The 67380-nt window shown below is 38.2% G+C and overlaps 3 protein-coding genes, 4 long non-coding RNA genes and 2 pseudogenes across 23 annotated transcripts; 5 read left to right on the top strand and 4 right to left on the bottom strand.

Annotated features, from left to right (window-relative positions):
- Nucleotides 1–2180: 2180 nt before the first annotated feature.
- LOC147937564 (uncharacterized) lies at nucleotides 2181–5957 on the bottom strand (annotated as a pseudogene).
- A 1827-nt stretch (nucleotides 5958–7784) lies between these two features.
- On the top strand, nucleotides 7785–8207 carry LOC147937563 (defensin-like protein 8 pseudogene; annotated as a pseudogene).
- Nucleotides 8208–26360: 18153 nt separating this feature from the next.
- On the top strand, nucleotides 26361–26867 carry LOC147937562 (uncharacterized). The gene has a single exon (XM_087464278.1). It carries the CDS (start codon nucleotides 26361–26363, stop codon nucleotides 26865–26867), a length of 507 nt encoding a protein of 168 aa, XP_087320404.1.
- Nucleotides 26868–32679: 5812 nt separating this feature from the next.
- LOC109131535 (defensin-like protein 8) lies at nucleotides 32680–33394 on the top strand. Its single transcript, XM_019242581.2, has 2 exons — nucleotides 32680–32867; nucleotides 33015–33394. Exons 1-2 carry the CDS (start codon nucleotides 32798–32800, stop codon nucleotides 33182–33184), a joined length of 240 nt encoding a protein of 79 aa, XP_019098126.1. The 5' UTR covers nucleotides 32680–32797; the 3' UTR covers nucleotides 33185–33394.
- A 2530-nt stretch (nucleotides 33395–35924) lies between these two features.
- LOC147937561 (uncharacterized) lies at nucleotides 35925–36649 on the top strand. The gene is made up of 2 exons (XR_015567078.1): nucleotides 35925–36126; nucleotides 36279–36649. It is a non-coding gene; the product is annotated as an uncharacterized LOC147937561 (long non-coding RNA).
- Nucleotides 36650–41083: 4434 nt separating this feature from the next.
- Nucleotides 41084–41767, bottom strand: LOC147937560 (uncharacterized). The gene is made up of 3 exons (XR_015565679.1): nucleotides 41681–41767; nucleotides 41362–41598; nucleotides 41084–41279 (listed from the first exon to the last, which is right to left on the bottom strand). It is a non-coding gene; the product is annotated as an uncharacterized LOC147937560 (long non-coding RNA).
- Nucleotides 41768–42300: 533 nt separating this feature from the next.
- Nucleotides 42301–44080, bottom strand: LOC147937559 (uncharacterized). Its single transcript, XR_015565678.1, has 4 exons — nucleotides 43603–44080; nucleotides 43351–43500; nucleotides 43161–43281; nucleotides 42301–43088 (listed from the first exon to the last, which is right to left on the bottom strand). It is a non-coding gene; the product is annotated as an uncharacterized LOC147937559 (long non-coding RNA).
- A 418-nt stretch (nucleotides 44081–44498) lies between these two features.
- LOC147937558 (uncharacterized) lies at nucleotides 44499–51460 on the top strand. Of its 16 annotated transcripts, none has more exons than XR_015565669.1 (21): nucleotides 44601–44735; nucleotides 44815–44856; nucleotides 44935–45043; nucleotides 45197–45243; nucleotides 45446–45520; nucleotides 45613–45685; nucleotides 45926–45976; nucleotides 46183–46257; nucleotides 46347–46438; nucleotides 46572–46771; nucleotides 46861–46956; nucleotides 47144–47191; nucleotides 47289–47382; nucleotides 47708–47758; nucleotides 47841–47906; nucleotides 48158–48248; nucleotides 48329–48359; nucleotides 48621–48693; nucleotides 48942–49043; nucleotides 49203–49392; nucleotides 49514–49772. It is a non-coding gene; the product is annotated as an uncharacterized LOC147937558 (long non-coding RNA). The 16 variants fall into 16 exon arrangements; XR_015565660.1 differs by having other exon boundaries at nucleotides 48826–49043; XR_015565667.1 differs by lacking the exon at nucleotides 49514–49772 and adding an exon at nucleotides 51151–51460 and having other exon boundaries at nucleotides 48826–49392.
- Nucleotides 51461–61131: 9671 nt separating this feature from the next.
- LOC147937557 (zinc finger protein SHOOT GRAVITROPISM 5-like) lies at nucleotides 61132–64154 on the bottom strand. 2 transcript variants are annotated; one of them, XM_087463712.1, is made up of 3 exons: nucleotides 63415–64154; nucleotides 62679–63081; nucleotides 61132–62054 (listed from the first exon to the last, which is right to left on the bottom strand). In XM_087463712.1, exons 1-3 carry the CDS (start codon nucleotides 63572–63574, stop codon nucleotides 61274–61276), a joined length of 1344 nt encoding a protein of 447 aa, XP_087319838.1. In that variant the 5' UTR covers nucleotides 63575–64154; the 3' UTR covers nucleotides 61132–61273. The 2 variants fall into 2 exon arrangements, with proteins under 2 accessions (XP_087319838.1, XP_087319839.1); XM_087463713.1 differs by lacking the exon at nucleotides 63415–64154 and adding an exon at nucleotides 63202–63409.
- Between the last annotated feature and the right edge of the window lie 3226 nt (nucleotides 64155–67380).

Genomic DNA, 67380 nt, shown 5'->3' with positions numbered 1-67380 from the left:
CGTAGAAACCTGTAGCAACCAATCCCAGGAAGAAAAACACACAAACAAGCAAGAACAAGGAATCAAAGGCTTAGATAAGCCATGGTCATGCACTCACCTCTTTGCAGGAAGTTTCTTACCAACAATGGACGAATCCACACTCTCAGCAAGCTTCCCACACGATCCTAGCCTTGAATCCTTACTCCCACAGCAAGATCTCTCCCACAAAGCTTTGAAATCTCACAAACTCTCTCTAGAACCTCAAGAACTAACTCTCTCTTTTGTTTTTCTCTAAAAGCGGCGAAACAACACAAAAACACGACCCTAGGTCGTTTTCCCCCTTTTACAAATCGGTACAATGGTTTCCTTAAACCAAACCGGCCAAAATCGACGATTGAATCAATTTGATAGAACCAGAAAAACAATGGTGTCGACCGACACCCCCTTGGTGTCGATCGACACCCTCACCCAAAACGCACAATTTGGTTTGCGGGTGTTACAATTCTCCCCCACCAATCTAGATTCATCCTCGAATCTCGAACGACCATCAGCCAAGGACTCCCGTGCAACCGTCTCCACGGCCCGCACTCTTTGACCGATCTACAGAAGGTCACCTTTAGGCGGTAGACTCACGCTCCAGGCGTCATTTGCTCTCGACTTTTGGACTTTCCTTTACTCATAGGCCTAAACCTTGAGTTTTTATTGGCTCCTCATCAGACCTAAGTCTGCATGCCAAATGTTGGCTCCTCATCGGGCCTAAGCCCGCATGCCATAATATATATAAGGAAATATCCAAACTTGTCTCTTGGGTTGCCACCCTACAGCGCACCCCAGGATTGTCATCCGAAGTTGATATACCAACCATATTCCCAAGCCACAAAGTTTCAGAATATGGCAGTAATAGGAGAACCTAAGTCCTCCAAGAGTCGCGAGCAAACAATTCTGAACACGTCTGAGTCCTGTCCCTATCCAGGTTTCCTTCCTGTGGCTCGCGTAAAACATCTCAATGTCCTACTAACCACATATCCCCTTACTGGAATACCTCATGACCACACAAGAGTCATATACATGCCACAAGGGCCGCCACAAAGGCCAAACAAATGTCCTAAACAGGACCACCACCAAGGTTAAACAAATGTCCTAAACAGAACCGCCACCAAGGCCAAACAAATGTCCTAACCAGGACCGCCACCAAAGCCACTCGTCCTGAAGAACCGTCACAAAGACCATCTGCCCCGAAGGACCGCCTAAACAGGCACTCTGGCTAAACAGCCCGCCACAAAGGCCACACAATTGGCTAAACAGCCCGCCACAAAGGCCACACAATGGCGAAACAGCCGCCACAAAGGCCACACACGGCTAAACAGCCCGCCACAAAGGCCACACAATGTCTAAAAAGACCGTCACACACGGGCACACTGACTCGAAAGTCCGCCACTAAGGCCCCAAAAGCCCCTCCTAGGCTCTCCACCGCTAAAATGGACAAATTCCATATTTAGCACTTTCCATTTTTTGAAACTTCTATTTTAGGAAACTTTCCTCCAAAACCCTGCCCCACGGAAACTTTGTACCCCGAGCACCACCTCATCTTGTTACTGAGTCGCACAACCAACCACCCCAAGCGACCGAGTAAACAAGAGAGATAGGCTGGAATACTCCATTCCTGCTCCAGCCACGAATTACATATGGGACCAGGCTAGACAAGCTCAAGTCGCGGCTTGCTTCTCATACCACTTCTTGAACCTTGCCTTCATCTTCGCCTCAGGCTCCCAAGTATGCTCCTTAACACCATCACAGTCCCAAAGGAGTCTCATCAAGGAAATCTTCTTCTTCCGAACCTTGCCTTCATCTTTGCCTCACTGGTCTCGCCTCCACAGTCATGTTAGGCTGAAGATCCTCAGGAATCTTAGCCAACACCTGCTCACCCTCACGGAGACACTTCCGCAACATAGACACATGGAAAACCTTATGGAACGCATGCATAACCTCAGGTAACTCCAGCCTATATGCTACCGGTCCCACCCGCTCAATAACTCTGAACGGACCCATGTACCTCAGACTCAACTTAGTCTCTGACAATGACCTGTTCGGACCCTGCAACATGGCCATATTAAGATACACTCTGTCTCCTACCTGAAACTCAAGATCTCTCCTCTTCCTATCAGCATAACTCCTCTGCCTATCCTGAGCCTCCTGCATGTTCAGCTTGAGAACCCGAATCTTCTCTGAGGTCTCCTGAACACACACATCCTCAGCAAATCCTCTAGCGTCTGGATCGTCCTCTCTGACTGTCCATCTGTCTGGGGATGATAAGCTGTACTCATATGCACCTTAGTGCCCATCTCTGCCTAAAATGCCCTCCAGAACACCGAAGTGAACTTAGAATCCCTATCAGACACAATGCTCGCTGGCACCCCATGGCCAGAAAATGTGCTGACTTAGAAACAATACACCGCTGCTCCATCAGTCTTCTTCATGGCCAGAAAATGTGGTGACTTAGTCAACCGGTCCACAATGACCCAAATAGCATCAAAGGTCCGTGAACTGGCAATCCTACCACAAAATCCATAGTGATCATATCCCACTTCCACTCAGGAATGGGTAGACTCTTCAGTAAACCGCCAGGAACCTGATGCTCAGCCTTCACTAGCTGACACACATCACACCTCGAGACCCAACTAGCTACATCCTTCTTCATCCCGACCTAGTGATAGTACCTCTTGAGATCACGGTACATCTTAGTCGCTCCTGGATGAATAGAAAACCTGTTCACATGAGCCTCTCTCAGGATCTCCAGTCTCAACTCCTCATCCTGGGGCACACAAACCCGACTGTGCACCAAGATAGTACCATTATCTGAGACCTGATACTCTGAATACACATCCTTTGAGGCATTCACCAGCCCCAAATCCTTCTCCTGAGCAAACTGCACCCTACTCAGAAGATCTGCTCTATCAACTGCTTCCAAACCCAACGGTTTCTGTGAAACAGCACACAAGCTCAAAGCATTGATCTCTCCTACCAGAGACTCCATCTCCTGCTACTGAGCCGAAGCTACCCTCTTCCGACTCAGAGCATCTGCAACCGTGTTAGCCTTACCAGAGTGATAGGCTATCTCCAAAACATAATCCGCCACAAGCTCCATCCATCGCCTCTGTCTCAAATTCAGCTCAGGCTGAGTGAATATATACTTCAAGCTCTTATGATCTGTAAACACCTGTACCTTTGCACCATAAAGATAAGATCTCCAAATCTTCAGGGCAAAAACTACAGCAGCCATCTCCAAATCATGAGTAGGATAGTTGCCCTCATGCTTCCGCAACTGCCGCGAAGCATAAGCAATCACCTTCCCATGCTGCATCAATACACACCCCAAACCAACTCTAGATGCATCAGTATAAACCACATAGGGTTCTCCCTGCTCAGGCAAAGCCAACACTGGCGTAGTAGTCAACATCTCCTTAAGGCTTCCAAAGCCCTCCTCACACTCCTGTGACCAAGCAAATGGAACATCCTTCCTTGTCAACTTAGTCATAGGGCATGCTCTACTTGCAAAACCCTGCACAAACCTCCTGTAGTAACCTGCCAACCCAAGGAAACTCCTGATCTCTGTGGCATTCTGCGGTCTAGGCCAATCCCTGATAGCCTGGATCTTCTCCGGATCCACAGAAACCCCCTCTGCAGAAACAATATGACCCAGAAAACCCATCTCACGCTGCCAAAAACTACACTTGCTCAACTTGGCAAACAACTTCTGCTCCCGCAGCTTCTCCAGAACTGCCCTCAAATGAATTGTATGCTCCTTAGGACTCTTAGAATAAACCAGGATATCGTCGATGAAAATGATGATAGACACGTCCAGAAACTCCTGAAACACGCTGTTCATCAATCTCATAAACGCTGCTGGCGCGTTAGTCAACCCGCAAGGCATCACCACAAACTCATAATGCCCATACCTCGTCTTGAAAGCAGTCTTCCTCACATCTGCCTCATCTATCGGTATCTGATGATAACCCGACGCTAGATCTACCTTAGAGAACCAAGTAGCACCTCTCAACTGATCCAACAACTCATCAATCATGGGAAGAAGGTACTTGTTCTTCATAGTGACCCAGTTCAAACCCCGATAATCAATGCACAACCTAAAACTCCCATCCTTCTTCTTCACAAACAACACCGGCCCTCCCCACGGTGATACACTAGGATGGATGAATCCCTTACTCAACAAATCCTCTAGCTGCTTCTTCAGCTCTACCATATCTGCTGGAGCCATTCTGTAAGGAGCCTTGGATAACGGCGTCGTCCCTGGTTCCAGTTCAATAGTAAAAGGATCCGACCGAGATGGTGGTAATCCCTGCAATGACTGAAACACATCCTCAAACTCCTCCACTACCGGTATACCGCTAACCGTAGACTTCCCCACTGACTCTGGCATAGATATAGTAACCAAATAAGCCTCACGGCCCTTCTCGATCATCTTCCCAGCCTGAATGGCTGAGATCACGAGACTCCCCGAAGTCGGTCTAATACCCTAAAAAACACACTTCCCTACTGGACGCTCAAACTCCACTCTACCTCGATGGCAATCCAAATGCACCATATACCGATGCAACCAATCCATCCCAAGAATAACATCATACAACTCCACTGGACTGATAAGCAAATCCGCTGGCCACGACTCTCCTGCGATCTGAATATCAACTCCTCTAGCTCTTCCAATAACTCTCAAGAACTTGCCTCCCGCAACTCTGACAACTCATGTACGCTCTCCGGGATCCCCTCTTATCCCCGCGCTCTCTGCTCACTCCGGAGTAATGAAGCTGTGAGAAGCTCCAGAATCAAACATAACATGGGACTTAAACCCGCCCACCAACAAGGTCCCTACACAGGAAAAATATAAAATCTGAACCTACTAAAATTCACAAAGTTTAAGTACCAGAAATTATAACTGTGATCGCCCCGGCACTGGTTCCACCAGTCTCTACAGTCGTGTAAACCCGTGGCGCCTACTCAATCCGTGCCACCTACTGACCTCAAGGCTGCACCTGCTGCAACGCTGCCACTGCCACCGGCTGCAACTTGGGACACATGGGCCTGATATGCCCTGGCTCCCTGCAATGATAGCATACACGAGCCGCTACCGTCAGGGCATTCCTCTTGGGACAACTAGCAACCTTGTGATCCTTGCTCCCATAACTGAAGCAACTCGCACAACTCGGCCTCTGCGTAGCCTCCCACCTCCTCTTGGTTCCCTGTGCAGGCCTACCGCCCCTGCTATAACCACCCTGCTGCTGAGCCCTACTAGGCTGAACTGCTGGACTAGCCGCCACTGACTGTGCCCGGATATCCTCCTAAATCTCTGCTGCAGTCTCAACCAGCTCTGCACGCGTAGCATAACTCCGCCCTCTACAGTGAACTCTCAAATCATCACGTAGAGCCCTCAAAAACCTCTTGATCTGAGCCTCCTCAGACTCCATAGCCCGACCCCCATAACAAAGAAGTCGACTGAACTCTAAGTCCAGCTCCCGCATTGACCGTGTCCCCTGAGACAATTGAAGGAACTGCACCTCCAACCGATCCAATGCCTCTCTAGGAAAATACTTGCGGTTGAACTCCAAGATGAAGTCAGCCCAAGTCATCTCCCTCTGCACTCTCCTAGCAGCCACTGATCTCCACCACACCTGAGCCTCACCACTCAAATGGTTGACCCCTATGTCCACCCAAAACTCCTCAGGACATCTCAGAGTATGGAAGTTACGTTCCACACTTGTCCTCCACGCATCCGCAACAGTAGGGTCTGTACCACCCAAAAACAGCTCAGTACCAAGACGCGTCATCTCCTTGAGCATAGACAAATAACGTCCATGTGCTCCCACATCCGCAACCACTGGCTGCCGCTCCTCCGCCACCACTGGTGGCACTACCTGAGCCTAAGGAGGTACCACTGGTGGTAACCGCTCTAACACCTGTGCTAGCATAGCCGCAAAGTCAACACCATGGACTCCACCCGCTGGGACTCCCACACCCGGGACCCTAGCATCACCGGCCACTGGAGCATCAACACCGCCCCCTCCGGCCACACTCACAGAATCCCCTGGAACACCCTGCGACTCGCCAACACCCTCATTTGTCACACTCTGGTCCTCGGTCTCACTAACCTCTGGGACTCTGCCCCTACCGCAACCACGTCCGCGTCCACGACCACGTCTCTGTCCACGACCACGACCAGCAACAGTACCATCTCTAGCCATCTGCACTACCATGAACAGAAGACTAAGCAAACAATTACTATTAAAACAGAGAAACATAAACTCACCGTGGAATCACACAGTCGGCTCGAAGAGGATTTTCTAGGACTCCATGCCACACACAATTGACTAACTCACATAACGAATTAAGATATGCAATCCCAAACATCACAACAGAAACCTAGTGAACCCAAACCTAGAACTGTAAGGGCTCTGATACCAAAATGAAAGGACTGACCTTTTTAAAAAAAAATAATAAATAATAAATATAATATAGTAAATAAACTACAACCAGTGGTCCCATATCCACTAGCCACCTAACCATAATCACAATCATCAGCGGAATAACCAATCTCAATATCCAATAATATAACCATAAATATAACATCAACAATATCAAATAATCAAATAACAGGAAACATAGAACCAGCAACCTAGCAATGTTCTAATTATCCAACTCTAGCAACCTAGGAATGCCAGACAACATCAAACCGAGTCCCTAGAACAACCTCCTCTTCATTGCCTTGATTCCACGATCACACTTTGCCTTTACCTGCACCACAAACACATAATGAGATGCATGAGTATTTGATAAACACTCAGTGAGGCAATCCTCCCATCTACTGGGCTATACACATAAGCAACAGTGATTCCAAGTTCCAAACAATCAACAAAACAAAGCACACAAACCAGGAAAACGAACATCAACTCGCTGGAAGGGAGGTGTCGACCGACATCAGCCAAGTGTCGATCGACACTGGCTCTTCGTGTCGACCGACACTACCCCACAGTGTCGATTGATGCCTTCTTCACTGGTGTTGACCGACACCAAGTGGTGTCGATCGACACTCCCTCTGCAACCGCGATCCGCTCGAAGCCGAGAGTCGAATCTCGCTCCCAAACTCCACCAAATCGTCTAATACTCAAAACCCAAGCCTTATACATCCGTAGGAACATGTAGCAACCAATCCCAGCAAGAAAAACACACAAACAAGCAACAAACAAGCAAGAACAAGGGATCAAAGGCTTAGATAAGCCATGGTCATGCACTCACCTCTTTGCAGGAAGTTTCTTACCAACAATGGACGAATCCACACTCTCAGCAAGCTTCCCACACGATCCTAGCCTTGAATCCTTACTCCCACAGCAAGATCTCTCCCACAAAGCTTTGAAATCTCACAAACTCTCTCTAGAACCTCAAGAACCAACTCTCTCTTTTGTTTTTTTTTCTAAAAGCGGCGAAACAACACAAAAACACGACCCTAGGTCGTTTTCCCCCTTTTACAACTCGGTTCAATGGTTTCCTTAAACCAAACCTGCCAAAATTGACGATTGAATCAATTCGATCGAACCAGAAAAATAATGGTGTCGACCGACACCCCTTTGGTGTCGATCAACACCCTCATCCAAAACGCACAATTTGGTTTGCGGATGTTACATCAACAAATTTAAAATACTATGGAAGATAATGAGTCCTTATTTCCTATATATATATATAGTGCCACCAACAACGCTTATTCTGCCTACACAACACTAAATTATTTCTAACAATCTCACTAGAATATTCATTCTCTCTCACTCCAAAAATGAAGCTCTCTAACCGTGTTCTTTCAGCTTTTCTCTTGATCTCTTTTATCTTTATTGCTGCCACTATAGGTTCAATACTCATGTCATGTTATAGTTTCTAAATTATCATACATACATATATGTGAATTTAGGTGTTATATCATAATGAGTATACATTTTTATTATAGACATTAATTACTAAGTACTAACACACATATGCTCAAATGTGTTTTTATATTTATAGAGATGGGTTTGGCGGACAAAATATGCAAGACACGCAGCGATCGTTTCTCAGGTGTGTGCTTTAGCAGTAACAATTGTGCCATCATCTGCCAACTATTCGAGCAATTTGAAGGCGGTCAATGCGAATTCGACGGAGCTTTCCGTCGTTGTTTATGCACCAAAGCCTATTAAAGACCGTCATAATATTATCAAGAACGAGTTGTCTTTCAGACTTCTCTCTTTAATAATTGCTATGTGGTTATTGGAGAATATATCTTGAATTACAGACACTTTTTTTAAATTTGTGTTTTTTATTTTCTACCTTCGGATTTATTTTTTCTTGAAACAAATTAAAAATAATAAAATTACTATAAAATTACTATAAATTAATTAAAATATTCATTTAAACATTAAAATAAACTTTTGTTTTTATTTTTGTCAATGTTATATTCAAAATAAAAGCTTATATAGATGCTTTCTTAGACTAACTCGTCTTGTTTAAATTATTACAATGTTAAAACTGAGGATCGATTTACCTTACATGATAAACATATAGAAAATTTGGTGATACAACATTAACAACCTCTTATGCAATTCGTCAAATCTAATTCAATGACACATCATATTCCAATAGTTATGTAATGGTTCCGCATAATATATATTTCATTTTTTGGTCATCCACATATTACATAGCTAAAAGCAATAGATAAGTTTAACACATCTGCATTAATCAAAATTAGAAACATAATTAGGCTAACCACTTCCATGCCAAGTGAACTGGCTAAGGCTTCACCAAGCTGACATAAATTTGTGCCTCAAAAGAGATTCCAAACCGAGAAATCAAGGAAAAATATGTCTATTCCACTATATCCAAGTCTCTTGGAACCATATTTTGATTAGAATTTGGATGTCTCTCTTAAATACTGAGCTCCACATTGGTCGATATTTTTTGTCGGACTAGTTGGCTGTAAAATGACAGATAAGTAAATGAGGATCTTAATGGAGATCGAAATGATATAGTTGGGATGTACATTATGGAAGATTTATACCATTATGTGGCCTCCAGTCAGGGATTGAAAGCAAGCCCTAACTGTAACATCCGCGAACCAATTTTTAAGGTTTTTGGTGTGGGTGTCGATCGATACACCAAGGGTGTCGATCGACACCATGTTTTCCGGTTTGGTCCGGTTTGTTTTAATTGTTGTTTGGTTCGGTTTGGTTCAATTAAAATTCCTAAATCGTGATATAATTGTCTAGGACGAATTAAGGGTTTTGGGAAGTCTCATTTTTGTCGCCGTTAAGTGAGAAAAAGAGAGAAAGGAGAGAAAACGTTCTGTGATTTTTTTTCTGGGCTTGTTCTTGGTGATTTGGGAGAGATCTGAGGCTGTAGAAGTGATAGTTGTTGCTGGGAACGAAGGAGAAGCTTCTGGAGGTGTTGATTCCAACATTTCTCAATCCAATCTTCTGTTCTTGAGGTGAGTGCTTGACAATGGTTGATCTAAGCATGATATCTCTCTTGTTTGGGTGTTTTCTTTGTTGTTTGTGTTTTTTGTTGCTTGGGTTCGTTGCTTTTGTGATTCCCAGTGATTTACGAGGTAATTGGGTGAGTTTGGGACGGATTCGAGATGATTTGGAAGGACAGTTCGTCGTTGGTGTTCGTGCAGTTCGCGTCTGCAGGTATGGCATCGATCGACACCATTAGAGCATCGGTCGACACCGTTTGTGTCAGCATCGATCGACACCTTTCAAGCATCGGTCGACACCATGGCTCACAACATCGATCGACATCGGTTTAAGCGTCGGTCGACACCAGTCTCAACCGAGACTTGTTTTCCTAGTTTATTGTATTGCTTGTGTTTTGTTTGCTTGCTTAAGTTGAGGGTCTCATATGCTTGTGTGTATAACCTAGTAGATGGGAGGACGGCCTCACTAAGTATTTATGATAATACTTACGCATCTCAATTGTTGTTTGTGGTGTGCAGGTAAAGGAAAAGTGTGATCGTGGAATCAAAGGCGATGAAGAGGAGGATGTTCTAGAGGCTTGATTGACTGTGGTCTAGCTATTGTTAGGTTGCTAGAATTAGGTTGATAGAGCATTGTAGGATGTTGGAACTCTGCTATTCACTGTTGGTTTGGTTTATTGCATTATTGGTTATTGGTTTATTTATGTTGGAATTTTATTGGATTAATGGAATGTTTTCTTTGGTTAGTTGCGGTTGTTGATTGTTGCTAGAATGTTAGTGGGTATGGGACCACTAGCGAATTATATGTAAGAAAAAAAAAAGGGGAAGGGTTGTTTCATTTTGGTATCAGAGCCCTTACGGTTCTAGGTCTAGGGTTCATTGTGCTTTCGCTGTTGATGTTTAGGATTCCATGCTATGGTTGATTGTGTGAGTTGTTCAATTGTGTGTGGCATGAAGTCGTAGAACATCCTCTTTGAGCTTGTTTTGTGATTCCACGGTAAGTTGTGTTCTTGTGTTATTAGAACTATTTGTTGCTTAGTCTTCTGTTCTTGTTGATACTGATGGTTAGAGGTTAGGATGCTGTTGGTCGCGGTCGTGGTCGTGGTCGTGGGCGTGGTCGTGGTCGTGGTCGGGGACGAGTTCAGGTTCCTGAGGCCAGTGTGAGTGTGACCCAGAGCATGGCCAGTGAGGAGGTGGCAGAGTCACAGGTTCATCCTAGTGTGTCTGGAGACCAGGCTGGTTTGGGTGACGGCAGGGCGGATGGGCCCGGTGTCGGTCACGGTGTTGCCCCGGGTGTGAGGGTTGTAGCTGAGGGTGCTCCGGGCAGGGAGGATGTCTTGATGGACTTGCTAGCTCAGGTTTTGCAGTGACTTCCAGCAGTAGTGTCGCCAGTGGTTGGTGGGCAGGATCCACGAGTGCCGCCAGTGGTTGGTGGGCAGGATCTAGTAGTGCCGCCAGTGGGTGGTGGGCAGGTTCCAGCGGTGCAGACTGTGGCGGGTTTGCAGGCAGGTGTGCAGCCGGGGGCCGAGGTAGTGGATGCTCAGTATGTACAGATGATGGTGCAGCTGCAGCGAGTGGGAGCGGGGTATTTCTCAGGAGGTACCGATCCGAGTGTAGCGGATGAGTGGAGAGAGCGGATGGAGGATCTTTTCCTTTCGCTTAGGTGTCCCGACCAGTTCAGGGTGGATCTGGCAGTGTATTACTTGTCAGGAGATGCCCGTGTGTGGTGGAGGTCGGTGACAGCACGGAGGGTGCAGCGGGGTATGTCTTGGGGAGATTTTGTGAGGGAGTTTAACTCCAAGTATTTTCCTCAGGAGGCTCTTGATCGTATGGAGGCACGGTTCTTGGGGTTGACTCAGGGGGACCGTACAGTGCGGGAGCTGGATGCAGAGTTCAGTCGGCTTGTGGGGTATGCAGGCCGGGCATGGGAGCCAGAGTCGGCTCAGGTGCGGAGGTTCTTGTTGGCTCTGCGGGATGATCTGAGGACTCGGTGCAGAGTGAGGAGCTATGCTACGAGAGCGGAGCTGGTTGAGGTTGCAGCTGGGATAGAGGATGACTTGAGGTCACAGGTGGTTGTGGTCAGTTCTTCGGTGCAGCCACAGCGGTCTCAGCCGCATTCTATTCCTAGCAAGGGCGGCAAGCCTGCGCATGGGCAAAAGCGGAAGTTTGATGATATGCATAGATCGAGGCACGGGGGTGCGAGATGCTTTGGGTGTGGTAGCAGGGACCACAAGGTGACCAACTGTCCTCAGAGAGGTGAGAAGCGGGCAGTGACTGAGCAGCGGGCGGTGATGGAGCCGCGGACAGATACTCGGGTGTGTTACTACTGTAGAGAGACGGGGCATATCAAGCCTCGTTGTCCCAAGTTGCAGCAGATGGCAGTAGCAGCGGTGCAGGCTGGTGGTCAGCCAGGAGTGCAGTAGGGTGTGCAGCACGGTGTGCAGCCGGTGGGTTGGATCGAGCCGACGTCACAGGTGTACTCGACTAGGGAGCCCGGTGGCACTAGTGCAGGAGCGATCACAGGTATAACTTCTGAGATTCGAACTTGGTCAATTCAATAGTTCAGATTATATTTGTTTTTGCTTGTGGTCAAGTGTTAGGTTCTCAACACATGAGGTTTGTGTAGGGACCTTGTTGGTGGGCGGGTTTAAGTCCCATGTCATGTTTGATTCTGGAGCTTCTCATAGCTTCATTACTCCGGAGTGTGCCGAGAGTGCGGGGATCAGAGGGGATCCTGGAGAGCGTACAGGAGTTGTCAGAGTTGCGGGAGGCAAGTTCCTGAGAGTCATTGGACGAGCTGGAGGGATTGATATCCAGATCGCAGGAGAGTCGTGGCAAGCGGATTTGCTTATTAGTCCAGTGGAGTTGTATGATGTTATTCTCGGGATGGATTGGTTGCATCGGCATAGGATGCATTTGGATTGCTATCGGGGTAGAGTGGAGGTTTGAGTGTCCAGGAGGGAAGTTGGTTTTTCAGGGTATTAGACCGACTTCGGGGAGTCTCGTGATCTCAGCCGTTCAGGCTGGGAAGATGATCGAGAAGGGCCGTGAGGCTTATCTGGTTACTATATCTATGCCAGAGTTAGTGGGGAAGTCTACGGTTAGCGGTATTCCGGTTGTGGAGGACTTTGAGGATGTGTTCCTATCGTTGCAGGGATTACCACCATCTCGGTCGGATCCTTTTACTATTGAGCTGGAACCGGGACGATGCCGTTAAGGCTCCTTACAGGATGGCTCCAGCAGAGATGGCAGAGCTGAAGAAGCAGCTGGAGGATTTGTTGAGTAAGGGTTTTATCCGTCCTAGTTGTTCACCGTGGGGAGCTCCGGTGTTGTTTGTTAAGAAGAAGGATGGGAGTTTTCGGTTGTGTATTGACTATCGGGGTTTGAACCGAGTTACTGTGAAGAACAAGTACCCTCTCCCGAGGATTGATGAGTTGTTGGATCAGTTGAGGGGTGCTACTTAGTTCTCCAAGATCGACTTAGCATCAGGTTATCATCAGATTCCGATACATGAGGCAGATGTGAGGAAGATGGCTTTCAGGACGAGATATGGGCATTTTGAGTTTGTAGTGATGCCTTTCGGGTTGACTAACGCACCAGCTGTGTTTATGAGATTGATGAACAGCGTGTTTCAGGAGTTTCTGGACGACTCAGTCATCATTTTCATCGACGACATTCTGGTATTTTCTAAGAGTTCTGAGGAGCATGCAGTACATCTGAGAGCAGTTCTGGAGAAGCTGCGGGAGCAGAAGTTGTTTGCTAAGCTGAGTAAGTGCAGTTTCTGGCAGCGTGAGATGGGGTTCTTGGGTCATATTTTTTCAGCTGAGGGAGTTTCAGTGGATCCAGAGAAGATTCAGTCCATCAGGGAGTGACCGAGGCCACAGAGCGCCACTGAGATTCAGAGTTTCATGGGGTTAGCAGGTTACTACAGGAGGTTTGTTCGGGGTTTTGCAAGTATGGCACAGCCGATGACTAAGCTTACAGGGAAGGATGTTCCATTTGTATGGTCACCGGAGTGTGAGGCGAGTTTTGCTAGCCTCAAGCAGATGTTGACTACCACGCCGGTGTTAGCACTGCCTGAGCAGGACGAGCCTTATTGATCAACAGGTCAATTAAAACCTAATGTGTACTCCACCACGATCTAGTGGTATCGTTGTAACACTTAAGGATCGAATCCACAGAGACCAAACAATTGCACTAAGAAATTATCAAGATCAAATATAGCTAAGACAATGGAAAAGTTTTTGAATCAAGTAACTATCTAGAAACGAAAAAGTAAATAAGTTGTTTCTAAATCAAAATGGAAATATTGGGTGCAGGGAATCAGTTAGGGGACATGACCACGAAATTAGATGATAAATTGGGATAGCATTAAACACCGTTCTTGAACTCAAATCTCGAATGTAAAACTAACCTACTGTCGCAGCATTAGCTATCTATGCAAGGAATTGATAAAACTCTAAACCGTCGTTTGAATCTAAACAATCCTAGCAAGCAATAAGTTCAAGTTTGATTATGTTCACAAGGTGCCTCAACTTCAACTGTCGTTGGCTAAGGATCACCTTGCTCACCTATGTTCTTTTCAAGCAACTCAACAACACTTTTGGTGCCCCGATGAATTAAACCTAAGATCTTAATCTAGGTGATCAATCTAGCTTAAGCATTAAGAACAACTATAGATGAAGAACAATAAGATCAATCCCTAATCTAACAAATCTAGCATCAATTAATCATAAAAACCCTTCTGAAACCCTAAACCCAACAGTGAAACTACTCAGGCATAGAGAAACAGAAACAGCAAATCAAAGATGAAGAAAACATAATTGAATTGCAAAAGAATAGAAAATAGGGTTTAGAAATCTTCTCCAAAGTGTCAAGAAGGATTAGAGATCTTCTCCCTTTTGCTCTCAATACAAAATAGTCTCCGAAAAATAAAGCTTATGTCTCTGGAGGCCGTGCCTCTAACTTAAATATCAAAATAAAACCCTAAAAATCGGTTTAAAACAAATAAGGAAAAGTTGCGTCGGGAACGGGAATAGTCGATCTCGAAAGGATCAGTCGATCTGGAACGTTTTTCTGCTCTCACTCCATATGCCTACTAGCTTGATCAGTCTTCAACCAATTTAGCTCCAGATGCATATTTTCACCCCCATAACGCTCAGATTCCTTCCAAAGTCACCTAGGACCTGTAAAGACTCACAAAAGACAAAAAGGACTCTAAAAGCACACTTGGACCTAGAAAAAGACTCAAAACAAACCTAAAAACTATAGTTAAAACCCTATAAAATGCAGACACATCAATTCCCCCGGACTTGAATCTTTGCTTGTCCTCAAGCAAGAACAGACAGAAACTCAAGAACAGAGCAAAGGTTTGAAAGTGGAAACTCACATTATTCTTGGGAACTTCTTCTTTTCACTCTTCATCACATCAAACTGAGAACTACTTTTTGTACTCTGCCCATGATTAGGATCAACACTCCCTACTCTGAACTCCACAGTCTTAGAGAACCTTCAGTCTCCCCATCGTTGTCTCTCTACATCAGATTAGTAAAAAGGTGCGGTCTTACCATGGGAGTATCGATCATTGAACTGTTGACTCCTTTAACCTCTTATCGCCCAAGACCTCCTCTTATGCTCCCTTTCCTCTCTCTTTTCTCACTTCCAAAGGATTGATTTCTCCCTAATTTTCTAGGGTATCATTTTATTTTTTTTATCAATCCTTTGCTCTTTTCTTGTGGACAGGTTTCCATGAGTTCTGAAAGATGCACGGGTTTACGCACAACCCTCGGTTCACTTCTTTTATTACCTATATCCTTTTCTTTTTTCTTTTTCTCTTTTTTTTTTTTTTTTTTTACTGAGTACTGAAGGGAAGAGAGAGGGGAAACATACTTTGCGAGGAGATGCATGTCTTGTAAGGCTTAAGGGAGGAGTCTTGTCCGATGTATACCAAGTCCCAAGGCAAGAAGTTAAATCCGGTTAAGTCCTTTCAAAGCTAGAGACAACTTCTGGTTCAACCTATTGTTCTCCTTGGCGAGTGTCTTTTGGGGCGTGTTGAGACTGCTCATGTTCATTCCAAGCTTCATTCCAAATCAGAGGTACAAAAGCAATCATAAGAGTGTTAGTTCAAAGCAAAAGATTCCTGGAAATGATCATAGTTTCCCAATTTTTGACTCAATAAAATAAAAAAATGACTCAAATAAAAGAAAAATTCAAAGTAAACAACCAAAGAAAACGACATCAGTAACTTGGAGACATCCCTCCCCCGGACTTACTTCACACCGTCCCGGTGTGAAAGCAAAGCCAAGAAAAAGGAACCTCCGACAAGGAAAATAAGAAAATTGAAAAAGAAAAAGAAAGGAAAAGAAACAAAAACCGGTGATCTCGCATCTGGTGTTGGAGTGGTGTTGGCAAGGGTGGTGACGGAATCGACCAATCTCAGGGTGGTATCGACCGATCTGCAACATTATTGAACTTGGAGATACCCACAGCAAACCAACGGGATCGGTCGATCTTTAAGGAGGATCGATCGATCCAAAGCTCCTGGAACAAAAAAAATTCGCATCTTTTGCGTTTGGAACCTATTCTTGAAAACACTTAACACCATACGTGATTTCACCGTAATAAATACTAAAAACAAAACCAAAATCCTAAGACAAATAAAAAGAAAAGGGTAAGCCAGCACAAACCCCATGGGTTGCCTCCCATAAGCGCTTGTTTAAGGTCTATAGCTTGACCGCTCAACACAAAATGTTAATCATGAGTATCAAAAGGCTGAGCCAATGGACCTTTAGTCCTTCTCTTGTTAATGCAATAAACAATATGTGTCAAGTGACACATAATTATCCATGGCAAAACAATAAAATTCACATCAAGAAAGTTTACTACAAATGTAGCATATACTTTGAAATATTCCTTGATGGTTGGATGCTCATGAGGATCAAATGCATCTAATGGGAAAATAAAGTCAATTTCAGGTTCAAATGAGGTTTTCACAAAATAATTAACTTCATCACCATTAATTTCATAAAACACAATATCCTCATTCATATAATCAACCCCAGGGTCTTTTGTTTCATGCAAAATTGTATCAATATCAAGAACACACCCTAGGTAAGATTCTTCAAGAAGAGAGCTAGATACATCAGGCATTGAAAACTTAAACTCGAGATCATGAGCATTCAAAGCACAATGATATTCAATATCAAAACATATTTCATGATAATCCCTAGCAAGTTTTTCTGCTCTTAACATGTCTAGACGTTGAGACTCACATATCAAATCATAGCATTCATCAATGAGCAAAGGAGTATCCAAACTAGAAGTCACATCTTCAATGCATGGCATGTGAATATCCTCAAAATCATGAATTTCAAGGGTGGAAAAGCAAGTACCTTCTATTTGGCTTGGTGGAACCCAATTTATTACCTTTTCGCAAGCATGAGCTTCCCTAATCTCTGTGAAAGTGGGCTCCCTCTCTTCAAGTACTGCTCGATGTGAGATGAGATTCAACCGGATCATTGCTGCTAAGTTCCTCCTTGTCGTTGTTGGATGCTCCATGTAAAGCTCATCCAACTTAACTTTTTGATCCGGTGTAAGAACACTCTCATCAAACAGTGGCTCCACATAAGGCTCATCTAGAATGTCTTCATCAAATGTGGTCTCCTCTTCCTATGGCCAGTCATCGTAATCCATGGCCCCAAAAACATTTTTCATTATTTTTATCTATAAAAAGAGAAAAGAAAAATAATTAGTAAAAACAAAAATAAAATCTTAGACTATACTCAATTCTAAAATCTCAAAGGCAATCGTTTTGGTCCCCGGCAACGGCGCCAAATTGATCAACAGGTCAATTAAAACCTAATGTGTACTCCACCACGATCTAGTGGTATCGTTGTAACACTTCAGGATCGAATCCACAGGGACCAAACAATTGCACTAAGAAATTATCAAGATCAAATATAGCTAAGACAATGGAAAAGTTTGTGAATCAAGTAACTATCTAGAAATGAAAAAGTAAATAAGTTGTTTCTAAATCAAAAAGGAAATATTGGGCGCAGGGAATCAGTTAGGGGACATGACCACGAAATTAGATGATAAATTGGGATAGCATTAAACACCGTTCTTGAACTCAAATCTCGAATGTAAAACTAACCTACTGTCGCAGCATTAGCTATCTATGCAAGGAATTGATAAAACTCTAAACCGTCGTTTGAATCTAAACAATCCTAGCAAGCAATAAGTTCAAGTTTGATTATGTTCACAAGGTGCCTCAACTTCAACTGTCGTTGGCTAAGGATCACCTTGCTCACCTATGTTCTTTTCAAGCAACTCAACAACACTTTTGGTGCCCCGATGAATTAAACCTAAGATCTTAATCTAGGTGATCAATCTAGCTTAAGCATTAAGAACAACTATAGATGAAGAACAATAAGATCAATCCCTAATCTAACAAATCTAGCATCAATTAATCATAAAAACCCTTCTGAAACCCTAAACCCAACAGTGAAACTACTCAGGCATAGAGAAACAGAAACAGCAAATCAAAGATGAAGAAAACATAATTGAATTGCAAAAGAATAGAAAATAGGGTTTAGAAATCTTCTCCAAAGTGTCAAGAAGGATTAGAGATCTTCTCCCTTTTGCTCTCAATACAAAATAGTCTCCGAAAAATAAAGCTTATGTCTCTGGAGGCCGTGCCTCTAACTTAAATATCAAAATAAAACCCTAAAAGTTGGTTTAAAACAAATAAGGAAAAGTTACGTCGGGAACGGGAATAGTCGATCTCGAAAGGATCAGTCGATCCGGAACGTTTTTCTGCTCTCACTCCATCTGCCTACTAGCTTGATCAGTCTTCAACCAATTTAGCTCTAGATGCATATTTTCACCCCCATAACGCTCAGATTCCTTCCAAAGTCACCTAGGACCTGCAAAGACTCACAAAAGACAAAAAGGACTCTAAAAGCACACTTGGACCTAGAAAAAGACTCAAAACAAACCTAAAAACTATAGTTAAAACCCTATAAAATGCAGACACATCACTTATGTTGTGTATACAGATGCTTCTGGAGTGGGGTTGGGTTGTGTGCTTATGCAGCAGGGGAAGGTTATAGCCTATGCTTCGCGGCAGTTGCGGAAGCACGAAGTTAATTATCCTACTCATGATTTGGAGATGGCAGCAGTGATTTTTGCTCTGAAGATTTGGAGATCTTATCTGTATGGTGGGAAGGTAAAGGTATTTACAGATCACAAGAGTCTGAAGTACATTTTTACTCAGCCTGAGCTGAATTTGAGGCTAAGGCGTTGGATGGAGCTAGTAGCGGATTATGATCTTGACATAGCTTACCATCCTGGTAAAGCTAACCTAGTTGCAGATGCCTTGAGTCGGAAGTGGGCAGCTTCGGCTCAGGAGTAGGATATGGAGGCGTTGGTAGGTGAGATTAGTGCATTGAGTTTGTGTGCTATCTCACAGGAGCCTTTGGGTTTGGAGGCAGCTGATCAAGCGGATCTGTTGAGTAGAGTGCGGTTAGCTCAGGAGAGCGATGAGGGGCTGGTGAATGCCTCTAAGGCTGCGGGTTCAGAGTATCAGGTATCTGCTAATGGAACTATCCTTGTGCATGGTCGGATTTGTGTGCCCAAGGGTGAGGAGTTGAGGCAGGAGATACTGAGAGAGGCTCATTTGAGCAAGTTCTCTATTCATCCAGGGGCGACCAAGATGTACCGTGACCTCAAGCGGTATTATCACTGGGTCGGGATGAAGAAGGACGTAGCTGACTGGGTGGCAAAGTGTGATATTACAGAATTTATTACAGGCGGAGCATCAGGTTCCTGGTGGTTTATTACAGAGTTTTCCCATTCCAGAGTGGAAGTGGGATTTGATCACGATGGACTTCGTGGTGGGTTTGCCTGTGTCGAGGACGTTTGATGCGATATGGGTCATTGTGGACTGTTTGACTAAGTCTGCGCATTTTCTGGCCATCAAGAAAACTGATGGAGCTGCGGTTTTGGCCAGGAAGTATGTGAGGGAGATAGTCAGATTGCATGGGGTGCCTGCTAGTATTGTGTCTGATAGAGATTCCAAGTTTACTTCGGTGTTCTGGAGGGCGTTTCAGGCAGAGATGGGCACGAAGGTGCATATGAGTACAGCCTATCATCCTCAGACGGACGGTCAGTCAGAGAGGACGATCCAGATTTTGGAGGATTTGCTGAGGATTTGCTGAGGATGTGCGTGTTAGACTGGGGTTGTAGTGACCCTCACCTAGGGGTAAATTTTTGACGTGATTTCGAGTCCAAAAGACCGAGAAAAGTAGACAGCAAGAAGAGCTGAAAGTTTGATGAAGGAAAGTCCGAGAAAAGTGTAACGGACCAAGAGTTGTCCAAGTCGTCCGAGATGTACCGCCCGTACCATCCGAGACGCATCATCCGGTAGTCGCCGAGAAATACCGAGAGTACCGAGTACCGGAGAAATGGCCGAGTACTCGAGGAAGTTATCGAGTACTCGAGGAAGTTGCCGAGTATCCGAGAAAGTGTCGAGTACTCGAAGAAAGTTGCCGATGGATGCCAATAGTTGCCAAGAGAGCTGCCGAGGATCGACGATGGTCGACCGAGAGTATTAAAAGTCTTCCCCACCAAAAATCATTTAAGTCAAGGAAGTTAAGTGGATTAATATTTTAATCAAGAAGACTTAGTGGAGTTAGTGGGATGAATATTTTATTCAAGAAGACTTAGTGGGGATTAGTGGAGGATTAAAGAATTCAAGGAAGCTAAGTGGAAATCAAGGTGGCTAATCAAGATTCTTCCAAGTGTTGAGTATTGCTCTAATACACACTAATGAGGAGAGTGCATGTGACTCTCATTGGTTGCCTCCACAGCCAATTCACTCTATAAATAAGCTCTCATTCCTCTCATTTTCTCACAAAGAAAGAAGGGGTAAGTTGAGAGAGTTTGAGAGAGAAAGATGAAAAGAGTGAGTGTTGCGAGAGAAAGAAGAAGGTGTTGAGAGGGAAAGAAGAAGGTGCAAGAGAAGACTATCGACCAACGACCATCAACGTTAGATCGATAAGGAAATCGACTCTAACCGAAGGAGAGATCCGAGTTGCTGCAGAAGAGCTTCAACAAAGGAGATCATTCGTTGACGGTTTACTATGAGTTCAGGCACATATTTGCATCGGCTTAGATGGAGAGTTAAAAATATCCATCTAGTGCGCGGTTATGCATATTGCATGTAGATGCATTTACTTGAAGTTCTTTTATGTTTTCTTGTTTAAATGCATGCGCGGTGAGGTTGTGCTAGTTACTAGATCAAAATGATCTAGTAACAAAGGCGAGTTTTGGTTGAGATACTTGTAAGATTATGGGTTTAAAAACCGTATAAACTCAAGTATAAACTTTGGTGAGATCTTAAAGCGTTCTAGTCCGCGAGAAATTCTAGCTACGCGTTGTAAGATTTGGTATTGCTATCCTTCCCATTCCGTGCCACATGCAGCCGCGACATGAAACCCATGTTTGTGTGTGTGCAGGGTTGGTCATGAAGAGCTCGGAGGTTACTGGGCTCGCAACCCTGGCCGAGGCTATCTACACGACGGTGTAATTTTGGTTGATATCCAAACGCTTGCCTTTGTGGTGGCGACTTGGAGAATTCATGAGGGGTTTGGGGAAGAGGGATGCATACCGGGCCCAAATAAAACTGATGTTTTATTTCAAGTTATACTATTGCATGTTGTTGCATGTTGTTGCATGTTGTTGCTTATGGTTGCATGTAGTTGCGTTTATTGGTAGAGTGATTTCTGTTAGCTTGATAGCTTCCGCATGTAATCTCTGATGGTTGTTGAGTAGTTTTGCTTGCTTGCTTGTTAATCGCTTATGCCTGCATGTTGTTTATCTATGCTTGCATGTTGCTTGTTTATGTTCGCATGTTGTTGTATTTGCGTGCATGTTGATTGTTAATGGGGAATTGGGGTTTGGGATTTATTTCTCTGCAGGAATCTTGAGCTCACTAAGTAATCTTAGATTACTTATGATAATATTGTTGTTCTGCAGGTAACCCTAGAGGGGACTAGAGGGCGTGGTGAACGATAGGACTCCGGAGTAGTTTTCTTTTTGGTGTCTATTGTAAAATAAAAGTATGTTTATTTGCGAACCAAACTTTGCTCTATGCCTTGTGAACTTTTATGTGTACTCGGTTGTAGTTACTGTTTTAAGTTTAATGCATTCGGATTTTTCTTTAAATCGAGCGATGTCGTACTGATATAGACTTAGTCCGAGTTGGCTCAACACACGGCGTGTCTGTAGGGTTGCAAAGCCTTAAGGATGGGCCGTGTGGTCTGGAACCTCGCCGAGGGACTGATCGAAGGGCCTGATTTGTTCTAGCACTTGACCGGACCTTTGACAAACGTTCCCATAGTAGCGCCGCGGTGCCGTCCGATGGCCTGGGTGGTCATAGTGCGGTTCGGGGGCGTTACAACTGTGGTATCAGAGCATGGTTATGATGCTGTATTGGACTCGCATTTTCAAATGATTTATCGAGTCAAATGGTCGTAATAGACACTTAGGATAATCCGGATCGTTCATCACTTAGGGTTAGATGGGATTAAGTAAACCCTTTTGTTGATCGTGGATGTAGATGTCTCATCAAGGATCCGAAAGATCTAGGTCGACGTATCGTTCGCCGGACACAGAGAGGGGTTCAAGTCAGCAGTTTGGTCCAGAGGAATGGGGTTCGCAGTTTGATGATGCGCAAAGGGAAGAGTCGTTCCCAGACATGTATGGGCCGGACATGGTTATGCCGGAGTGGTATGTACCTGGCGCGACGCCAAGATACACACCAGCGGGTTCAAATCGTTTTAGTACACCGGAGAGTATGTACCCGCCAGGGTTTTCACCGTTTGGACCGTACGCCACCTATCCAACTCAGAACATGCCGAGGGGAGACCAAGCGCATGGAGAAGGACCGAGTGAGCAGAATGTGCCGGAGACCCAGCAGACACTTAAGATGGTCCAAGACCTCTTGAACCATATGATCCAGCAACAGCAGCAGGACCAAGCAAACCGTGCAGCAGAAGATCCGTCCGACCAGTTTCTAAAACGAGTGATGTTGTTGCGAAACTTAGGATTTCGTAAATTCAAAGGAGACCCGAATGTGGTATTAGCAGACGCGTGGATAAAAGACCTGGAGAATAATTTCGAGATGACAAGGTGTCCAGAGGAGCTTAGGAGACTAGTAGCAGTTAATTTCTTGGAAGAAGATGCTCGTGCATGGTGGGATACCGTAGTTTCTCGTTACCGGTTCCAGACGATAACGTGGGGAATTTTTAAGAAAGAGTTCGAGGTGAAGTACTTTCCACCAGAGTCACGCGACCGGTTGGAGAATCAGTTTTTGCAACTAGAACAAGGTGAAATGACCGTTCGAGCATATGGGAGGATTTTTACAAGACTTCGGAGGTATCTGTACCAAGGAAATGATGACGAGTTAGCAATGGCCCGGAGATTCTTTAACGGACTCAGGCCAGTTATTAATGGAAGGTTACACGCTGTGACCTACCGCAGTGTTGCGGAAGTGGAAGAGAGAGCTGTGAGTGTTGAGGAAGCTATCGAGATAGAGAAGGAGATTGCAGCTCGGGAGAAAAAGAAGGAATCAGTCCAGCAGACTAAGATTGTGAACACCCGAAAGGTGAATCAAGTGGCAGGACGGAATTGGGGCGCAGGCCGCGGAAAGAATAAGATGAATGTTAGCCAAGGAGGTCGTAATGTGAGCAACATGGATCCGAGAGGATGCTATGTGTGCGGGCAAGTTGGGCATTTCGCTCGCGCTTGTCCGACTGTTGAGGAAACGAAGGGTAACAATCTGTCGACCGTCACGTGTTTCTACTATGTCGAGTTAGGACACTATGCGAACTCATGTCCGTCGAAGCCGGCCAAACCGAACGCCCAAACTGTGAACTGTGCCCAGACAGCGAACCAAGTGAAGGAACCCCCAGCAAAGAAGCAAGCAATCCCAGCAAATGTTTTTGCTTTAGGAGTAGAGCCACCCAAACCTCCACAGGCTGCGAAGGGCCCTATAACAGGTTTGATTGGATTCTAACTCTCTTGTGATTGTTAGTGATTGTTTGTGTGTTTTGCGTGGTTAGTTTTAGCATTGCATTTTATTATATTTGCTTTGCGTTTAGGAACATTACTTGTTAGTGGTAACCCCACACATGTACTGTTCGATTCGGGAGCGTCCAATAGTTTTGTGACTCCCGAAGTGGTTGACAAGTTTGGAGACTTGTGTGAGGAGGAAGAGGTGAACATCAACGTCTACACTGCTGGTAATCAACCACCGCTGAAGACAAGAAGATGGGTCAAGGAAGTGTCGATAGTCTTGCAAGATACGAACCTCCCGGTAAATCCGTTGGTGATGCCATTGGATAGGTTCGATGCTATTCTGGGAATGGATTGGTTATCGGAACACCAAGCCCATATAGACTGCAGCATGAGCAAAGTTATATTTGAAAATGGAGGGAGGACCCCTCTAGTTTTCAATGGGATCAGCCCAAGTGAAACGGCATACTTCGCATCGGCAGCAAGAATTGGAAGATCTATTGAAGAGGATGAAGTGTATTTAGTCACTCTGACCGCCATGGGAGGAGATGACAAGGAAGGCATGGAAGTTGAGGACATTGCCATAGTTAAGGACTTTGAGGACGTGTTTAGGCCATTGGAAGGATTGCCTCCACCAAGGAGCCATCCTTTTACCATAAATTTGTAGCCCGGAGCTACCCCAATTGCTAAGGCACCGTATCGCATGGCACCAGCCGAGTTGGCTGAACTCAAGTCTCAGTTAGAGGACTTGTTGGAGAAGGGTTTTATATGACCAAGTTCGTCGCCATGGGGAGCCCCAGTGTTGTTCGTCAAGAAAAAGGACGGAAGCATGCGGTTATGTATTGATTACCGAGGTATCAATAACATAACTATAAAGGACAAGTATCCTTTGCCAAGGATCGATGAGCTGTTAGACCAGCTAAGAGGAGCATGTTGGTTTTCAAAGATTGATTTAGCCTCCGGCTATCATCAAATCTCAATTGCTGAACAAGATGTGATGAAGACGGCGTTCCAAACGAGATATGGCCAGTATGAGTTCGTGGTAATGCCGTTTGGACTTACCAATGCACCGGCGGCATTCATGCGATTGATGAATGAAGTTTTTCAGGATTACCTGGATCGGTTCGTGATAATATTCATCGATGACATCCTGATATATTCGCGTAGTGCGGAGGAGCACGCGGAGCATCTGAAGAAGGTTTTGGAGAGGCTAAGGGAAATGAAGCTATTTACGAAGTTTAGCAAGTGCAACTTTTGGCAAAGGGAACTTGGATTTCTAGGACACCGAGTTTTGGAGTAAGGTGTGTCCGCCGACCCAGAAAAGATCGCCGCGATACAGGATTGGACGAAGCCAACGACCGCGTCAGAAGTAAGGAGTTTCTTAGGCCTTGCAGGCTATTACCGAAAGTTTGTAAAGGGGTTTTCGTCCATCGCGAAACCGTTGACACGGCTTACCTGGAAAGGAGCACTGACATTAGCACCAGTGTTAGCCCTACCCGAGCCAAACAAACCATATTCTGTGTTTACAGACGCATCAAGAGTTGGAGTTGGATGTGTGTTGATGCAAGGAGATAGGGTGATTGCCTATGCATCTAGACAGTTAAGGAAGCATGAAGAGAATTACCCCACACATGACCTGGAGATGGCAGCCGTGGCGTTTGCATTGAGAATATAGAGATCGTATTTGTATGGAGAAGCTGTCCAGGTATTTACGGACCTCCAAAGTCTTAAATACTTGTCCACGCAACCAGATCTTAATTTGCGCCTGTGGAGATGGATGGAGTTCGTAGCCGACTACGATTTGAAGATTCAGTATCACCCAGGCAAAGCGAATGTAGTAGCAGATGCGCTAAACCGAAGAAAAGCACAAGTTGATGTCGAGAAGGACGTGGAGTCTTTAGCTGAGGAATTGAAGAAGGTAAGACTTTTAGCCTTAGAGGGAGAATCTAGTGAGCCGTTGGGTTTACAAGCCGTAACTCAAGTGAGCCTGTTACGTCGAATTCATGAAGAACAACCCAAGGACGAGAACTTGAAGAAGATCATCGAAGAGTTGAAAAGTTCGGAAGGACCGAATGCTAGTGGTTATCATCTGGCGGATGATGACACTTTACTTCTCAATGGGAGAGTAACCGTACCTGACAGGAACGGACTACGAGAAGAGATATTAGGAGCCGCCGATAGCTCAGCATTGAGTATACATCCGGGGAGCACCAAGATGTACAAAGATGTGCGTAGATATTATCATTGGCCTGGACTGAAGAGAGCAGTAGCAAAATGGGTAAGCCAATGTGATTCATGTCAACGAATCAAGGTAGAGCATCAAGTGCCAGCAGGATTGCTTCGCAACTTGCCCATACCGACTTGGAAATGGGACTCTATCTCTATGGATTTCATTACCGGTCTACCTATAAGAAAAGGGAGAATCAATGACGCAGTATGGGTAGTGGTTGATCGTTTAACCAAAGTAGCCCGTTTGGTTCCAGTAAGAAGCACGGATCAAGCGCCAGTCTTGGCAGAGAAGTATATAGACGAGATTTTGAAGCTTCATGGAGTGCCAGCAAACATTGTCTCTGATCGCAACCCGAAGTTCGCGTCAATATTCTGGCAAGATTTACATAGGGCGTTGGGAACAGATGTTCATATGAGCACCTCATTTCACCCAGAGACTGACGGACAGACTAAGAGAACTATTCGAACCATAGAGGACATGATCCGACTATGTGCGCTAGAATGGTCATCAGATTAGGAGAAGAATTTGTCATTGGTGGAGTTCGCGTATAACAACAGTTATCACTCGAGCACCAGCATGTCGCCATTTGAAGCCATGTACGGAAGGCCGTGTAGAACGCCTTTATGTTGGACGGAAGTTGGAGAACGGACAAGTTTCAATCACAAGTTGATTGATGAAACAACAGAGAAGATCAAGTTTATCCGAGAGAGCATAAAGAATGCTCAAGATCGCCAGAAGAAGTACGCAGACCGGAAGAGGCGAGAAGTGGAGTTTGAAGTTGGAGATATGGTGTATTTGAAGGTTGCACCACAAAAAGGAAAGGATCGTTTTGGCAAAGTGGGAAAGCTTGCGGTAAGGTTTATCGGACCGTACCGGATTGAGAAAAGAGTTGGCGAGGTAGCCTATCGGTTATCAATGCCCGAGGTTATGCGATTGCATAAAGTCTTCCACGTTTCACAACTACGGAAGCATATGCCAGATCCTAGAATGATTGTGCCAGAGCCTATCGAGGAGTTGGAGTCAAACCTAACCTACCCCGAAGGACCATTTGGAATAGGACAAAGAAGAACCCGAAAGTTGTAGAACCGGAGCATTCCTCAAATCCAAGTATTTTGGGGAAAATAGAACCGTAAGGTCACCACATGGGAAGATGAGGATAGGATGCGTGCCAAGTATCCTCAGTTGTTCGCTGAAGAAGATGAGGCAGGACCGTCAGAACCCTATGGAATTCGGGATGAATTTTTTTAAGGGGGGAGAATGTAGTGACCCTCACCTAGGGGTAAATTTTTGACGTGATTTCGAGTCCAAAAGACCGAGAAAAGCAAACAGCAAGAAGAGCTGAAAGTTTGATGAAGGGAAGTCCGAGAAAAGTGTAACGGACCAAGAGTTGTCCGAGTCGTCCGAGACGTACCGCCCATACCGTCCGAAACGCATCATCCGGTAGTCGCCGAGAAATGCCGAGAGTACCGAGTACCAGAGAAAGTGCCGAGTACTCGAGGAAGTTATCGAGTACTCGAGGAAGTTGCCGAGTATCCGAGAAAGTGTCGAGTTTCCGAAGGAAGTTGCCGATGGATGCTGATAGTTGCCGAGAGAGCTGCCGAGGATCGACGATGGTCGACCGAGAGTATTAAAAGTCTTCCCCACCAAAAATCACTTAAGTCAAGGAAGTTAAGTGGATTAATATTTTAATCAAGAAGACTTAGTGGAGTTAGTAGGATGAATATTTTATTCAAGAAGACTTAGTGGGGATTAGTGGAGGATTAAAGAATTCAAGGAAGCTAAGTGGAAATCAAGGTGGCTAATCAAGATTCTTCCAAGTGTTGAGTGTTGCTCTAATACACACTAATGAGGAGAGTGCATGTGACTCTCATTGGTTGCCTCCACCGCCCATTCACTCTATAAATAAGCTCTCATTCCTCTCATTTTCTCACAAAGAAAGAGGGGGTAAGTTGAGAGAGTGTGAGAGAGAAAGAAGAAAAGAGTGAGTGTTGCGAGAGAAAGAAGAAGGTGTTGAGAGGGAAAGAAGAAGGTGCAAGAGAAGACTATCGACAAACGACCATCAACGTTAGATCGATAAGGAAATCGACTCTAACCGAAGGAAAGATCCGAGTTGCCGCGAGAAGAGCTTCATCAAAGGAGATCATTTGTCGACGGTTTACTGTGAGTTCAGGCACATATTTGCATCGGTTTAGATGTAGAGTTAAAAACAACCATCTAGTGCGTGGTTATGCATGTTGCATGTAGATGCATTTACTTGAAGTTCTTTTAGGTTTTCTTGTTTAAATGCATGCGCGGTGAGGTTGTGCTAGTTACTAGATCAAAATGATCTAGTAACAAAGGCAATTTTTGGTTGAGATACTTGTAAGATTATGGGTTTAAAAACCGTATAAACTCAAGTATAAACGTTGGTGAGATCTTAAAGCTTTCTAGTCCGCGAGAAATTACGGCTAAACGTTGTAAGATTTGGTATTGCTAACCTTCCCATTCCGTGCCACATGCAGCCGTGACATGCAACCCATGTTTGTGTATGTGCAGGGTTGGTCACGAAGAGCTCGGAGGTTACTGGGCTCGCTACCCTGGCCGAGGCTATCTACACGACGTGTAATTTTGGTTGATATCCAAACGTTTGCCTTTGTGGTGGCGACTTGGAGAATTCATGAGGGGTTTGGGGAAGAGGGATGCATACCGGGCCCAAATAAATTAAACTTGTTAAAAACTGATGTTTTATTTCAAGTTATACTATTGCATGTTGTTGCATGTTGTTGCTTATGGTTGCATGTAGTTGCATTTATTGGTAGAGTGATTTCTGTTAGCTTGATAGCTTCCGCATGTCATCTCTGATGGTTGTTGAGTAGTTTTGCTTGCTTGCTTGTTAATCGCTTATGCCTGCATGTTGTTTATCTATGCTTGCATGTTGCTTGTTTATGTTCGCATGTTGTTGTATTTGCGTGCATGTTGATTGTTAATGGGGAATTGGGGTTTGGGATTTATTTCTCTGCAGGAACCCTGAGCTCACTAAGTAATCTTAGATTACTTATGATAATATTGTTGTTTTGCAGGTAACCCTAGAGGGGATTAGAGGGCGTGGTGAACGATAGGACTCCGGAGAAGTTTTCTTTTTGGTGTCTATTGTAAAATAAAAGTATGTTTATTTGCGAACCAAACTTTGGCTCTATGCCTTGTGAACTTTTATGTGTACTCGGTTGTAGTTACTGTTTTAAGTTTTAATGCATTCGGATTTTTCTTTAAATCGAGCGATGTCGTACTGATATAGACTTAGTCCGAGTCGGCTCAACACACGGCGTGTCTGTAGGGTTGCAAAGCCTTAAGGATGGGCCGTGTGGTCGGGAACCTCGCCGAGGGACTGGTCGAAGGGCCTGATTTGTTCTAGCACTTGGCCGGACCTTTGACGAACGTTCCCATAGTAGCGCCGCGGTGCCGTCCGATGGCCTGGGTGGTCATTGTGCGGTTCGGGGGCGTTACAGGGGTGGTCATTGGGCAGATCATTTGATCTTTGTGGAGTTTGATTACAACAACAGCTACCAGGCTAGTATTGGGATGGCTCCTTATGAGGCTTTGTATGGAAGGCTGTGTCGTACACCGTTATGTTGGACTCAGGTGGGGGGGAGAGGAGCATATATGGTGCGGATTTTGTTCAGGAGACGTCGAAGAAGATTCGGGTTCTGAGGCTGAACATGAGGGAGGCTCAGGATCGGCAGAAGAGCTATGCTGATAAAAGGAGAAAGGATCTTGAGTTTCAGGTTGGTGATAGAGTGTATCTCAAGATAGCCATGTTGCGGGGTCCGAACAGGTCATTGACAGAGACTAAGTTGAGTCCGAGGTACATGGGTCTGTTCAGAGTGGTTGAGCGGGTGGGACCAGTGGCATACCGGCTGGAGTTGCCTGAGGTTATGCGTGCGTTCCACAAGGTATTTCATGTGTCGATGCTGAGGAAGTGTCTTCACGAGGGTGACCGGTTGTTGCCTAAGATTCCTGAGGATCTTCAGCCCAACATGACGTTGGAGGCGAGGTCGTTGAGGGTACTCGGGAGGAGAGTCAAGGAACTTCGGAAGAAGAAGATTCCTTTGATGAGAGTCCTGTGGGACTGTGATGGAGTAGAGGAGCAGACTTGGGAGCCCGAGGCGAGGATGAAGGCAAGGTTTAAGAAGTGGTTTGAGAAGCAGGCCGCAACTTGAGCTTGTCTAGCCGGGTCCGAGTTGTAGTCCATGGCTGGAGCGGGTACGGAGTATTCCAGCCCATCTCTCTTGATACTTGGTCGCTTAGGGGTGGTTGGTTGTGCGACTAAGTACCAAGATGAGGTGGTGCTCGGGATGCGGATTGATGAATTGGATTGTTGTATCTTATTTTTCTATTGTATTTTTGTTGAGGTTGTAACGATTATGATATTTTTGAGATTAATAAGATGAGTATTTTTCTTTATGTTGACTGTTGTTGTCATGGGAAGAAGAGAAATAGCTCGGGTTTCTATTTTGGAAGTTTCCATAAATAGAGAGTTTAAACAAAAGGAAGGTTTCCAGAATTAGAAAGTTTCTAAAAAGGGAATTTTTGTGGGAAGTGTTGAGGTAGATCTAGCCGGGAGATACTCGATGGCATCAGATTTGTTTTGCTCAAGGCTGTGTGGGCCCAACTCATGTGATACCGATAGCTCGATGGACTTTGTGGCCAGAGAGTGGGAGTGGTATGAGGCTTCGGATGACGATCCGAGAGCGCGCTCGAGGGTGACGACCCCAGAGCGGGATATTTGAGACTCCCTGTATACCGTAGCTGTGGGCCGCGGCTTGGCAGTGAGCCGGTATGTCTCGAGGGTTGCGACCCGAGAGCGGGGGGAGTGTGTGTGAGTGACTTCCTGGATGCCATAGCTTAAGGCGGATGGCCTGATAGCGAGCCGGCATGATTCGTTGGTTGCGACCACGGTCGGGGGAAGCACTGAGTTGTGAGCAAATAGTGTTTTTGATGCGAGTATATTAGCTAGAGGGAGACCTCATGGTTCAGTCGGAGGTGTGCGGGCTGTTGTGACAGTGCACGGGAAACCTTGGCTGACGGTGTTTAGTACGGTCGGGGATGTGCGGGCCGTGTTGACGGTGGCACGGAGGTCCTTGACGGATGGACGGTGTTGCGGGATTCGAGGACGAATCCTTGTTGGTGGGGGAGAATTGTAACATCCGCGAACCAATTTTTAAGGTTTTTGGTGTGGGTGTCGATCGATACACCAAGGGTGTCGATCGACACCATGTTTTCCGGTTTGGTCCGGTTTGTTTTAATTGCTGTTTGGTTTGGTTTGGTTCAATTAAAATCCCTAAATCGTGATATAAGTGTCTAGGATGAATTAAGTGTTTTGGGAAGTCTCATTTTTGTCGCCGTTAAGTGAGAAAAAGAGAGAAAGGAGAGAAAAAGTTCTGTGATTTTTTTTCTGGGCTTGTTCTTGGTGATTTGGGAGAAATCTGAGGCTGTAGAAGTGATAGCTGTTGCTGGGAATGAAGGAGAAGCTTCTGGAGGTGTTGATTCCAACATTTCTCAATCCAATCTTCTGTTCTTGAGGTGAGTGCTTGACCATGGTTGATCTAAGCATGAGATCTCTCTTGTTTGGGTGTTTTCTTTGTTGTTTGTGTTGTTTGGGTTCGTTGCTTTTGTGATTCCCAGTGATTTCCGAGGTAATTGGGTGAGTTTGGGACGGATTCGAGATGATTTGGAAGGACAGTTCTTCGTTCGTGTTCGTGCAGTTCGCGTCTGCAGGTATGGCATCAATCGACACCATTAGAGCATCGGTCGACACCGTTTGTGTCAGCATTGATCGACACCTTTCAAGCATCGGTCGACACCATGGCTCACAGCATCGATCGACACCGGTTTAAGCGTCGGTCGACACCAGTCTCAACCGAGACTTGTTTTCCTGGTTTGATGTATTGCTTGTGTTTTGTTTGCTTGCTTAACTTGAGGGTCTCATATGCTTGTGTGTATAACCTAGAAGATGGGAGGACGGCCTCACTAAGTATTTATGATACTTACGCATCTCAATTGTTGTTTGTGGTGTGCAGGTAAAGGAAAAGTGTGATCGTGGAATCAAAGACGATGAGGAGGAGGATGTTCTAGAGGCTTGATTGACTGTGGTCTAGCTATTGTTAGGTTGCTAGAATTAGGTTGATAGAGCATTGTAGGATGTTGGAACTCTGCTATTCACTGTTGGTTTGGTTTATTGCATTATTGGTTATTGGTTTATTTATGTTGGAATTTTATTGGATTAATGGAATGTTTTCTTTGGTTATCCGCGGTTGTTGATTGTTGCTAGAATGTTAGTGGGTATGGGACCACTAGCGAATTATATGTAAAAAAAAAAAAAGGGGAAGGGTTGTTTCACTAACTCATAATTTATAATCTAAATTTTTATATGTATATCATATTTGATGTTAATTTTGTATTTAAAAGAAAAAAAAAAAGAAAAAAAATATAAAAAAAAAAGAGTAATAAATATGGTTAAATAAATATTTAAAGATAACGCTATTTCAAAGCATAAGATAATAGAAGAATCAACATTAATTAGAATAATATCATAAGATAACATATAATAATAATAATTTCATGTGAATTATGTTTATTAAAATACTGAAATACATTTTGAGAAATATATTGCATATGTGATAATAAGAAAAAATAAATATTGGAATGCTTTCTATCTTACATCTATTTTTAGCTTAAGATATTTTGCTTTAAAAAATATGTTTCTTAAATAATAACATACTTCAATCAAATGAAATAGATAATGATGTATTAAAAGTCTTTTTAGAAAACACATGTCAAAAAGAGGTATATATATCATAGGTTATTTTTTAAGAGTTGGTTATCAACAAATTTAAAATATTATGGAAGATAATGAGTCTTTGTTGCCTATATATATAATATATATATAGTTCCACCAAAAACACTTATTCTGCCCAAACAACACTAAATTATTTATAACAATCTCACTAGAATATTCATTCTCTCTCTCTCCAAAAATGAAGCTATCTAACCGTGTTCTTTCAGCTCTTCTCTTGATCTCTTTTATCCTTATTGCTGCCACTACAGGTTCAATACTCATGTCATGTTATAGTATCTAAATTATCATACATACAAATATTAGTTGTTATATCATATTGAGTATACATTTTTATTATAGACATTAATTACTAAGTACTAACACACATATGCTCAAATGTATTTTTATATTTATAGAGATGGGTTTGGCGGATAAAATATGCAAGACACGCAGCGACCGTTTCTCAGGTGTGTGCTTGAGCAATAACAATTGTGCCATCATCTGCCAACTAATCGAGCAATTTGAAGGTGGTCAATGCGAATTCGACGGAGCCTTCCGTAGTTGTTTATGCACCAAAGCCTGTTAAATAACAACATAATATTATCAAGAACCAGTTGTATTTCAGACTTCTCTCTTTAATAATTACTATGTGGTTATTGGAGTATATATATATATATATATATATATATATATATATATATCTCTTGAATTACAAACACTCTTTGTTATTTGTGTTTTTTATCTTCTACTTTCGGATTTATTTGTTCTTAAAAATAATAAAATTACTATAAATTAATTAAAATAGTCATTGAAACATTAAAATAAACTTTTGTTTTTATTTTAGTCAATGTTATATTTAAAAAAAAAGCTTATATAGATGCTTTCTTAGACTAACTCGTCTTGTTTAAATTATTACAATGTTAAAACTGAGGATCGATTTACCTTCCATGATAAACATATAGAAAATTTGGTGATACACATTTTACAACATCTTATGCAATTCGTCAAATCTAATTCAATGATACATCATATTCCAATAGTCATGTAATGGTTCCGCATAATATATATTTCATTTTTTGGTCATCCACATATTACATAGCTAAAAGCAATAGATAAGTGTAACACATCTGCATTAATCAAAATTAGAAACATAATTAGGCTAACCACTTTCATGCCAAGTAAACTGGCTAAGACTTCACCAAGCTGATGTAAATTTGTGCCTCAAAAGAGATTCCAACCCGAGAAAAATTTGTCTATCTCCACTATATCCAAGTCTCTTGGAACCATATTTTTATCAGAAGTTGGATGTCTCTCTTAAATATTGAGCTCCACATTGGTCGAATTTTTTTGCCGGACTAGTTGACTGTAAAATGACAGATAAATGAGTGAAGACCTTAATGGAGATCGAAATGATATAGTAGGGATCGCTGTTTTAAAAATCGGCCTCTGCGGCCGATTCATCGCCAGAAAAGCGCTCGGTGGCACCTAGCCGCTGCGATTTCAGTATATTTGGATAAGAAATCGGCTATGTGGAAAACTCACTTTTTGTTAAAATTTAGTTACAAATTGATTATTTATGATTAGATATATAGGGTTTAGCCTTTGGGCATAAATATACTGGAAATCAAACAAAAATTGAGTAAAAAACCAAAAAAAATCAAATTGGTTCATGTTTAGGGTTTGTCGGCGTAGTCAAAGGAAGAAGAAGAAGATAAAAAGCAGTTGCTGAGATCGATCTTGAGAACTAGAACTCGATTTGAATGACTTAAACCACAGCACTACCGAACTTATCTGCGATTTAAGTCAAAATATAAAACATATATCTACTAAAATTAGATATAGTCCCTAAAACTAGTCCCCGGTTAATCTCCATGTAATCTCCGATTAATAAATTAATCGCTAGGCCCACCTTGACCGTCCGACTAGCGCGTAGAAATTTTTAAAACATGGGTTGGGATATACATAATGGAATATTTGTACCATTACATGGTCTCCTTTTAGATGTTGCAAGCACGCCCTAGCTCAGAATTTATATTCTACTCCCTCTTTATTAAAATAGACGATGTTTTAGGAATTTATCTTGTATCACAACGATTGACTTCCTGTATTTTTGTTTTACTAATTAATGCTGTGACATTGTAGATTTCAATATTCATTAATTGAAAATTTAAAATTTGGATGAACTACTATTGGTTAATAGTTATGAGAAATATGTTTTTATAAATAAAATTACACTAGATTAAGACCCGTGCTAGAGCACGAGTTGAAATTCTTTTTATTTATATTATAATTTTAGAATAAAATATTATTTATATGCTTTTTTTTTTAAAGTTTTTTTGGATAAAACATTATACAATAAAATATTAAATATGATGGCTTGAAAAAAACACATATTTTGTAAGTTTTGTATTGTTAATTTTGTAATTTTATGTATGAGAAATAGTTATGTTTGTTGTTTGTTTTTATTTTAATTTTTGAACATGTTTGGTGAAATTTTTTTAATATGAACATGTTTGATAATTGCATATATATATTTTTTTCGCCTAACAATATATTTTTATGCCTAACAGTATATATTTTGTAACAATACATAGAATATTTAAGATTTTCTTATGGAATTTATATAAATCATTGGAATATTCTCTTTAAGAGGGTTCTTTCGGATATTCTTAAGTGTATTCATATAACCCACAAATTGACCAATTAATCTATAATTTTTTTGTAACCAATATATATTTAATTTATAACCTATTTTGTAACCAACTTATAAAAATTATATATTCTACAAAAAAAGTTGTGTACTTCCATTTTATTATATAGGGGATTTATGACTACATTAATTGTTTTTGTAATCTATTTGATAATCTTAAAAATCATCCTTTCTAATACAGATGGATTAAAATTTATATGTACATTATATTTTATGTTAATTTTGTATTTAAATGAAAAAAAAAGAGAAATAAATCTGGTTTAATAAATATGTAAAGGCACTATTTCAAATCACAAAATAATAGAAGAATCTACTTTAATTAAAATAACATCATAAGATAATATCTAACAATAATTTTATTTGAATTATGTTTATTAAAATATAGAAATACATTTTAGGAATATATAGCATATGTGATAAAAAGACAAAATAAATATTAGAATGTTTTCTATCTTACAGCTATTTTTTGCTTAAGATAATTTGCTTTAAAAATATGTTTCTTAGATATAGTAACATACTTCAATCAAATCAAATAGATATTGATGTATTAAGAGTTCTTTTTAAAAAACACATGTCAAAAAGAGGTATATATATCATAATTTAATTTTTTAGAGATGGTTATCAACAAATTTAAAATATTATGTAAGATATTGAGTCCTTGTTGCCTATATATAGTGCCACCAACATCACTTAATTATTTCCAACGATCTCTCTAGAATATTCATACTCTCTTTCTCTCTCTCAAAAAATGAAGCTCTCTAACCGTGTTTTTTCAGCCCTTCTCCTGATCTTTTTAATCGTTTTTGCTGCCACTACAGGTTTAATACTCATGTCATGTTATAGTATCGAAATTATCATACATACAAATATGTGAATTTAGTTGTTATAACATAATGAGTATACATTTTTATTATAGACATTAATTACTAAGTACTAACACACATATGCAAATGTGTTTTTATATTTATAGAGATGGGTTTGGCGGAAAGAATATGCAAGACACGGAGCGAAAGTTTCTCAGGTGTGTGCATAGGCACTAACAATTGTGCCATCATCTGCCAAGTAGTTGAAAAATTTGAAGACGGTCAATGCGAATTAGACGGATTCTTGCCTGGTTGTTTTTGCACCAAAGCCTGTTAAAGACCATCATAATATTATCAAGAACCAATTGTATTTCAGACTTCTCTCTTTAATAATTGCTATCTTGAATTACATACACTCTTTGTTAAATTTGTGTCATTTATCTTCTACTCTCGGATTTATTTGTTCTTGAAAATAACTAAAACTAATTTAAAATTACTATAATATTTAATTAAAAAGTCATTTAAACATTAAAATAAACTTTTCCTTTAATTTTAATCAATGTTATATTCAAAATTAAAGTTTATATAGATGCTTTCTTAGACAAACTTGTCGTGTTTAAATTATTACAAAGTACAAACTAAGGATCGAGCTACCTTCCACGATAAACATATAGAATATTTGGTGATACCACATTTTACAACATCTTCTGCAATTCTTCAAAAACTAATTCAAAGACACATCATATTCCAATAGTCCTGTATTGGTTCTGCATAATATATATTTCATTTTCGGTCATTCACATCTTACATAGATAATGCATAGGTAAGTGTAACACATCTGCACTAATCAAAATTAGAAACACAATTAGGCTAACCACTTCCATGCCAAGTTAACTGGCTCAGACTTCACCAAATCGACATAAATTTGTGCTTCAAAAGAGATTCCAAGCTGAGAAATCAATCAAAAATTTGTCTATCTCCACTTATATCCGAGTCTCTTGGAACCATACTCTGAACAGAAGTTGGATGTCTCTCTTAAATACTGAGCTCCACATTGGTCGAAATTTTTTGCCGGACTAGTTGGCTGCAAAAGGACAGATAAGTAAATGATGATCTTAATGGAGATTGAAGTGATACAGTTAGGATATATATTATGAAAGATTTGTACCATTAAGCAAGCCCTAGCTCAGAATTTATAATCTAAATTTTTATATGTACATCATATTAATTTGATGTTAATTTTGTATTTAAATAAAAAGAAAGAAAAAAAAGATAAAATAAAAAATTAATATGGTTAAATAATTATGTAAAGGAAACACTATTTCAAAGCACAAGGTAACAGAAGAATACACTTTAATTAGAATAATATCATAAAATAATATGTAATAATAATTTTAGGTGAATTATGTTTATTAAAATACATAAATACATTTTAGGAATATATGGCATAAGTGATAAAAAAGATAAAATAAATTTTTGAATGCTTTCTATCTTACAACTATTTTTAGATTAAGATAATTTGCTTTAGAAAAATATATATGTTTCTTAGACACACATATATATATATATATATATATATATCTATATATAATACCACCCACTTCTTCCCTTCTTTTTCCTACACAAGACTTAATTATTTTCAACAATCGTTTTATAATATTTATATACTCTTTTCCTCTCCAAAAATGAAGCTCTCAATATTGAATGAATTTTTTTTTCAATAAATTATTTAAATTTGCCACAAAACAATTGGCATATATCCAAGACAAAAATAACCACAAAAGAACCACAACATAAAATAGGTACAAATTTTCCAAAATAGACCTTGAAACCTATCAACAGGCTAGAGACAGATCAAAAAGAAACATTAAAGCTTCTAGAAAGATTCGAAGAATCAAACTTCGTCGGCTTTGCTCTTACTATGACAGAAGAATAGCCACGAGAAGAAATAGCTACAATGCTATAGCCCAAAATTTTGTTGTGGAATTCCGATGCTATAAAAATAGCCACCAAATATGGTTCATATGTACAAAATATTTTGTGTCTTTGGATATATTTTCTTGTAGTATTTATAGTGCCACCAACTTCTTCTTCCTACACAACACTTAATTATTTCCAACGATTTCTCTAAAATATTCATACTTTCTTTCTTTCCAATAATGCAGCTCTCTCGACGTGTTCTCTCAGACCTTCTCCTGATCTCTTTCATCTTTCTTGTTGCCGTTGCAGATTCAATACTCATGTTATGTTATATCTAGTATCTAAATTTTCATACATAGATAGATGTGAATTTGGTTGTTTATATCTTAGTATACATTTTTGTTATATATATATATATATATATACACTACTAACATACATTATCAAATATAATTTTTTATATAGAGATGAGTATGGCGAATAAAATATACAAGACACAAAGCAACTGTTTCTCAGAAACGTGTTTGAGTGATAACAAGTGTGCCTTCATCTGCCACTACATTGAGCGCTTTGAAGGCGGTCACTGCAAAGTCGATGGACCTTTCAGTCGTTGTTTATGTACCAGAAGGTGTTAAGACCATCATGATGATCATAATATTTTCAATAACCAATTATATTTTATACATTAGTTCTTGGAAAATATATACCTTGAATTACGGAAACATTTTGGAGAACATATACCTTGAATAATTGTTATGTTGGAGAATATATACCTTGAATATATTACGGAAGCATTTTGTTAATTTATATATCTTAAATTTTCAGATGTATTTGTTCTCGAAAATAACTAAAATAATATGAAACAATTAAAACAATACAAAAAAAATCTATAATTTTAGTCAATGTTATATTTAAAAAGAAAATGCATATTTCTTTTCATTTCATAGACTCGTTCATGTAATCGTTTTAAAATTATTACAAGTTAAAACACCTTTTGCATTTCATTTTTGTAATACACTTTTTTTTTGGGGGGTCATATCACATCTTTTGACAATAATTTCATGTACTGATCAGATAGATATCAGCTAGGCAGAATATATAGGCACGTACATATTACATAGCCACAACCATATAAACGGTAACACATTTGCAAAGAAAGATTTACATAGATGTTATACATTTTAGGTAATATTACCAGAATCTACAAAAAAAAAAAGAAATTACTAAAATATTTCGGGTATTTTCTAAATACCCAGCTTGCCCTTGTTTGATGTTACCGGAAAAAACGTAATTACAAAAATGTCATTGTCATGTCAGACGCTACGTTAGAAATCGCTGACGTGTATTAAATAACTCAGCCGTAACGCATTACAAAGGTAATGACGGCAGAGTTATAGGTATGTTTCGGCTGATTTATGGAAAAAACATTTGAGTAAGAGCGGCTGACTTAGAGCATAACTCAGCCAAGCGCTACGGCTGACTTATTAAAATCTGGCTGAGTTATGCTCTAACTCAGCCGTCTTTACGGCTGAGTTTTCACCCGATGGTTGAGTTATCAAAATTTTGGCTGAGTTATCAGTACGACACGGCTGAATTAACTTTTTCGGGTGGCTGAGTTATGAAAAATGGCTGACTTATAAGATGTAGTTACGTTTGAGTTATGGTTAAAACTATAATTCAGCCGTGATAGGCTGACTTATCGTACAACTCGGTCATTTCACAGCTGACTTAGTAGCAAAAGATTAATTACTAGAATATTATTCAGTTATGACTGACTTATTAAACGATACGGCTGAGTTACATATTTTCAGTTGATGAAGCGGCTGAATTTGGCTGCCATTTTTTTGCTTTTTAATTACTGTAATGTTTTTCATGTTGTGACTGAGTTATAATTTGTTTGATGGCTGAGTTTTATTTAGGCTGAGTTATAATTTGTTTGATGGCTGACTTGCCACGTCAGACGCATCATCCATGTCAGCATTCCATGTCATCATCTTTCTTCTCCGGAAATACGAAACGTCGTTCCTTTGACTTTGTTCTTACATGGTTTTTACCTTCTTCTTCACCTTGTTCTTCTACTTCTTCTTCATCTTCTTCTTCACCTTGTTCTTCTACTTCTTCTTCACCTTGTTCTTCATTTTCTTTCATGGATCCAGTTCCGGTACTAGTTGTTTCTGGTAATTGGGTAAAGAAACAGAGATATATATTTAACACCGACGATAGAGAGTGTATAGTTGTGCAGATAGATGGAGGCACAACACACGACAAGCTTGTGGTACTAGTTGTTTCCGGTAATTGGGTAAAGAAACAGAGATATATATTTAACACCGACGATAGAGAGTGTATAGTTGTGCAGATAGATGGAGGCACAACACACGACAAGCTTGTGGAGCTTGTTCTTGAAGACTACAGATTGGACGTGTTTAGCCATGAGTTAAATGCATGCTCTCGATGTAAACAAGTTGAGCACAATGCGAAAACTTGTCCGATGCAGTATTATTATAATACATTTGTTTTATTTTGTGCAATACTCAGGCGTCAAGCATTATAACTCAGCCGTCATATTAATCGACGAGACCTTTCATTTTCTGCTGTCAGATTATTCCTTGTGATAACTCAGCCACAAAGCATTATAACTCAGCCATCATATGAATCGACGAGACCTTTCGTTTTCCCGTAAATACTATAACTCAGCCGTCAAGTAATATAAATCAACTGTTTTCTTTCAGATTATTTATTGTGATAACTCAGCCACAAAACATTATAACACAGCCGTCATATGAATCGACGAGACCTTTCGTCTTCCCGTAAATACTATAACTCAGCCGTTAAGTTTTTTTTTTGGGTTGTGACGAGGAAAATCGAAAATGATGTGTATTTAAATTTGCTGATGTGTATTTTTTTTTATAATCAAAATCGAAAAACTAAACCTACGGGGTAAATTGTAATTACACACAGGACACTAAACATTTGAGCAATTTTTAGAAGATTGTTAGATATGAGAAATAAACTAACTTTTGGATAACATTTGAGTAATTCTTTCTTAATCAAAATTAGGAACACAATTAGGTTAGCTACTTCTGTGCCAAGTAAACTTGCTCAGACTTCAGCAATCGGAGAATTGAGCAAAGATTTGTCTCTCTTGACTATATCCCGAGTCTCTTGGAACCACACTCTAAGCAGAACTTGGATGTCTCTCTCAAGTACTGTGCTCCACATTGGTCGCAGAATTTTGTAGGACTAGTTGGCTGTGGAAAGACAGATGAACATATATATGAGGAATGGAGATCGAAATGATACAATCGGATATATATTATGGAAGATTTGTACCATTACATGGCCTCCAGTGAGGGGTTGCAAGCAAGCCATGTGCTGTGAAATAGATGGTGACTGGTGGGTGTGAGATAGTTCAGGGTCACATTGATGGTTCTGACCGGGAAAATGTGTGGCTGCGTGTTGACTTTGGTAAATAGATTGATGATGGTGGTGGCTCTGTTGAATAGATTGGTGAAATTGATGAGACAAAGATGACATATGATGTTTGGAAGGAGAAGGAGTGTGATGTTCCTGCAATTATGATTAATTTTGGAAAGATCATTAACATTAGAATTTGCCATAGTATGTATATTCAAAAAGAGTATGTGCATACTTCATTATCGGAGCGAAACCCTTGTGTATTGGCTAACGTTGAAGAGTCTATACTTGGAAATGTCTGCAAAGCAAAACACAAACACACTGATGTGACCCGGGGACGCGGATGCGGAAGGAGAAAGGATGCGACTTCGGTCAAGTTGAGATTGGAGGAACTTCCCTCGGCCAAGCTTCAAGAGACTGAATCCAGGATGGATTCAAACGACAGAAACGTGACACGGTGAGGTTCCAATGAGCTGGTTGCGAGAACGAACGTGAGGCCATAGCGGATTGACCGGTTACGGCTGAAAGGAGCAGATGCGGCTATCGGCAAGACTCGGTGGGGAACGTTGATGGAAGCGTGTGAGATGGAGCGATGGAAGTCTCGAGAACTGATGGTAAAGAACTCGAGGCTGCGAAGGTGGATTCAAGATAAACTCGAGAGCTTATGGAAGTGAACTCGAGGTTGTGGAGGTGGAACGAAAGAGATGAAGGTGGGATAGAGGTGGATTGATGCGACGACACAAGAGGGCTGGCTCTTCTCTTGATACGGTCACTAACAAGCCATGAACCCGGTTCAAGGCTTGCTAGGGTTCTTTCCCTTAGGCAATCCCAGATTGACTAATGAAAGGATGGAGAAAAGTTCAAGAGTCTCTCTTGAGGAAAATTTCTATTTCTTTCAAGTCTGATTTTTACAATGAGGGTTGATGCCTTTATATAGTGAGGCTTACATAAGGAGACTCTAAAACCCTAGAGACGTGGCCATGATCTAAACCATACACATGGCCAAAAGCAAAAGAAAAAGTAAAGTAAAGCAAAGACCAATCGAACGGTCAAAGAAGGTTCAAGAAGAAATTCAAAAGAAAATAAGGGAAGGGGATAGGGTGGCCACGTCATTGGCTGAACGTTGATAGGATCTTCACTTCCTTGGCTCCCAAGCATGTCAATAAGTGTTTCCAAGTCGTGAGCCAAGTGGGATCGAAGAGGAGATGCACTAGAGTTTGCTGCCTCGTTAAAACCTCTTTGGTAAACCCATTGGGACAAACCCAAAGTAGGAAAAAGAGTACAGCTCCTTCTAATGGCTTAGGGGTGTCTTCACACTAGCGTGGTGGTGAAGACTCGTGATTCAGGCTTCCCAAAGCTGGTTGTGTCTTAAAGCTCTCTGGTGATGCTAACCTCGGGTCCTTTGTGCGTAGGTTGAAGCTCAGCCTTGAAATACTCAAGATGTGAATTTGTTTTGCTCCTCCAAGTTGATTCTTCGTTTGGTCGCCTTGCTGGAGCTCCCTTGGTCGCGTTGAGGCTCCTGGGAGGGTCGCCGGTGCCTTGGCCGCGTTCGAGATAGGCGTTTTGTCCGTGTCCGATGCTTCTCGGTCATGCGTCTCGGAGCTGTCCGGGACGTCTCGGGCGTCTTGGTCAGAGGGTCAAACCTGTGATCACATCACACACTGTCACTTGTTCTTCCAACTCAAAGCTATAAAGAGAGAGTTGATTGGTCTTACAGGCAAGCCATGGATGCTGGAGACAGAATTTTGACCACGCCTATGCTTGGGTCGAGGGCAATAGAATTTATTAGCTCTCGCAGAGACAGCCACTTCACTAGGGCCTGTTAATCGCTTAAACCTGTAGTGACAACATCCAATTATATGTTGATGTAGATAATAGTAAAAAGTCTTCATGATGATTGCTCACCATTCAGCATCTTCAATAGGCAAATCATCTGGCTTTTCAACAATATCCAAACCATTGACCACCACGAAACGAACTCGTTTCTCGTCATGTACTACCAATTCTGGAAATCTTGCCCTTGTTTCAACGGAAGTCGCCAGTTCTCTTCTTCTCCTGTAAAATATACCATAGAAGAGACAAATCGAACATATCAACTAATCAATGCTCAAACATAATCACACATTTGCAAAAACATCAGAACAGATACAAAAATACCTCTCTTAGGAAACTTCTTAGTTAATTTCCGATACAAGCCACCAGCTGCTTCAAGAGAAACCCCAATAGTCTTTTCCCTTATCACATTCAACGAAGCAAGCCTCACATTTGCTTCACCAGCTAAAGTCTCATACAAATTCGCAACATACATCAACGGTAACGCAAAACGCGGATCACCTTCATATTGTATATCATCAGACTTCCTCTTGAGTTTGTTATTATTATTATCATCCTGTCCGTCTTAAACCACATCAAGAACAAGCTTGTCCTCACAAACCTCAATCACATGTTGGGTAATAAAGTAGTCCATGATGATTTGTAGAAATCTCGCTCTTGCTGATTCAATCGGTGAAACATCCGATTAGTAAATTAATCACTAGGCCCACCTTGACCGTCCGACTAGTGCCTAGAATTTTTTAAAACATGGTTGGGATATACATAATGGAAGATATTTACCATTACATGGTCTCCTTTCAGGGGTTGCAAGCAAGCTCTAGCTCAGAATTTATATTCTACTCCCTCTTTATTAAAATAGACGATGTTTTAGGAATTTATCTTGTATCACAACGATTAAATTTGTATTTTTTTTAACTAATAAATGCTGTCACATTGTAGATTTCAATATTCATTAATTGAGAATTTAAAATTTGGATGAACTACTATAGGTTAATAGTTATGAGAAATATGTTTTTATAAATAAAAATACATTTATGACTAAACATTAATTGTTTTCGTAATCTATTTGACAATCTTAAAAAAATTATCCTTTGTAATACAGATGGATTAAATTTTTATATCTACATTAGATTTTATGTTAATTTTGTATTTAAATGAGAAGAAAAAAAAGAGAAATAAATCTGGTTTAATAAATATGTAAAGGCACTATTTCAAATCACAAGATAATAGAACAATCTACTTTAATTAAAATAATGTCATAAGATAATATCTAACAATAATTTTATGTGAATTATGTTTATTAAAATATAGAAATACATTTTAGGAATATATAGCATATGTGCTAAAAATCCAAAATAAATATTAGAATGTTTTCCTATTTAGAAGGCTATGATCTCTTAGCACTTTGGAACGATATACAGTATTAAAGTTTTGAATTCACTCTCTAATTGTCTAAGGTACTTCTCTGTCTTTCCCGTTTTGTTTGTGTTTTTTAAATTTCTCTCTCTGATAAGATTTCTTGTTTCTTTATTTCAGCAATTGACTTCTGTAACAAGTGAGAGACACATCGATGCTCAGGTAAGTGTTTCCTAAGATGTTGATAGTCTCATCGATTAGTCAGCTCTTTTTTATCGAGATTTTGTTTCTTCTTATCAGGCGAATACGGTGGCTGCTTTTGCGAGGTTGATTGTGGAGGATTCTATGAAGCTTTTGTCTCATGAGTTTCATCCTTCATGTGTTGTCTTCTCCGAGCGTGAGAAGTTAAGTTACCACCATCAATTTCTTGTGTTTATATTGATGTGTTTGCATCTACTTACATGCCTTTCTCTTTTTGTTTATTTGGTAGAAACGAAAGTTGTAGATTTTTTTCATCCTTGGGACTGATTCTTCTTACTTTGGCTTTTATTTATTCAGTTAACTTGGCTGAGCCAACACTTGACAAAGATCTGGCCTTATATTGATGAGGTATGTTAGGCTGTTTTCAGTTTGCTTTCTGTTTAGGGTCAAACTCATTGAGTGAGCAATATATGTAACTTGATGGAGAAGATATTGTTTCTAATGGATGGATTTTTATTCATCGGAGTCTAAATTTATAAGTGCATATGTGGAGCCTGTTCTCGAGCAATATAGACCTGCCATAGTATTGACTAATTTTGATTTGCTTCAGGTAAGTCCTTCGAAAGATGTTGATGATCTCATTGATGCAAAGGAGATGTCTAAGTGTAGCAGAATTTGTGACAAGGTACATGTTTTCTGACTTTTTTTTGTGGTGAATTGATTTTATTACATGTGTGTTTTGAATTCATCAGACATTTACCATTGTTTTCTTTCTAGATTACATACGCCTGTGATTATTTCTAAGAGCTGTATGATTTGGCAGTGGAGTCATGCTAATGTTGATCATCAGGTTACATCAATTTAAACCTTTTGATATATGGATTCTTGTTTATTTTTCAATTAATTGCCATTCTTTAGCTCTAGTAGTGCAATTAATTGCCATTCTTTAGCTCTAGTAGTGCAACTTATATTGATGTGTTTGCATCTACTTACATGCCTTTCTCTTTTTGTTTATTTGGTAGAAACGAAAGTTGTAGATTTTTTTCATCCTTGGGACTTATTCTTCTTACTTTGGCTTTTATTTACTCAGTTGACTTGGCTGAGCCAACACTTGACAAAGATCTGGCCTTATGTTAATGAGGTATGTTAGGCTGTTTTCAATTTGCTTTCTGTTTAGGGTCAAATTCATTGAGTGAGAAATATATGTAATTTGTATTATGGAGAAGATATTGTTTCTAATGGATGGATTTTTATTCATCGGAGTCTAAATTTATAAGAACATATGTGGAGCCTGTTCTCGAGCAATATAGACCTGTCATAGTATTAACTAATTTTGATTTGCTTCAGTTAAGTCCTTCGAAAGATGTTGATGATCTCATTGATGCCAAGGAGATGTCTAAGTGTAGCAGAATTTAGGACAAGGTACATGTTTTCTGATTTTTTGTGGTAAATTGATTTTATTACATGTGTGTTTTGAATTCATCTAACATTTACCATTGTTTTCTTCCTAGATTACATACACCGTACCTGTGATTATTTCTAAGAGCTTTATGATTTGGCAGTGGAGTTTATTCGGAGAAGTCATGCTAATGTTGATCATCAGGTTACATCAATTTAAACTTATTGATATATGGATTCTTGTTTATTTTTTCAATTAATTGCCATTCTTTAGCTCTAGTAGTTCAACTTACTTCACACATGAAACTAATCCAACCGGATAATTGTTATACATTCAGATTGCCGAGTAAATAAAAGGAACACTGAGAGAAGAAAATGAACAGTCCCTGGACGGATAGCCATATTGAAGAATCTTTAAAACTTTTTGAAGAAATGGGACGAGGAATAATTGAGGAAGGGAAAGGCAACACTAAGAATTAAGCAAGATATGCATAGTGAAATTTTTGATATGTATGACCTTACTGCCTATCGAATAAAGGCAAGTTAAACTAACATCATCTCTGGTTACATTTAAGAAATAGGCTCTCTCCCGTCTCTTGTTGTCTGACTTGTTTGTAAGTTTTGCAGTTCACACCTCATCCTAAGGCTGGTGACAAATGGTGTATCTATCTGAGCTATGATTATGACAACTGCAGTATTGATTCTCTTGCGATAACGCATTCGGTATGTCCCTTTCTAGGTCTATTGGCTACTAGCAGCATGAATTAGTATAACTTCAGCAACTGCATTTTGTGACCCACTATTTTACTTTAAGTGTTAGAAAATCCCTTCTGAATCTAAAGCATCTATAGTTCTTAAAACTGTTTTTTTTTTGTTTTTGACATTTTCTTTTATTTGCATAATACTGTAGTAGCTATGTACTCTTGAATTTGAAACCCGACATGCTTCATACTACTGGGTAAAATACTAACTTGCTAATTTATCTTGTCTTTTGGTCTTCACCCATCTATTTGCTATGGTTTAAATAGTCTCTTTATCATCTTCCTTGTTTTTAGGTACAGCCACATCCGTGTAATGCGTGCTTCCAAGGAACTGAGATGTGAAATTACAAACGGGATCTCTGCCACAAAGAGTCGCATGCTAATATATGTACGCCCAGTTTATTATTCATCCGCTTATGAATTTTCTTTTCATTATGTGCCTGTGTGAACAGTATGTTTATGGTTTTTCATGGCCTTCCGAATAAAGTAAGTTAGAGTGACCTTCTTTTGTGGGTCTAATATACAAACAAACGATTTCAATGTTAACTTCAGCTTTATCTATTCTGAGTTACATTTGCTTGCTTGATTGCATCAGTATTGAATAATTTTTACAAGATGTTCATGTCCAACTACTCTTATTGTCTCTGTCTGTTTGTGTCTTCTAACAATGCAAGTTATGTAGCATTAATGGCTCAAATATTTGATATCAACAGAATATAATGGATAAGTGGTGTTCCTTTTCAGCTCGATGCACTATTTTTAAGGTGTTCCAGATTAGATTCATTATAAAGGAGGAAAATTTTATTTGATAGAGACCCCTTGGTAATGTGATTATCCTCATGGCAGGTGTGGCGGCGCTGGCGTTCTTGTTTGTTTGCATATGATCATACATTCATACTTAAGGCTTCCCAGGTTTGTTCTTTTTGGCATCCTTGAATAACTTCACTTAAACTTTTACTTCATTTGCTACAAGTTTCCAACTGTCATTCTCTACTACTCACATTTTAGATGTACCATCTTCAGCGCATGATAATTTTGTATACGTCTTCAAACTTTTTATTATTTAGTACACATATCAGAAGGTTTGCTATATATTTACACATACTGTTTGGCATATGTCTATGATCTTCGTTAAATTTGCTCTCTATTGTTCTATGTTGAAGTGATGGTAGCATGATACATGTGAGTTCTTGAGCATCATATTAGAGAGGAGTTTAGCAAAAAAAGCATGATGATCCCTCGGCATTCTACAAGGTAAACTGTGTTACACATACTAGTTTTAGGTTCCCTTCTCTAGAGTTATATACATTGACTAATCTGACTTTCGAATGAAGGATTCAAAAGATTATTATGGGTTCGCTCCTGGTAAATCTGTCTTGCTAAGGTATAGAAAGGGATATTATTCATCATTATTACTTTTTCTTTTAATATGATTCATTTGTGACTATATGTGCTTCTTGCTTTTTGCAGATATGCTTTCCCATTTGCGTGCACCAACGTTTCCTTTGCTGATGATAATGAAATAGTTCATAAGCCGAAGATTATTTTCTTTGAAAATCTTTATATTTTATATAATTTTGTGGCTCTTTCTTACTGTTTCTTTTTATCGGGGTTCTTCTACATTAGGTAGCTGAATCTTCCCTAGGAAAAGAGCCCATAATGGTTGAACTCCGATAAATTGAGAAACTCTAACTTCGAGGTATGCATATTGTTCTCTAGCTTTTGTTGTAGTTACAAAGATTGTTCCCTAAAGCTAAATTGTATCTAATATGGTAATACTCTATGGAACTCAATGATGATTGGCTCACTACCATTAACCCGAACTCCAAAGTGGCAGTTTATGGTGCTTATGCTGTATCAACCCTTAAAGATGCTGGGAGACAGACTCCAATTCGAGAGACTTTGTATTTTCTGTTTCAATGATAGACATTAAATGATATATTGCAGCGTGTTCTTCAGCTTCACAATGATATCGCAAAGGTCGGCTCTGTTCCTTGCTATGATTATGACTACTGCAATGTTGATTCTCTTGAGAATATAACGCATTCGGTATGTCCCTTTCTAGGTCTTTTGGCTACTTGCAGCATGAATTAGTATAACTTCAGCAGCTGCATTTGTGACCCACTATTTTAGTATAAGTATTAGAAAATCCCTTCTGAATCTAAAGCATCTTTGTGGTTTTGACATTTTCTTTTATTTGCATAATAGCAGCTCTGTACTTAAAGTCAAAGCCAAAGGTTATTTTCTTTAACCATCTTTATATTCTGTATAATTTTGTGGCTCTTTCTTACTGTTACTTTTTCTATACGAGGTTCTACACTGGGTAGCTGAATCTTCCCTAGGAAAAGAGTCCATAAAGGTTGAACTCCGATCATTTGAGGAACTCTTTAACTTCCAGGTATGTATATTGTTCTCTAGTTTTAGTTGTAGACTTGTAGTTACATAGATTGTTCCGTAAAGCTAAATTGCTACTGAACTCAATGATGATTGACTCATTTCCATTAACCTGAACTCCAAAGTGGTAGTTATGATGTATCAACCCTTAAAGATGTTGGGGTAGAGACTCCAATTCAAGAGACTAGATGACACATTGTGTGTTTTGATATTTTTATCCTCCCTGTTTTAATGCTTGTATCATAAGGTCTCATATTCTATATAATCTATGCATCTGAGATATTTATTTGATTCTATATAATGTATGCGGAGTCTCTTATTCTATATAATGTATGCATCTTAGAGTCTTTTATTTTATTCTATATAATGTATGCATTTTAGATATTTATTTTATTCTATATAATGTATGCGGAGTCTCCTATTCTATATAATGTATGCATCTTAGAATCTCTTGTAGATATCTATTCTGACATAGGTGCGACTTCTACATATATGAATTGTAGTTTCCTCGAATCTTGAAAGTAGTTGGTTTTTGTTATGCTCTAAACCTTTCGTGATTGTTTTAAACATGTGAATGATATCCTAGAATTTTCAGTTTTGTATCAGACATTGAGAAAATGTAGATTTTACTTAGGCTATTGGACCATTACATAGTGTGCTTTTAAAATACATATTATCTCTATTGTTTGTTTGAAATGGACAATATTTTCTCTATTTTTTTGGCTTTGTGTTAGAGTATAAAATCTGTCCGGTCATGAACACAATTCTTTGGTTGGTAGTGCCATCGTTTTTTTTGTCATTTTTCTTTGGATGTTACCATCCTGACTTTTGCATCTTGTGTCTTAGAATGTTAGTGTGATAAACTGACTAAGGGTATATTTATTCTTGTATGTCTATCTTAAATTATACCCAATTAAGGGTATATCGATGTCTATGATTGGTTGTGAGTATGGAGGATGTAAAGGACTTTAAATTTAATATTTTGTTTAGTGCTTGGTATTTTAAATGATTGAACCAAATTAAATTAGATATTCAAACAAACTTGGAGATGTTTACAAATTACATACTAGGAGTGAGCGAATATTTTTTTTTGGAAGATACCAGGTTGAACTAGAAGACGGGACCGAAAACATAATAAATGAGTTATATACTACAATTATATACCAGGTTCTGTTTGGCACCACCATTAAGTAAGTCTTCGTGTGTTGCTAAATTAATTCATCGAATGATCAGGTTCGATGAATTAAAAAAGAATACATGATCGTTGTGTGCGTCGTTGATCACGTTTAATACATCAACGATGATGGTTAGATTCGTATTGAACCAAAAGACATCAAAGTTAGTGGGTGCAAAGTTAAATGCGTTCGTAGCTTAACAATTAAACCTTCTTTTTTGGGTTACTCCTAGTTTATAATCTCAACATTAGAGTTTTATTATGTGAAAATCTCCTCTATGTTTTATTAAACGCTCGACATTGAACTATGAGTGTCTCAAAGAATCACTCTAATTTTCAAAATTTATACAATTACACAGACAATTGGAAGAAACAAATACATGTTGGGCTTCACCCACCACTGAAGCTTCGAAATATATATTTGGGCCGTAGAGAAAATCATTTAGTGACTCTTTTTCCTTAAGGCCTATAAAGATAAAACTCTCTCTAAGGCTTCTACATGCATAGGCAGAATATATTTATTATTCCATGGTAATTGCAGACCACAAAAGAGAGTATGACAACTAAACATCTATGTTATGTTTTCAGTGTGATTCTTCACTAAGAACCTTCGGACACGGCAATGGTACGAAACGAAAACCCATTATTACTTGAACAATGCGCAAAGCTATATGACTATATATGGGTTTATAGATATACCGTACGTATAAATCTGTTATTGTATAATGTAAAGATCAGAGAAACAATAATAATTTCACGTGTGACAAGACATATCGACCAGTGGACTGAGGTGGGGTCGTAAATTTTGCAAATTCACAAAAAACTGAGTAAAGGATTTTGCAGGCGCGGGGTATATTTGTCTCTGCACCAAACCCATGCATACTCCTGCAAAATCACGACTCAAATAGTTTTTTTCTCTTTCCTTCTGTTACATCAAAATGTAAATAATTTTGTCTTACTTCACCTTTTTTTTTTACTGTTAAATGTTTTAAAAAAAATTATCGTCCTTTTTCTTCAACTTTTTTCTAGAAGAATAAAAAAACAATGATATGATCGGTAATAAAATATATATATATATTTGATGATATGATCGGTAACAAAAAAACAATGATATATATATATATATATATAAGTTGTATAATTTAAAACCTCGCAAGAATATTTGATGTGTTTTTTTCATTTTGTCACAATTCGAATTTTGTTTCTTATAGCTAACAATGCCACACTGCATGTTTCCTTTCCTGTGTCTGACACTTTTCCACACAGCCTTATCTCTTTCTTGTTCGATACAAAATTTTGATTTTAACTCTTAAATAAACGTAAATTGTTTCCAAAATTTCTTTTAAGTAGGACCAAATTTTGTTTTGGAAAATTCAATATATAAGCCTTTATATTCTTTTGGAAAATATTGATGTACAGTTGAATTGTCACCACGGGCGGACCGACGTGAGAAGATGGTGGGTCAAATGACCTGGTGAAATACTATAAAAAAATGTTTTGTAAGCTATTTAATACATGTTTCTTTAGCAAAATTGGTTAAGTAGCTCTTAAATGACCTCTCTAACCTATGTTCAATTCTGCTGTATTAAATTTTTGCTATTCTATTAATATTTTGACCTCCCTAAAAATAAATCCTAGATCCGCCACTGATTGTCACATCGTATATTACTTACATGTTCATGAGTACTATAGGTTCATAGATCCATAATGTCAATAATTTTGTTTAAATCATATTAAAAAATAAAGAGATTGAATTATTAGAGAAAACAATGGAAAGTGGCTAAATGGAAGATAACAACGAACAACAAATTGTGTCATGGGCAAACATTATCAAAGTACACGTATGTATATACATAAAGGATGTTGAACGATTTCTCAAGATCATTTTAAATATATAGTTGGAAGTATATAAGAAAGGAAAATGCCAAAAAATAATTTACTAAGAGGCTAATATAAGAACAAAACTGAAAAAGACAAGAAAATAAAATACCTCAGGTTTCAGTGCAAAACACAGAAATAGCAAAAGAGGGTCCATCAATCAATATAAATACTGTATAATTGAGAGGCTTAATAGTTTTCTTACACATATTTAAGCATATAAAGACAAACCTCAGCTGCTTCATCAATAATAATTAGTTATATATATAAAAACCTATACGAAATATTCAACGTTTATTTAAGTATTTGTAAGTTGTAACTAAACCAGACTTTTTCTTTTTCACAAAAAAAAAAAAAAAAAAAAAATCTGGTTTAGTTACAACATACAAAATAGCCATGCAAATTTCAAGTCAGTTCTAATTTAAATTATTAATCATAACTGAAAAAACAAAGATGTCGGGATTTTGCAATATATAATACATTAACACTATAACACAAGAAATTGGATTTTTTCCTTATCAAAAACAAAATAATTAAGGTTAGATATGGTAGCAACTAGCAAGTAGTAAACAAAATAAAGAAGACGGAAGTACCCATTGAGTAAAGGTTGTCGACGCATACATCCCATCAAGGAAGTGAAGGGTATTTTTGTCATGGCATAAAAGCTAAGCATATGGTTGTTCCTTTGTGGGAAGTATGAGGCAATCCTATGTGATGAGAGATTTTCATGCTAACCCACTTCCAAATCCAACAACTAAGTACACTATTATTAAAATCCAATAATTATATATTAGCTAGCTTCGTTTCTTTTCTTTCGCGACATTCTTGACAAGTAGCGTAGCTTTTCTTTTATATTGTTGACAAACAATCTTATATAATAAGGGAAGATTTTTTTCAACTTCTGCTTAGAACATGACATCTGGCTTATTATATAACTGAAACATGTCCTCTTTTATTCTTAAAGACCATTGTTTTTACATTTTCAAATTGGACATAACAAAATAAAATCAGTTACAAGTCCAGCAAAAATAATTGACAGCTTTTCCACCCATCAGGAGGATATGAACCAAACGATGTCAAATTCACCTATACTCACCTTCTCACACCCATCGTTCCCGGCAGCTACCACATCCGATGTACCTTCACAAAAATCTCCTAATCCTTGGGTTTCTTTGGTTTAATTTTCCTACTCCACCACCAAATTCTAAATCATTCCGGTTTAATGTCTGTGTCAAGATTCCGAAAACCTATTTGAAGTTCCGAATTGTATGTAACATTATTCCTGTCCAAAATCGTTTTTAAATTGCTTGGTATCAAATTTAGAAATATTAACAAAGGGGTTTAGATCTTCACTACCAATTAGAATCATATAAACCATTATTATGACGTTATTTGTATTACTTATTACTATCTTTAAGGTAATTAAAGAATTCCACTGAAGTATATCCTTCATTTTCATCTTTACGTTTACCACCCAATTATAACGTAATGAAAATAATACCAAACACCTATGATTTCATGGTCATTAACATTTCATTCCAATCCCTGATTACTCTCCCTCAACCATTGCATTAAGTTTTTTTTTTAAATAACAACCTTTGACGACACTCATCTTCTCTCTCACACACCATGGGTAAAACTAAAACAATAGCACTCTACTCTACCCTTGATTCAACCTCCAACGAAATACACAACACTGGTATCAATAGGATTGTTGTTTGGGTCATCCATATTTGGAAGTTTGAGACTTTTGAAGAAACAATATGTTACTTATTGTTCCTGATGAAAATGTCTCCTTACTGATGAAAATATATATTATCTCTATTATTGTTCCTCTTGACCTCTGATTTACCTCCATCTTAACACATTCATTTAGCCTTTGTTTCAGGATTGTGCTATACAAGCTTCAGTTGTTCCTAATCGTGTGTCTAAGTTTCAAGATCAATTGGTTAAAGGCCAGTTGTACAGCATCAATGATTTCGATGTTGTTACATCCTCCAACCGTTATCGTCGCACCAAGCACAAGTAGAGAATTGTTTTCACGGAGAAAACGTCTTTGGATACTGTTAAAAAATGACAATGCTCGATTGGTTTTGATTATTTTAGGTTCTCTACTTTTTCAGACTTGCTTGATATGGTAAACAAGGGTGAGGAGCTTCTAGGTAACAACCTTTTTTGCACTGTTCGTATTTCTGGTCTCTTAGCTTCCACTCTGTTCTTCAGTATATGATTTATATCTACATTTACCCACTCACCAGATGTTGTTGGCCAAATATCCTCGTCTCGAACATTTGAAAACAAAGATCAGAACCACCCTTCAAAGACAACTTTCAGTTTAATACTGACTTGCATTTTAGAAAGGTATTGGGTTTTTTTTTTTTTTCAGATTCGTTCTACACTTTGTAAGTCTGTAACTGTGTAACATTTATGGTGTTTGTTGTAGTGGTGACAACGTATACAAATCTCTTTGGAGAGAACTTGCGGTCGATGTCCATGCCAAACTTTTAACCCTAAAAGATGAAACAGTTGTTGTCATTGCAACTCATGTAAACCCACAAAAAGTTAGGCTTAAGTGTTTTGTTTTTAACGTTCTACTTTCTATTAAATATTAATTGGTTCAACGTTTTGGTGTTCTAAAACTTAAGACCAATGTATATGAGCCTATGAATGAATATAATGCTAACAATGGCCATATGTATTCTTGACAATTTCAAAATTAGAGTATGTTTAATTCTGTTTAAGATTTGATGTTCTTCATCTTCAGTTCAATAAACCGTGGAAAACTAAATATTGTTTTAGTAACGCCCCATTATCACCTTTAAATCCCAATGAATTAGCTTACATTTATATCAAAAAATCAGTTTCAATGTTTAGTCATAAATTTATATTTCAATCTCTTATTTCTCTTCATCTAAAGTTCTATATTTTCCCATTAATTTTAAACGGCCAAATTCTGCTACTATAATGGCTGATGACTGGTCCCTTAAAATGTATATTTTATGTGATTGTATTCTATTTCGTACTTAAATTATTGTTATGATTCGAGGAAAGTTCTAATGTCTCTGAAGCATTTTTCCTTTAGATCACGTAAATGACTTGCTCATTGCATAGTTCATTTTTAAATCCCATTATCACCTTTAAAATCTCAATATATTAGCTTACATTTATATTAAAAAATAAATTTCAATGTTTAGTCATAAATTTATATTCCAATCTCTTATTTCTCTTTATCTAAAATTCTATATTGTCCCATTAATTTTAAACGGCCAAATTCTGCTACTATAATGTCTGACTGGCTGGTTCCTTAATATGTATATTTCATGTGATTGTATTCTATTATGTACTCAAATTATTGTTATGATTCGAGGAAAGTTCTAATGACTTTGAAACATTTTTCCTTTAGATCACGTAAATGATTTGCTCATTGCACATATAATTTTTAAATCCCATTATCACCTTTAAAATCTCAATAAATTAGCTTACATTTATATCAAAAAATCAAATTCAATGTTTAATCATAAATTTATACATTCCAATCTCTTATTTCTCTTTGACTAAAATTCTATATTGTCCTAATTTTAAACGGCCAAATTCTGCTGCTATAATGGTTGACTGGCTGGTTTCTTAATATGTATATTTCATGTGATATATTCTACTTCATACTTAAATTATTGTTATGATTTGAGGAAAGTTCTAATGTCTCTGAAGCATTTTTCCTTTAGATCATGTAAATGATTTGCTCATTGCACAGTTCATTTTTAAAGAAAAATGGAGGATTTAAGATCTCAGATAAGGAACTAAAGTTTATGCAAGCATGTAAGGTAGTAGTCTGGACTGGTGGTTAGGTGGAGGAGAAAACTTTTACGGAATGACCAAACAATCAAATAAAAAATTTAGTTACTCTTATTTTCTCCTTTAAGCTTTTTTCTATTGCCATATTGAGTAAGGTTTTCTATTAAGTTATGGAGACACCATGAGCCTACGTGCATGAACACTACGACATATTCATAAAGTTAAAACAATGCAGCTTAGCCTAAGATATATATCACACAATGGTATAATTGTGTTAGAAAATGATTTTTTGAGTTTAAAATTTAATTATACATTCTTTTATTTATATATTATTCTAACTTGGAGATTTGTTAAGATTACTACGGATAGGGAGACCTTAAGCTCAAAATAGATGATCAGATCTCTATTATATATATATCGAAGTAAGACATTAAAAGAAACAACATTAGACGAGGTGATTTGTAATTGATTTCAGTTAACTTGTGATATGGGACTTCAATTTCAACTTTCGCTTATGTCTTCACGTAACAACAAAATAAAGATGATGAGGATTTGCCTTAATCAATGTCGAAGTGAATAAAATCACCAAAAGGTAATCTTTATTTTATTTTATTTTTGCTTTAAAGCCACTGAATAGGCTTTGAAGTTTGAAGGATTCGTATCATTTTCCATCTTGTGTTGACAGGACAAAAAAGGTGCTTTTGATGTTAAGGGTTACCAACAGTTAAAAGAGAAATAAATTACACATTATCTGAATCTGAGGATGAAAAATGTGCAATATTAAGGAATATAATATTTATTTTATATCTCTAAACTTCACCATATTTAATAAAAGATTACTCATGGGATAAATTCAAAACTCAACAATGATGGTAGATCTCGGCTATTTCTGTAAAGCCACAACGGAAACAACGTCCAAACAAGTTATTGTCGTAGTTTGAAAGTGACATGTATTAATATGACTATATGAGTCTATAATTTTTAGTTGACAAAATACGTCTTGACCCAATAGAAAATACAATGACGATGATCATTTGCCCATACAGCTTACATCAAGCATGTTAGTATTCTGGAAGTTGTTTAAATATTGATTGATCATTTTAATATTAAATATCATTTCAATGTTTACAAATACATTACATAAATCATCTACATTGTAATCACAAAATTTGCCTTAAGTGTATTGCAAAATGGTTACATCGCAAAACAACATGTCCTAAAAGAGAATCAGTCTAAGCTTTTAAACATTTTGTTATTCAAAAAAGTAAACATGATTAATAAAATCCATTATACATGAGGGTGTAGTTTAATTACTTAAGATACATACTCTTCCCCCAAAAATTTATATAATTTTTATCAATTAAAAAAAAATCAATTAAGAAAGTAAAATACATAAATATAAAAATCTAACAGTTAAAAAAATTGCCAATAGAACAAATACTAAGATAAGCCCGTGCGTAGCACGGGGCAACTCCTAGTAAATATATATGGCTTAAATATAAAAGATTAAAAGAGACTATAAATGATTTGGTTTGCTTCTAAAACTTCGAACTGATGATTTCATTACTAGATGAAAAACGATTTGTTTTTTGTTTTTGTACCAAAAAGTCTGGGATCTAGATATGTAATATGTTTTCATTAACTTAGTTTTTTCTCATTGTTATCGTTCGAACTCGTAAGCTTGAAGAATCTCTTCTTTAGATGGCCAACTATTACGCTGGCAAAGGTTGTTGCGTGAAAGACCGGTTCAACCTTCCATTAAAGATAAAGAAGTACAGGAATCCTCTAATACTCGAAGAAGAGGTAACCATGGATGTGGAAACCGTGGCCGCGGAACTCGTGGTCGCGGACACCATGGACGTGGCTAATTGTCCTCTTGTGCTTATCTAAGAAGCAAGCCGAAGCGGATGATTCAGTTGCCAAATTTTTACTACTTCTAATATTGGCATTTAGCTATATTGTCGTTAGTGTTTTTACTTTGTGACTTAGGTCATGGCTCCGTAACTTTAAACTTTTCATTATTAATATATATATATATATATATATATATTAAAAAAAAAAAAAAAAAAACTATTACGCTGGTCGACCTATCGATATAGGGTGGCGCCAATAATTACTTAATAGTCTATATATAATCCATAGAAGACGAGTCATATAATTTATTTACATAGTTTATGGACATATAAAATCCGGAATTAACAAAATCAATGGACTAAATCTTCTGCAAACAAAAATCTTCCATATCACATGCAAATAGAATAAGATAAGAGAAGAAAAAAAATAATATATAAGTGGCTAATGTAGCAAAAGGTCCTTTAGGTTGTGAAAGGCATGAGCATTTGAAAGGTTGGGGGGAAGAGAAGCAAATATGCACATGCTCTTCTTAAAAAATGCTATCCCAAGAGATAAAAAGCTAAACCCTTTTTTGTCTTGCACGTTCCACTGTTGTTCTCTTTTTTTTTTTTTTTTAAACATTTCCCAAACCAACTATTATATATTTATATGTAGATGATCCGAGCAATTATAATTTAGTTCTATTACATTTACTGACGAAAAGAATCGCGTTAAAGTGCATATTTACTACCAGCTATAACATGAACCCCAACATTGTATCCACATTGACATTGTTAGACAATTATTTATTATTATTTTTTGTTTTTTATTAAGAGTTAAACATGGTTAGAAAACTGGGAAAATATTACATACATTGTTTTACGTTCACAGTTCGTAACGTAAACCACCATCAAACATATGCATACATATACTACATGCCTTAGTAATAGTATTACACACATGTGTTTGGCCATTGGTATAGAGAAAACCTAATATGCTCTCTCTCTCTCTCACTCTCTCTCCACCTCTCTTTCTGTGACAAACATAGCTGCAGAATCTGCAAACCTCTCTGCGTGTTGGCACAAATGATGAAAACGAGAGAGAGAAAGAGAGAAGAGAGAGAGAAATAGTCACTTTCAATGCAATTGAGTGCACATTAAATGCAACGAGAAGCAAATAAACGCCATGGTTTTCAGTGCCATAGAGTTGAAACGGAGTAACGGGCAGGCATTTGTCACTCTCTTATTTACTTAACCCACTTCTTTAGTTCTCTCAGACAAACATTCATGTCACATTTCTTGTTTATTTTTTCTTCAAGTCCTCACCTCACACTCATTATTATATCCTCCTAATTTTTGCATCGAAATTGGTCCCAAAAGATGTACAAAAACCAAACCCACCTCGGATTTTAGATTTTTCTAGTGCTTCTTCAATCTCATACGCAAAAGATCGTCTTTGTTTTTGTTTTAGATATTTCTTATTTTGTTATATATATATATATATATATATATATATATGCATAAATGTATGCATCTATATACTTACCAATCAAACTCTTTCTCTTTCATGTATCGACATTCATTTATTATGTGTGTTCATACATCATAGACCTGTCCAATCTACAAATGTTTGGTTTTCATTTATAGGAAAAAAAACTTCATCTAAAAATGTTTGGCTAGAAAGATGAATAATCACCATAATGTATTAATTTAGAACTCTCAAACGTTTATCAATCGTGTGGCTTGAAACATATAATGTTTTTGTATGACTTGCAAACCAGATGTTCTTTATCACCACAAAGTTTGGGAAAATTTTATCTTCTTGGCGTAATATGGTATTTGGTTTCAAATTTTCTAATATTGAATTAATTAAACTTGAATAATACACACAATTTGATAAATGGTGTATTTTTATATGACCACATAAAACTGATGTATTTTTTTATAAAGATTAATTAATCTAAACTTTTAACTTAGAATCTCACGACCAAACCTATATAAAAATATGACTATTTTGAGTGATGGTGATATGTGGATTTATATTATTCTACATGCATTTCCTTATAAATCATATTTATTGGTTTTAAATCAAATGAAGAATACGTGTACAAAAAAATTTCTGGACAATAAATGAGTAGCTAGAAAATTTGCTAAAAGTTGTAATAACAACAAGTAAAAATGGGTCGGACTGTTTTATCATGATTATAGATCAACACTTTTTGTCCGAATCTAACGAAAGATGAAACGATGTTTGTTTATGAACCTCGTTATAAGTGTAACGGTCACGGACCAATACGACATCATAATAGTACATTTCCCATCACTCCACCATATATTAACTCGTCCCAAGCAATTATAGCTTACCCACTTTGTAGTATTAATTTGCATGAAATATTTTTCAGACCTTATACCATTCATTAGATTTTGAGAATATGTTACATGGATTGGTTTGATCTTGACGACCAAAAAAAAAAAAGATTCGTTTGATCCGTATACCTTACAATTTTTGAATTTTTAAATTAAAATATACCATCATATGTTTCACAAAAACATTGTAGACAAAGAAAAAAAATATACATTAATCCATATTCACAAAAGCTCTGGACTTATAAGTGGCGAAGAGCGGATATTTCTTTGTGGATTTAGTCATTTAGACATGAGGTCAAGACACCAATGGATTTAGCTCCTTGTTAAATACTGTAGACGTCTACAATGAAAAAAAGTTATTAATTTTTAGTAGCAAACTTGATATTGTAAACTTTAAAGTTTATGATACCAAATTCTTTTTTTTTTAAGTTTACAATTTATAGTCTATTGTAGCGGGAGTGACATTAACAAGTAATCTAAACTGCAATATTTATCAAGAATGTAACAGTAACATGTAACGGTACGTTTATGAAATAGTGACGACATCCTGTAAATTTCTTTGAAGGATTGAGGATTGGGGCTTCTATTTTTGAACAATTTAACCACGGAATTGTAGATATAAATCTAGAGTAATAGGAAAACCTGTATATAGAGTCATGAGCACTCATAGACTAGGTACTACTGTTGAACCTAAGATAAATTCGACTGAAAAATTAACATATTATATATGGTACGTACGTAGTTGAAAAAAATAAATACAACCGTGTAGTTAATACACAAAAATATTTAAAAAAAAAAGTAAAACTTTAATTTAAAATGAACTTTGTACTTTTGTGATTTACTTAAAATCCATTTTCAAAGTCTCCGTCGGTATTGGCTGAAGACATGTAACTGACCACAAGAGATGTCTCGTCAGCCGCAGCCGCCGGAACCGCAACTGCTTGAAACTGTCCTTTACATGTTTGACAAGTGACTTGCATGATCGTTGAGCTTATTTTCTTCATAGATTGTTCCTTTAAAAACTTAGCTCTCTCAAGCTCAGCTTGTGCCTTTTGCCTAATCTTCTTAGCATTCGCAAATTCGTTTTCCGCTATCTCTCGTTGCCTCTTCGCTTCTCTTTTAGCTTCCTCCGCATAAGCTTTCTCCTTCATCGCTATCTTCATGATTTGCTCGCTTGCCATTATCTCTTTTATACGATCAAAGTTATTGTAATGTTGATATGATGATGATGATGGTGCAATGGAGAGGTTTAAGTTTGTAGCATCATGATTATGATTATGATGATGAGATGGTTCTTTAACTTTTTGTTGTTGGTTTTCTTGATGGTTAGGGTTTTGATTCGACGATAATGGAAGAAGCTGGAGTTCGAGGTTGAGATTATTTGATGAGTGAGTGAGAACTGAAGGTGAGATTCTCTGATGAATTGGACGGCCTTCTAGAGGTATAGGAGTCGCAACAGCAATTGCACCGCCGTAATTGGTTTCACTAGACGGAGTACTGATGGTTGAAGCGGTTCTAGAGGAGCAGGCCGGGACTGGTACTGCGGTTTGTGGCGGTAGAGGCTGTTCACGGTGAACTCTCCGTACGGAACAGTTATCTTGATGCTCAATAAAACTCTCCACCCTAAAAGCAGAAAAGAAACTTATATATCAATTTAATAATTTCATTTGGTTATGAAGTGACAAATTTAATAATTTTATATTAACGTTTTCTGTTTAAACCTCGTTTATGAAATAATAACGTTATAGTTAGACTATATTTTGACCAAAAAAAAAAAAAGACTATATATTATTAATATGAGTTTAGGTCCAATAGTAGCCTAAAAACATAGTATAATATTTCTTTATAGATTGGGGTCAATGTCATTACTCTAAGTAATTAACTTTCTTTTTATGTCACAAAAACCAAACAAATAGTCAAGAGATATATTAGAAAACTCTGATGCATACACAGAATTAGTAAAAATCATGAGCGATAGTCAAATCAAATAGTACTATAACTATCAATCTTGGTTTTGGGTCGCTTGAGCAATTTCTATTTTTGACTCTTTTATATGATCTTCTAAATATACATACCAAACAGAGCCAAATTAAATGTATATTGAGCAATTTTTGCATCTTTCTTGAATTCATAATACCAATACTAACTGATTAACAAAAAAAAGGGTCCATATATATATAATAAATTAAAAAAGTTGGATTTTTTCTGATTAAAAACCAAATTTTAACGAGGAACAAGAAACTATACCTGGAGAAGACGCGACCACAGTCACAAGAATGTCCTCTAGTGCCACAAGTTTTGAGATGAGCTTTGTAATCTGATTGAACAGCATAACCTTTAGAGCATCTCTCACAAACCCATTGCTTATGGTTACTGTGCTTTCTTCTGAAATGTTTTTTGATACCAACAAGATCTCCGAGAGCATGGCAAGGATCATGGTGAAGGCAAGTTGGTTCAGGGCAAACATAGACTCGTTTCTTCACCTCTATGTTGTTGTCTCTTTTAAGAAGCTTCCATGGAACTTTGTGACGTCTTCTATGCATCTGAAGATTCTGGTCTCTTTGAAACCCTTGGTTACAGATCTCACATATGTATCTGTCTGATTCAAGAAGAGTTCTTGGTGATAAAGACACAACTTCTGCATCTGGATCTGAAGAGCAAATAAGACATACTCCATCAAAACACATATCTTCGGTTTCAAGAAAAATTCATAAAGCTGAGTTTTTCAATGAGGTTTAAGTAAAAAAAAAAAAAAGAAACACATTAATACCCAAAAACTTGAACTGGTACTATTATTAAGAATAAAAAAAATTGAAACTTCAATATCAAACCTATAAAAAAAACATGTCTTCGGTTAACATTATATATATTTTTCTAAAGTATGGTTTTAAATGGAATTTTAGAGAAAACCAAAATTTAAAACAAGAAAATAAAAAAAGAAGATTGAACATTAAATTTTTCAGTAGTGGGGATTTATTATTACCTGGTGTACCTGCAGGTCTTCTTTTCCTCTTCTGAGTGGATGTGTTTGTGGTGGTGACCCCATTTTCTGAAGAAGAGAGGAAAGGATCAGAAGAAGAAGAAGAAACCACACAACATGTGTTAGTGTTCTTGTTGGACAACATCACTTGATATGTTCTCATCAATAACTCTACTTTTCTTGATCTCTCTCTTTTTTGACTTTATTGTATTTGGATACTAGAGATTGATTTGATGAAACAACAAGACCCAAAGACCCCAAAAGAAAAGAAAAGAAGAAGTAGAAAATTTGAAGATAGTGGGAGGTTCAGCTTTACAAAGATGAGAGGAAGGGTAATAAAGAGAGATATAGATATAGGGAGAGAAAAAGTTCTTTTAAGCTTTCTGCAACAAAGGCTTTTCAAACTTTTTCCTAGACTCTTCAAAGTTCTCTTATGTTATTATGATGAAAGCTTTTTAATTGCTTGGGTCTCTCTCTCTCTCTCTAGCTCTCTTTGCTATTTTGACTCTTATCAGCCTATTTCTCTCTCATACACTTGAGAGCTGAGAGCAAGTAAGGAGGGGTGTTTGATGTTTATAATCCTTCTGTTTATAAAGCTCATTGCACTGTGCCATCATTACATATAATATATACATACACTCTTGTAGCTAGCTAAAGAGAGAGAGAGAGAGAGAGAGAGTGAGGTACTTATGTATTAGATTTAGATTTAGAATTTTCTTTTTGTTATTTTGTTTTTATATTTTAGACTTTGTTTCTTAGAGTATGTTGGATATATGGATTTTTGGCTTGGACCCATATCTTGTCCTGATTGATGAATTTGTCTGATTTTCTTGAACCTTCATACACTATTTTAAAAATAATTTCGATTTTTTTTGTTTTATATATGTTAGTGATTATCTACATGAGGTTTCTCTTAAAAAATGAGAAAAATATGAGATCATACGTCCACATGTAGGGCTTATTTTCATTGATAAAACTAGGTCTTTGTGTGGAGTTTATCTATCTCCATTGGCTGACCTAAATTCGAATTTTGGATATGTTTTACAAAATATGACAGAACTAATTAAATAATAGTTAAGGTTATTAACATACTTGTTAACTTTTTTGACTGTCACTCTCAACTCCTATAAGTAGTGTGATTATACATCACTAAATACATCTTGCGTTCCATTATTGTTAAAGCAAATCCAATAATATATAGACAATCTCCGAAAATTTGTCATTGTTAACTATATATGAATGTTATGTCATCATGTTTCCAAGGGTTGGTCCACATACATGTTAAGATTCTTTTCGAATTACACTTGGAAACAAAGGAGAGGAAAAAAGGTATATGGTTCTTGTGAATAATCCAAGGATAAAATTGCATAATTGCATTAAATACCAAATTCTGTAAGTTTACAATAATTCAGACAAAATATTATTTCTTTTCTATTTGGCTTATATAATGGACGTACTAGTGCCCATACAGTTAAGGGAAAACAAAAAGACAGATAAATCAAAATACATGCGTAAGAAAATAAAATCAAGCCAAGAGTAAAATGTGAAAAGTATTATTATAAAACCCTACATTGATAAATTCATATTCGATCCCGATTTAAGAAATGAAACAAAACAAAACCAAAACCGATCCCGCACGTGATTATATGTCTTACTCACGTGACCTTTTTCCCATCCACTCTCTAGTGTCGATTCCTTTTAGGCTTTTGCGTTTCTTCTGAGTCATTCCTTAGGAAGGTTTCATTAACGTATCTAAGACTAAGAATAAGTAATTTACGATCAGTAGGCGATCAAGGATTTAATAAATAGTAGTTTTTTGTTGTTGTTGTGTGGAACTCATATGAAAACTGCCAAAATTAATCATTATTGTGATCTAGAATTTCTCAATCATATTTAGATACATTCTTCTAGTAATTAAACAAGGTTGGAATTAAACTAAGAGACTTTAATCATATCTAGAATTTTTTTTTCTTTTTCTGTTTCAATTGTAATGTTTATATGTATTCCTTAGCTTGATCGCGCTAGTAGTTTTATATTTTCCTTATTGTCGAATAATAATTTAAATATCTGATAAAAGAAACAAAAGATGCCTCATAATGTGTTTTTTGTCAGTTGTCTAAAACTGGTTTCAAATAGACCGAAACGAAAAATGAAACGAGAAGATATCATCGAGTTAAGGTGACAGCTTTTGTATAAAGGGAAAGATATGAGATCGTGTTTTGTAATAATTTCCTAAGATGAGATTACTCTCCCGACTCTTGCTTTTATCGACTACCATTGATTATTCCTATACTAGTACATATATAATGCATATGATATTTATTTCGTAACTAAGAAACTAGAAATCTGTAGTATATATATAAAATTTCAGAAGTTAAGTTAGGAGAATGAATAAAATAAGGAAGATACTGAATGTGAGTAGGAGAACTGAGTTGGAAAGAGAGATCAAGTCACATGCTCCAAATTTACAAAGCAAAGAAATGCCATCATCTCCCCCAACTCCTCCCCCTTTGATTCTCTTTATCTTTTCTTTTTTTCTATCTTCATATTTTAAATATTTTTCTGATAAAATAACATATGAAAATAGATTAGCTATTTGAAAAAGAACATTCCCAATACATCATTACTCACTTTTATTCGGATATATTTTGGTCTCATGCCTTCATTCTCAAGTTTGGCATACATCAATGAACTCTAAAATGCAGCCAAGATAAGGAAACACCTATACGAATGTGTATATACAATTTGTGTTAAATCTTTCAAATCAGATTATTAAAAAATATAATTTTTGTGAATAAAAGAACTTGGTTAAATTGTACGTGTGTATATTACATTATATTAAGCTGGTTACTCTTTTCTTTTTAATATCGAATTAAGTTGGCGACCAAACAAAAATGTGACTAGAGGCCGAAATGATTATTGGGCCGTGAAAATGAGTCCACTGGCTGAATATGGGTCTACATGAATGATGTTAGTAACAGTAAAGTTGGATCCAAACCCAAATATATCGTCGATATTAATTGAAAATTTGAAACAATTTTATAAAACAAAATTCTAAAATTTTTTATTTATGTTTTTATAAAGTAATATACACAGTTCATTCCACATCAAAAGTTAAATAACAAACCCACATTCTTATATATTAAATTATTAATTAAATTAAGTGAATTTTTTGCAGCTATTGCATGTCTACCTAAGGAATTTGTAGATCATTTCTGCAACTACGTTCTCGCAACCATTTGTAATGTCTACCAAAAAAATTTTGTTCCACCGATTTAAGGTTAAATCTCTGCAGCCAAGAAATGGTTTGGAGTGTCCATAGTAGTATTAACGTAATCAAATATGTTTTTTTCCATTGACCTGTCAAGTATGTAATAATCCTTGATAATATTTCATAGTATATACATGGTGAATCCTTGATTAACATTTTTTTTGGGTTTTATTATTCACAATTATTGTATTAAAATCATTGTATTTGTTCAAAATATGTACTAACCCATGGGTACTAACTAGTTATGAATTTAAAGAAATGGTAATTGTAAGTTTAACTATGATCATTATGATACCAATGAGCTTTTGGTCATATGTGGTTGAGTTTTATGGCTGATAAGTCTCATTATAAATCGTTGGTTGAGAACTAGAAGTGAGGACATGGATCAGAAGCTGAGGATATTTGAAGGTCCTCTCAAGGAAATGGACATGAATCCATTTAGTTAAATAAGTTGATGAATAATTGGGTTGACCCACTACAATATAAATGAATTAATATTTAATATAAGATAATTATAATTAATTACAATATAAAATAATTAATATTTAATATAAAATTATAAGATGATGATGACATCATGTTGTTGACTATGATATATATATATATATATGTTGATATGATGATGGTGATGTTAATATGATTATGAAATTATGATGATGATGATGATAGTAAGATAATGTTGATGATGATGATAGTTA

The sequence above is a fragment of the Camelina sativa genome, chromosome 9 (genome assembly GCF_030686135.1).
Source record: "Camelina sativa cultivar CO46 ecotype springtype chromosome 9, ASM3068613v1".
NCBI lineage: Eukaryota > Viridiplantae > Streptophyta > Magnoliopsida > Brassicales > Brassicaceae > Camelina > Camelina sativa.
The sequence above is the reverse complement of the archived record's forward strand: the minus strand, read 5'-3'. Positions and strand labels throughout refer to the sequence as shown.

Bases quoted from the DNA above. Each gene is read 5' to 3' on its own strand.
- LOC147937562 (XM_087464278.1), top strand. From the start codon at position 26,361: ATGTCGCCATTTGAAGCCATGTACGGAAGGCCGTGTAGAACGCCTTTA.
- LOC147937557 (XM_087463712.1), bottom strand. From the start codon at position 63,574: ATGAGAACATATCAAGTGATGTTGTCCAACAAGAACACTAACACATGT. The intron at 63,082-63,414 runs GTAATAATAAAT...TTTGCTCTTCAG, and splicing joins AAGACCTGCAGGTACACCAG to ATCCAGATGCAGAAGTTGTG. The intron at 62,055-62,678 runs GTATAGTTTCTT...TTCTGCTTTTAG, and splicing joins TGTGGTCGCGTCTTCTCCAG to GGTGGAGAGTTTTATTGAGC.
- LOC109131535 (XM_019242581.2), top strand. From the start codon at position 32,798: ATGAAGCTATCTAACCGTGTTCTTTCAGCTCTTCTCTTGATCTCTTTT. The intron at 32,868-33,014 runs GTTCAATACTCA...TTATATTTATAG, and splicing joins CCTTATTGCTGCCACTACAG to AGATGGGTTTGGCGGATAAA.